The sequence below is a fragment of the Ascaphus truei genome, chromosome 2 (genome assembly GCF_040206685.1).
Source record: "Ascaphus truei isolate aAscTru1 chromosome 2, aAscTru1.hap1, whole genome shotgun sequence".
In the NCBI taxonomy this organism is placed as follows: Eukaryota; Metazoa; Chordata; class Amphibia; order Anura; family Ascaphidae; genus Ascaphus; species Ascaphus truei.
The window spans coordinates 432,018,804-432,090,892 of NC_134484.1; positions in this window are offsets into that span (position 1 = coordinate 432,018,804).

Here is a 72,089-nt window from a genome sequence, read left to right on the forward strand (position 1 = left end):
GGAATTGGCTGATCCGCTGTGGAACCAAATTCGCAAAAAAACAATTGCCCATCTCTAGTAATTAAGTCTATAATCTATCTGAAGTCCATTTATGTCATGCAAATAATAGTCCCATTTACATCAAATATAGAAAAAAAGGATATACAATAAAAACTCTGTAATCTGTATTTGGAATAATAAAAAGTGCAGGATAAACAGGGAGAAAATCCAAAACTGTTAAAATTGACATTATTCTGATACTTTTCTTACTGGATTCTAGGATATAACTCCTATGAACATACTGTATAAACCGTTCCCTGGAAAAATCTTTTTTCCACCCTCATAACCCAGTTACATATCTCCACTACCTTAAATGTAAAATACCCCAAAATGTTCTAGGAAATATTATATGCAATAATACCCATAAAGTACAGACTTTTCTATGGACACTTAAGGGAGGAAAACCCTATGTCACACATTTTTTACCATTATGTAATTATCCATACTCCCTCTGGGTATTGAAAATCATATATTTAATCAATTTGGATAAAAAGAGGTACATATCAGGTTAGGCATTTGCTGGATGAAACCCAAAAATCGACCATATTTTATGGATAGTTGAAAGAAAAATGTAATTTGTCTAGTAGATATCTTTTCATGTACCACCAATCAATACACAATGTTATTATCTCCTGATAAATCAACCTTAAATAGGGGATCCTAACCCTGAAGTATGAAGTATGAAGTATGTATCCTACCCAAAAGCACTAAAATCAGAATCTGTTCTCTTTATATCCCAAACACAAGCAGAATGGTCTAGAATCATGGAAATTGGACCTCTCAAATCTGTCGGATTGAGATACTATCATAGGGGATTGCCAGAGGCTCCTAACATACAGTACTTAACCTCAGTTTCCTTTTAAGAAATACACTTAAATTGTAAGCAGTAACTAGAATATCTACTTTATTGAATGCATCTACATTCTGCTTACTGTCACTACAACTTACTTTTGTGTGTTGTCGCTTGCTTTTTTTCTGTAATGTAAAACATTTTGTTCAATAAAAAGTTAATAGGTTAATAAATAAAATTAGCATTAAACACTGATATTGCCATTTTTTTCTATTTAGCGACATTTAGTGAACCTATGTATGTCTTTTGTGTTGTATGCCACTTTGTCATGAAAAGTGTTCGAAAATTAATAAGATTGGATTGATTCATGAATATGATAAGCTTGCACAATTTTTTTTAAGACAGAAACGTGCATATTCATGCAATTCCCCAATCATTTAACAGTATATCCAGATTCATGAGGCAGCATGTTACTCCATCCTGTTGTTTAGTTTTCAATGTTGTTGTTTTTTTTTTTTTGGCAAGCTCGTAGAAAGAAAGGGAAAGGAAAAAAGAGAGAAAAAAAACTACAGGGAAATCAAAAATCTAATTAAAAAAAGAAGAAAATATTAAATAAATAATGAATCTCTGAGCTACTGAATGACCTTGCAATGTTTTTTCCATATCTGAACAGTTGATAATGTTAACATCTGTTTGCATTGGGCTGCATGTTATAAAGGGTAACCCATTAAAAACAATATTAGTATACAAATAAGATTTTAAATGAAAAAAAACTGTACTGCAGTGCACAACTCAAAATATACATTCATCAATGCAAATGTTTCTGTAAACATTTTAATATTTTTGCTAATAGTTAAATTACCATATTGGTTTGTAGTGATTTTCAGTATGCATAAACTATTTTAATATATGCATATATTGTTGTTGTTATTATTATTATTATTATTATTATTATTATTATTATTATATGTTATTTCTTGTATTTTTTCTTTCAACTATAGTTACCGTAGATTCTGTGTTCTTTTTATTTGAACACTAACACAGATACGTTTTCTTACTAATAAATTAAAATTGATTAATTACCTAAGGTTTCTTCAGCATGTTATTGTCTGTGATAATGAGATGCTATACATACAGTAAACGCATTTCTTTGAAAGCCAAATCAAATAAAAGTTTAGTTTCAAATTCAAAAAGGTCAGCGTAGATGCCTATACTGACCCAGAGAAAGGCGACATTCAATTTTCAGTCTCAGACAACATACAGTAAATCAGCCAATGATAAGAAAAATGAAACCACTTTGTTGTGTCTGAGTATATTCTGTTCAACTGTACAATACTTTCTTTATGCAGATTCTTCTCATGCTATTCAAAGCAGAATGTGGGCTATTTCTGGAACATGATTTTACCCTATGTAAATGGGCTTACATTGTCATCATGTGATATGGGAAGAGTTTATAGAGAGATGGAGTGACACAGAGAAGAGTTACATGGTAGGTCATAGGTAACAAACATTGTGATCCATCACGTTTAGAGATATGAATTTTTTTTGTTGAAGTTCGTGAACCAGACTAAGGGGCCTATTCCAGTAGCCTCGATAACCCACTTATCGAGGCTTTTGAGAAGATATCTGCCAAAAAAAGCTATAGCTATTCAGAAAGCCTCGATAAGTGCACTGCGAAAGCATTTAATCGCCTATTCTGATTCTCGCCCAAACACGAGGTGTGCAGCGATAAGCCAAGTATTGCAGGTTTTGGAAAATCGTGTAATTGTAGTAGCCTCGATTGTGTTATCGAGGCTTTATAATTGCGATTTTATACAAAAATTCATCTTGCCCCTGCATTGGATTAAAGCCGGGAGTCTCCGGAGCTGATTCCAATTAATATCAGCACCAGAGACCCCCGGCATCAATCAGATGCAATAAAAATGCATTTACAGACAACTTCATTACCTTAGCGCCTAACCGCTAAGGCAATGAAGAGGTTAACTACTAGTGCCAGGTTTATTGTGGGTAGCGGGGGGTGGGTGAAGGTGTATTTGGCCCTTGGTGGGTGTTTAGGCCTTGGGGGGGGGGTTGCAGGGGGAGTTAACTCCTTAATTACCTTTGTGGTTAATAATGGTAAGGTAATGAAGGGGTTAACCCCTCCTGCTACCCACCCAGCAGGTATAAACACCCAGCAAGGGCCAAATTCAACTTCACCCATCATCGCTACCCACAATAAACATTAAAAAAACAACAACCTTACTATCCACAACCTCTACCCCCAACAATCCCCCCCCCCCCACTAAAACATACAGTACAGTAATGGGAAAAATTACTATTATCCAGATATGGATAATAGCTAATTTGCCTATTCTAAATAAAACATTAACCAGCCAGCATAATTAAAGTAAATAAGACTTCAACTTACCCATGCCATGATGAAGGGCATCCTCATCATTATACTCCAGGTCCATGTTCTCCGTTGGCAGCAAGAGTACAATAAAAAATACAGTCTAATGGCTCCTGACCCCTTAATCACCATAGCAGTTAATAACTGCTAATGTAATTAAGGGGTTACACCCCCCCCCTTCCTCTTTACCCACTCAGGAGGCCTAACCACCCACCCTGGGGCCACTATACCCACACTTTATTCATTGATTGGCACAGTGGTACATCATAACCATATAATATGGGCATGATAAGCCACCATAGCACTAATGGCCAACCTATAAAAAAAGTAATCAAGCACAACAATACACAACAATTAAAGAAATAAACAAGCACCTAAACACCACAAGAATAAATGAACTAAAAAGCCTCAACTACACATCAATACAATTAATCTAACACCAAAACAGCAAAAGAATAACAATTATGTTATCCCCAAAATACTAGAATACAATTAAATAAACACCTAACCAATAAACAATTAAAGAAATAAAACTGCAAAATGTAATAAAAACAAGCCATCCAAATACATAACCATTTAGTCAAAACAATAAACGTAAATAGAAAAAATAACAATTAACTCAAAACAAGAATTTGCCAAAAAATTTTTATTGCCTATCACTGTATTTATATGTCCCCTAAAGGCGCACAGATTCATACGTTATCAGTCAATGGGCAATAAAAAACATAAAAAGAACAAAATACAATAAAAAAAAATGAAAAAAGACAATTACATACATTCAATATTTATCTTACCTTTACCGCGGTTCTGGGTTTTAACACTAGCGTATTGTAACAGGGGGTCTCCGGAGCAGAACCTCCTTGATTTGAGGTCCGAGGAACCCCTGCTTCCCGAGATACAGACCCTGTTATTGGGTGCCATTATCTCCTATGCATTTAAAAGTCCTGCGTCATGTAACCGTGGGAATAAAATTCATAGGAAATACCGGTACCCTATAATTGGGCCTGTATCTCGGGAAGCAGGGTGCAGGGAGAGGCAGCTCTCTTGGTGCTGCTCTCTCTGCAGCTGGGCATGATCGCAGCAGATCGTATGGGTGAGAACTTTTAAGGGAGGCTGAGATTACATTGCTGCTCCTTGTTTTGGTCATTTTGCTATCACATAGCATCATGTGTGTTTTGTGTGTGTTTTATTTTGTGTGTGCCCTGTTTCTGACACACACACACACACACACACACACACACACACACACACACACACACACACACACACACACACACACACACACACACACACACACACACACACACACACACACACACACACACACACACACACACACACACACACACACACATATATAATAAATATATATATACATATAAAGAAAAAAAGATCCCGAACAAGCACTCTGGTTACCACAATATATATATATATAGTGGTAACCAAAGTGCTTGTTTGGGATCTTTTTTTCTTTTCATAGGAATTATCTCATAGCACCACCAGGAGCCTTACTTTGAGCTTACTTTTCCTGTGGTTTTTTTTGGTACCTTTGATTCATTTGTCTGATTGCAACATCTTTTGTGTGGTATATATATATATATATATATATATATATATATATATATATATATATATATATATATATATATATATATATATATATATATATATATATATATATATATATATATGGGATAATGCACATGAAAAGAAAAAAATATCCCAAACAAGCACTCTGGTTAGCACAAAATATGAATCAATGTATTAAAGAAGATAGAACCCCTCCAGTTCTTTTAAAATCCATATATAATTGCCTAGATAGAAAAGTCATATGCAGATTTAGCATGATTCAACTTCACGCTGCACAACACTTTCAGTGGGTGGACCACGGCGCAAGTGCAGCCATGATCGTGGCCAAGTGCATCACGGCCCAGAGCAGGGAGAAATTGCCATAAGGATTAACACAGCAGGGGTCCCTGCTTCTGAATGGGATGCCCGCTGCATTAATCCTACTGGGCCGCTACCAGTCTGGAAGAGCTGTGCAGAGAGAGAGCAGAGAGATGTGGTCCCTTCTGTCTGTGTCTCCCTGATCAGTGCTTTAAGATTTTAAATTCAATTTTTATTTTTAGTGCATACAGTGGGATTGAAGGAGGGGGTCTCTGGAGCTGAACTGCATTACTTTCAGGTCCAGAGACCCCCAGCTTCCACAGGTGCACACCCCAGTATCGGGTGCCGATATCTCCTGCAATTTTAAATGTCACAATGACGTGACTGGGATATTTAAAGTTGCAGGAGAAACTGACACCCAATATTTTGAGACTGGGTTCAAGGATGGGATCAAGGATGGACAATCAACTCTAGGAGTCTTCTGTAACTTCTTTGAGAAGAGTGCCAGAGACTCTACCTTTATAATAATAATTTTAATTGTTTGTTCTTGTATAGCGCTGCTAGTTTTACGTAGAGCTTTACAAAGACATTTTTGCAGACACAGTCACTGCCCCATGGAGCTTACAATCTCTGTTTTTGGTGCCTGAGGTCACAAGGAGCCGACACCGGGAATTGAACCAGGTTCCCCTGCGTCAAACTCAGTGCCTGTTTCTCTTTACTCACTGAGTCGCTCCTTCTCCATATATTTATACTTACCTGTACCTATTTAAAGTACTTACTGTACCTCTATTGTAAAATTGTAACTTTGTTATCACATCGAAACATGGACCGGAATTGAGAACCTCTACCCTCCCCCTACTTTCTCTCGAGGGAGAGCAAATGACAGAAGGAAAGTGCCTCTTTGTGAAGTGCCCCTATTGAAACCAGCAACAGATTTGTCTCGAGTCTGATGGTCCCAGGTATCAGGGGTCATCCATCAATGGCCACTACTGCTAAAGGAATCTCCATAGTACAGAGAGAAATGGAGTGAAGTTCTGCAAATGTGTGGTCAATGAAATTCCCTGCGGCTCCTGAATCCACAAATGGCTGAGTGAAGATGGAGGCTGGTCCTCAGGAGAGTGATACTGACAGGAAGAGCTGAGAAGGTTGTTATGGAGAAGGAATAGAAGAAATGCCCACAGAATATTCCTCCATCTTCACTGGGGTTTCCTGATTTTTTGATGATTTCGGACAAGATGACCTTTGAGCCCACAGTACAGACACAGCCCCCTGACATGTCTCTTAGTTCTCTCCTGCTCAGGTAATTTGGTATCAGCTAATTGCATCGGTTCCTCCACAGAGTAAGGTGTAGAAAGAGGGGTCTGAAAGTGGGGGGCATGTCGGATTATTGGGGTTTTTGATGACCGTTCCCGCTCGGTCTGTCATTCTAGCATCCGGAGATCCATTCGGATACCGAAGCAATTAATTCCTCCAGATCCTTGGGGTGTCCCGCCCGGCAATTCAGTTCATCCTTAAAACCTTCAGAAAGCCCCTGCCAAAATGCTGCCAGCAGAGCTTCATTACTCCAGCCCGTCTCCACAGCAAGGGTTTGGAATTTAATGGCATACTGGCTCACAGTACGGGTTCCTTGACGGATTCGAAGGAGCGAAGCAGAAGCAGAAGACCCGTGACCGGGAGCATCAAAAACTCGTTTGAATGCTTGGATAAATGCAGCGGCGTCGTTACCCAGTGGGAATTCCTTTTCCCAGAGAGGGGAGGCCCAGGCCAAAGCCTCGTCTGTCCGTAGGGAAATTACGTAGGCTACCCTGGATCGATGGGTGCAGAACATGGAGGGCTGGAGTTCGAACTGAATCAAACATTGGTAATAGGGTCCCCTCCATAATGTAGAGGTGTCGGGATCTTTGGTTTCCTAGGTGTAGGGGATGATGGAGATGGCGCCAAAGATGCTGCCAGCAATGGCAGTGCAGAGGTAGAAACCCCCTGGAGTGTATCTAGTTGGATGATAATGTCCTGAATTTGGCTAGAAATGAGTGCCATCTGTTGGTTTTGCTGGATGAGACGTGTCTCATGATCTCCAAGTATTGGAGAGATACGGCTCACACTACATCGGTTGGGTTCATGTTTGGTCGAGCAAAATGTGACGGTGCTCGTCTCAAATAAGGAAGCGGACCTTCAGGGCTGAGGTAGGGATGCAAATAAACTGACCAGAGCCCAGGGACAGAGTTGTGTAAGAGTATCCATAGTCAGTAAGCTTGCAGGGTTCAGGGCTGGCGTCAGAGTTGCCAAGTCCAGGATATAGGCAGAGGTCAGGGCTGGTGGCAGTGTTGGAAAGTCCAGGAGACAGGCAGTGAGGTCAGGGAAGGCAGAAAGCAGCGGGGGTCACAATCCGGGGTCAGCAACAAGGGAATCAAAACAGGCGAAAGGGTAAAGAGTGACTGAAAATACCAACAAGAGCTGCAAATATAAGAACTTTGCTCAGCAACTCCCACTAGGAACTTATATAGCAGGCTGCCAGTACCCAAAATGGCCACAGTGAGCAGAAAGGACAGGTAAGTTGGAAAACCCGAACCACAGCAAACCCAGCAAGGATCGAGCAGAATCCTTACAATATTAAGACAGCCAGATGAAGAAGAGAGACAGTTAAAGGGATGATGACTCTGAGGACCAGGTGGGGAACTTGATTTTATTAATTCTATCAAATATCACTTGTTGAGAAGGAGGATTCTGATAAGGATATTACTGATGTTGGAAATGACTCTGATTTAAGTGATGGTAGTGGTGGAGGTGGTGATGAATGTGATAATGCTTCAGATGCAATTGATGATACGGTGGTGATTGTAAAAGATTGTGAAAATGAATCAACAACAAGTAAAGGGAACACTGCAAGCAGTAATATGCCTTTATATTCCTTATTTAATTAACATAACCAAACATTATCAACAGTACATTGACGTTACCGTCCTCCTCCTCATCACCCTCGGTTACAGTCAATTACAGCATATAACATCATCACTAGCATCATTAACCACTCATGGTTCATGTTGTGATGACTTAACACAACATCGATGACTATGATCACAATATCCAGAACTACCAGTTATGTATCTTGTAGGCCTTATTTTCAATGCAAGAGCTTTTGTGTGGTGTTTGTTTAAACTTTCAGATGATCAGAGTACAGCTAAATGCTGCTTATGTTGAACAGTTGTGAAAAGCGGTAGAGAAGTTACCCATTTTGGCACCTTTGTATTAATAGGTCACATGACACACATCCCCATGCAAAGTACAGGGAGCCTTAGATAGTAAGGGTAAGACAAAGGGAGGCTTAGCAGTCAGGCTATAGTGTACAGACACAGGGGGAGATGGAGACATTGGGTCACCTTCATTGTGAACACCACCAACAGAGTTACATGGATGATGATATTGATGATGATGATGATGATGATGATGATGATGATGATCTTGGTGTAATAGGAATTATTATGAATAGCAGTGATGAGAATAATGGTGGTTTGTGTGTTAGCCGGAGCCTCAGTACTTTGCAAACCAGACAACATGTCAGTGCTACTGCCACTAGAAGTATAAGCAGCCAGATTTGTACCCCAAAGCAACAACAGCAGCCCACAGTTCGTAAAACGTTTGAAAAGGTGAAAAAATTCAACATCAACAAGGATGCTCTACTGAATGGAAAGTTACCAAAAATGCTTGCTATAGACTTGTTGCCTTTAACATTTGTACAATATCAGTGGTTTAAAAAGATTAGACAATATGCAAAGCCATGTTGGACCATCCCATGCAGATCGTATATCTCTAACAAAGGGCCTCCCGAACTTTACAGCAAGGTTTTGTTTCAGTGGTTGAGGCTCTTGTACAGTTTGAGTTCAGTAGAGTACACCTCACTACTGGCATATGGAGTGGTGTCATGGAGGTGATGACAACCTAATATATTATTCCCCCGTGGGTGTGTTTTACTCACTGTAGTAATAATACTTCAAACAGCAAAAAAGGGTGGAAAAAAGGGTGAAAAAAAGACAGTCAGTGTGACGTTCAGTAGACATGATAATTTGTGTATGCAGAGTTTTGAAAAAAATAAAATAAAGACCAACACAGCTCGTAATGTTTTAGCAAAATTACAGAGTGTGATTTATAGAGTGGTAGCTAACTCCCAGGGTACTTGAGGTTTGGTTTGTTGTGGAGTACAATGGTTCCAACTTTGTTACAGCACTGAAAAAAGACAACATGATACAGTACACATTCCTTGTTTTATACACATACCCAATTTAATAGTCATTCATTTCCTAGCTCAGTGTAGTACTGTGCAGGGTATTTTCTCAGTTTCCAGAAAAATGTATGCTAACGTTATCCGATCCTAAACAGCCTGTAATGCCATGTCTAAAGTGTCTAGGCTAGAGGAACAAAATATCCTGCCTCCTCACCAGCTGAAAATGGAGGTGCCCGCAAGCTGGAATTCAACATTATACAGTATATATATATTTATTATTTTTATTTTTTTATACTTGTGTGTTCTCTCTCCATAGACTACACGCCTTGACCTATTCTGATGAAATTTTGAGGGTAAATTTTTGCCTTCCTAACTTAGATTTGCCAGAAGTATGAAACTAATTGGTCCAGCACCTATCTTGGAATTCATATTTTGTTTTTCAAAGTGATAAAAAAAATATTATATATTTTATTTTACAACTTCAACAACATTTTCAGAAAATTTGCTTTAACCATTTCAGAGAAATTAAATATTTTAAAATAAATTGGTAATCATTGGTAACAAACAACACTGTACAACAACAACAACCTGTTGATTTACTTCGACATCTACTGTAGTTGGCAGTGATAAAATATTCACTGCGCAGTAGGTTTTTTGGCTTTCCATGGTACCCACGATGTCAGTATAACTGTTCATACATCGTGGCTTTCTTAGGAATAATTAGTTTTATGTGTCGTTTTTAACTTTCGATCAGTTTGTTGCGAATGAGATTTCCATTGTTATATGTAAGTGTTTTGCAGTTTGTGATATATTTAACATATTTATTTTCAAATCGCTGCAGCTCCCAACCGAGCCTTGATCCCTGGTAGTAGGGAGCTGCTGCGACTGATACTTGGAGCCGTCATATGGAAGAAGGTGTACCCGGAAGTTCTGTGACTGTGGAGAGTGGAGGAAATGCAGACGCAGCAAGTCCTCTGCAACACATAGCCACAAGTTGGATCACCATACCCCACTATCGGACGCTATCCTGTGTGTTTCATACCATGCCCATGGTTTTCCTGTAAGTTTTCATTGCTTACCGCATGTGTGTCTCTGCATGATAATATACCAAGATCATTTCCTGCAAGTCATTTTTAGTGGTCTACTTCTTTGTGTGTGCTGATTTAAGTGTTTATATTTTTCATTTGCATTTCTGTGTTACATGCCACTATTCATTATCTCTTTCCTGCGTTTGGCTGGAGTAATCTGAGTGGACAGTGTGCTCTCCCACCTGATTATTTTTCTTGTGAGAAACTTGGCTATTTGCAGCATTTAGATTTTGAGGCTATCATGGTGTTTTTGTATAGGTGTTTTCACACTTATTTTGGGGTGTATATGTTATCCTTTTACACAGACAGAGTTGCACTATTGTTATGTGTTCTGTTTTTCATGCTATTTCCGGTGCATTGCGCTCCCTGATTCTCTACACCAGACCAATTGAAGGAGACAGTGCCCATCCAGTAAAAGGGTCTCCAGCATCACCTGCAATGGCCGAATCCTACGCATTTCGACAGCTTCCAGATACATCCCGAATCGGAGGGTGAAGACAGCTAAAGGTAAGAAAAACATTGAATGTATGTAATTTTTTTTTTTTTCGGTTATTTTTATTGTATTTTTTTCATGTTAATTTTTTTGGTTGCCCATTGACTGCCAATGTGTTTTAAAAAAGCCCCTTTAGGGCTAGAGATAAATACAGTGAAAAGCAATGCAATTTTTAGCAAATGCTTGTTTTTATTTAATTCATATGTATTTTTGTTGATCGGTTTGTTTAATTCCTGTGTTTTTTTTTTATTGTTTTTTAAATTCTTGTTTATTTTTGGTGTTTGCTTTTTTAGTTAATGTGATTTTTTTGGTTCCTTGTGTTTTGTTGGTGTTTGCTTTTTTATTGTTTTTTTTTTGGTGATTGTTTTTTTTTACCTGTTGTTTAAAACCATGTGGTATTACATTATAAGATAACTAATACAAACATTTTTTTACAAACAATTTAAACAATTGGTTTTATAAAATAGGTATAAGAATGTGCACAAAAAATTCTGTTATAAATGTATAGTCTTGGCTTTGTGTCTATCCTTTTTATGTTTATTTCCTATGGAATGTCCAGAACATTGGAGACGTGGTTTAGTTTTCATTTTTTCATTTCATTTAACATAGCCTTGAAGTAGAAAAATATGATAAATCTACCATACACTTTTTAATATAACATACTTTTATAAAGAGGATTAACTATATATTTTTAAACGTTGTTATTATACTTTTCAACAAACATTTTTTTATTATTTTTTTATTTGGGGGGTTGTATTTTCTTTTTTTTGTTATTGTCTTCAACAGTAACACTGCAGAACAGCAAAAACATTACTGTTCAAACTGTGTCAGGGGAAGAGGCCATATACTGTAAGTATAGAATGAGGATTTGCTTGTTGGAGATGAGAATACTAGTAAGGGATGGTGTAACATCCAGCACCATCACAAATAAATTATGGTGCACCACAACACAACCCCAAACTTTAGAAATGGCCAAGTTCTAACCAGTGTCATGATGACTGTCAAATAATTCCATGCTCTGTGTAGTGACAGATCCTGACAGTTAAGGACAAGGTCAAGACGTGAGAGTCAGAAAAAGTAGGCCGGAGTAATTGAATTGGGACTGAGCCATGCTTTCAAGGTGAGGATGCCACTACACTGAATCTGACCATCACTGCTCCAAATAGTAGAATTGCTGGGGATGGTAAAGCCGATGTTTGTGTCTCATCAACTACCTTAACCCTACTTACAAGGTGCCCATGTTAGACGCATTGCACCGTTATAGAATGACATGTGAAAAGATACAATTGAGTTCTGTAGCCACGGGCCCTGTCCCACTCTGAAGCTTACTTCATCTCACTCTCACTTCCTGGCCTCATTGTCTCTTTGGGTGGTGATGGGGAATTTGGGGGAGAAGGAAAATGTTCCACAGGCTGGGACATGGGGGAGAAGCAACAGAAATACTTCTCACAGAAGGGGTGGATCGTGGATCTAGCCTTGGCCTGGTGTGTTGGGGAAGAAAGGTGTGGGTGACAGCCTCCTTCGAAGGATGGTGGTTGTTGATATCTACAGTGACCAGGAGCTGGATCATGTCTGAAGACACATGAGAACATAGAAGTCTGCTGATGCAACCTTTCATAGTGATTGCTCTGCATATGTTGCTGCAGTCATACACAGTCACATCCACTCCTGATCCTGTGCACCGCTGCACGACCCCAAAGAATACAGTGTACCCCCACAGAATCACACATCAAACAATGGTGGGGCCATTTGAAGATTTCCCAACCGAGGTGGATCCTCAGTTGGGAATTCTTGCCTACTTGAGGACTACCACCATGATGTCCTTGAAAGGCACGTCAGCCATCCTCCACCTCACCTTCTATAAGACACTCCTTTGTAAGCTCATCAGCCACAAACTCCACCACCAATATCACCCTTACCCTCTTCAACCTCGACTGACACACAACCTGACACAGATGTGCTTACAGCAGTCAGAACCTCCTCACTGCTGGAAGCACTCCGTCCTACAATACCCACTCTTCCTGCCTGCTGTTTTTCCTCCTGAACCCCCACATGCCTACCTCATGATACTTCCGCTGCCCAAGATAGAGCAGAAAGAGCATTGCAGACTAAGGGGTACAGCTGAAATCCGATCCAGTGACACAGATCCAAAACCTGTCATGGTGGGCCATGACAGGCTACAACTGGGCCCTATTCTGGCAACCCTGACACCAACTTCACCTGCTTCTACATGCAACACATGCTGCTGCATTTCCTTATTTCATACCTATTCAAACAACATATGAGCTTTGGCACAGGTAGCATCAACAGTTTGTGTCACTGCACAGACAGAATCACCCGAAGTCATTAACACAGAGGAAATAGCTGATGACAAATGTGGCCCTGTAAGAAACTTACTCTCCAACAAGCAGGCAATAGCCTCCAAATCCTCAGTTCTATCGGCTTCCTCTAAGACAGATCTACTTCCAAAGAGCGAGATTGAAGGAGAGATTGAAGGAGGTGGAATAATTACCTCCCCAAGCTCAACTCAGACATAACCTGTTCCTCTAATACAGGCTGAACAGCAGTAGAAGTAGCAGGTTCCCAAGGCATTCACGCAACAATAGGGGGTGCAGCCACAGTACTACTGCTACTGACTCCTACTGCTGATAGCAGAAAAAGCAACTGTCACATCTACTGCTGCTCTTGCTGTCTACCTGCATTGCTAACTGAGCCTGAAAAATCCATCCTCAGCCTCACAGAAGGGGCATCAGCAAACCACTCCTGCCCTTGCCCTGCTACGACTCTCCATAATAAAAATAAAATTAAACAAAAAAATAAAATTCTCTCTCCATTCTGTTCCACTTAATGCTTGTCATCTGCTTTGCCTGCCTACCTGTCCCTACTCCCAAGTCCCTATATCCTGCCTACCTAGCCATTGTAACCGAGTCACCAGCCCACATCCTTTTCCCTTCCCTCACAATCACACAATGTGAGAAACAACAGTGAAAAAGTGGGAGGAGCTTAGCACATTTGCACGCAAATTTCATATAAACATCAGTTGGTGCATTTTGTGACATTGTTGCAAAAGGAGGGCGAAGGAGAAATGATGTCAGTGTTAGGAGCATTCATCCGAATTTGTTAGTGTCTAAACTGCATTCAAATATACTTCTACTCTTCAAATTTTGGTTGAAAACCAATGAAGAATTTGCAACTCAAATTTTGACATATTTGTCCATCTCTATCTGACAGGTTCAATACCCCGCAATGCAGCAGCTTTCTTTCAGAGAGGGGGAAGTGGTCTGTTTAACATACAGTAGAGGAGGCCAGGAACAGTTCAAACCAAATAATTTCCTCCAGACTCAAGTCACTTCTTCCAGGGTCCTCCTGGGTAATTCTAATTCTAGCCTGAATTCTACTGCATCCTCCCTGGCCAGCATCTCATTGTCTCTGGCTTAAAGGGACAGATTTAAAAACACTACATTTTTGTTTGTTATTGTGTTATAGTAAGTGTCTTTATTACAAAGCTGGAGTACATTTACCTGTGTAGGTCATGCATTCATTTTTTAACAGCTATACCACTGTGGGCAGAGAAATAAAAATATGCCGATATTGAGCTATATTCAAATGCATAAGCTGTTTTAGAGGTGCAAAATGAGAAATAGTTCCTCCACAGCCTCCTGCACAATAAATACCAGTTTTAGCATTTAGATTAACTATGGAAGTACTGTCTGGATTTCCTATTGTTTAAATACAATATGCACTTAGCAAAAATGAATAACAAGTAAATTGTAGATTTGACTATTTCATTGTGTTCCCATTATCTACTAAATGGAGATCCATTTAATACATTAGCAACTGGAAGCAATCATGCATAAAACTGTCCATTTTTCGTGGCATGTCCCAATATTTTCCTGACATTCAAAACTTTTCAAAATCCCTGCTGTGATCATTGAACAATGAAGGTGATTCAAAAATGCAATGCTGTGCTCATCTCTTTATGAAATGTCTGTTCTACGAATCATTATTTATCAACATGTACAGTTTATGTTTCATACAGTATGTTTTGATACTGGAAATGGTTTTGAAATGGATATGTGCATTTTTAAAATCCATGTTATCCCGACTGGTTGACAATGAAGGTAACAAGCTCTGACAGAATTGAAGTTGCTTCCTTGTCTATGTTTAGCAAAAGTGACAGGAAGAGAAACTTAACTTGCAGCTGATCGTTTTAAAGAAATGCATTTACCTCTCCCAATGAATTGGAGGTAGCATTTTAAAAAAATTATACAAATCTGTTTTGATTTTTTTTTCACATACATGTTTCCATCTGATTGCTGAGATGTAACACAATTTGATATTTATTTATTCTTTTAAATCAGATGAACCTAACTGAAAGGTCTGATGTTGGCATCTATTACTTAAATACTGAGTAAATATTTCTCATTCTTTTAACATACAATTAAAGACATCCTGCAATGCAGTTTTCAAGGACAACACAACTTCTGTCACTAGAAAGAACATATCACCTAATAAAAACATTTGCTGAGACTGGAGTTCATATGACTGATTTGATCCACAGCATATACCCCGTAATCATTCCACACAATAAATTAATCCATTACAATTGGTATGTAAATCTAGACACCCAGCCAAGTCTTAATGAAAAGTGTTGATGAAAAGAGTCACTGCTTTAATTGAAACACACGTATAACCAGTGACCTTGCCTGTTAATTAAAAAAAACATACACACAAGGGAATACCACTTACCATATCAGTCTAGTAGAAAAATCACAAAACATTACCACTTCACTTGTGAGGTCATCATTATACCACCTGCTTTTAAGGTACTGTAGTATTGCCTCCCTCATAGTTACTTTGAGAAACTACCACCATGCTAAATATGAGAGCGAAAAGGGCTTGAAAGTTTACTAGGTTATCAAGTTGCAAATTTCAGTAAACCATCATTTTCTAGAAAAAGTACATTATTATGCCCATTTTGCACTAAGCCTCAGTAAATAGACATCCTACACCTTTGTCCTCCACTCCTAGTGTTTCAACAAAAGATACAACACAGTATAAGACTTTTTTTTTCTTTTTTTTACAAATTCCCCTCTCTTAATGTCACTATCACAAATTAGAATGAACCAAATTATATTAATATTGTTATGATAAAATCATGATATATTATGTATTTTGTATTGTATGTCTTTATTTATATAGCGCCATTAATGTGCATAGCGCTTCACAGTAGTAATACACGTGGTAATCAAATAAATAACAGATAATATAAATAACAGGTCATGGGAATAAGTGCTTCAGACACAAAAGTAACATTAAGGAAAAGGAGTCCCTGCCCCAGGGAGCTTACAGTCGAATTGGTAGGTAGGGAGAACGTACAAAGACATAGGAGGGAATTCTGGTAAGTGCGTCTGCAGGGGGCCAAGCTATATGTATCATGTGACAAGTATAATCCACAGTGCTATTCATATGCTTCTTTAAGCAAGTGTATCTTAAGGTGGGTCTTAAAGGTGGATAGAGAGGGTGCTAGTCGGGTATTGAGGGGAAGGGCATTCCAGAGGTGCGGGGCAGTAAGTGAGAAAGGTTTAAGGCGGGAGAGGACTTTAGATACAAAGGGGGTAGAAAGAAGACATCCTTGAGAAGAACGCAAGAGTCGGGATGGTGCATAACGAGAAATTAGGGCTGAGAGGTAAGGAGGGGCAGAAGAGTGTAAAGCTTTAAAAGTGAGGAGGAGAATTGAGTTTGTGATGCGGGATTTGATCGTAAGCCAGGAGAGGGATTTCAGGAGGGGAGACGTGGAGACAGATTTAGGAAAGAGTAGAGTGATTCTGGCAGCAGCGTTTATGATAGATTGTAGGGGAGACAGGTGAGAGGCAGGAGGGCTGGACAGCAGGAGGTTACAGTAATCAAGACGGGAGAGAATGAGGGCCTGAGTCAGAGTTTTAGCATCTATACTTCAGGGTTTTAATCCATCTGGTACTTCAGGGTTTAATGGTGCAATCAGTTGAGTTTAAAAATACAATATTTGGGGTTTATGACATGTCATGAATCAGTGGGCGCTTCAAAGTTGCTTGATTGAAGTTGGGTGCTAAAAATACAAAGCAATGGTTTATGGCCTGGTAACACCTTAGGCAGGCTCAGTTTTAAAAACTGATTGATTTTAGAAATAAGAACATATTTTTTGACAGAGCTGGGAATAAATATGGCCTTTTTGACAACTTTCTAAACATGATCTTTTTAGAGCTAGCTTCAAAGGCATTCTCTGGACTGATCCGCACAGTTCAGATTTCATGGCTAAGAAAGTATTCAACATAAGAGTGACTATATTAAAAATGAGAATATCATGTGATGTCATCTCTGCATAATAAGAGTTACAAATCTGTACTTGTGTAAAAGAATGCCATGTTCTGACATCACACACTGCATGTTTAACAGGTACTGGTGGACAGATATTCATTTGTCGCTCAGATTTAGGGGTAAAACGGTCATGCTTAGTCTTGTCACATCCGCGATAAGTACTTGAATGTATTGATGTGACTCACGTGTTTGTGTATAATTAGTTAAGGAAAGTTAAGAGGGTGTTCAGATATTGAAGAGAAGTTTAACGTCGTTTGTAATTGTTTTTTTACTCTGTCATAAACTGTTAATCTCACAGGTGGATTATGACTGGTGGATTTATATTTTTTCCATTGGGAAAAAGAATGTATTTACGTAATATCAATGTATTAGGTATTTATATTTCAACAGAGGTGTGTTAGGACCAAACACGTGATCTCTGTGGGAAAACCTATGGCATGGTAATGTATAGAGTTTTCTGTTAACGTTTATCCTTTTTATTTTGAAAAACTGTTCTGCATTTATTGTAATTGTATGTTCTTGTAATCCCTTTTCTGTAATCTAAGCACTGTATTTTTATATATTAAAACATTTAATAAGTGATGCTTTGAGCTTTGAATGAACTGTTGCACACTGGAGAGAATATTTATATTTTTTTACGCATTTTGCTACAATGGATTTTTTTGTGTTAAAGTGCATAGTTTTTTCTCTAATAAACAGGGACCTGAGACCCTGGCAAATATATTAATTTTACATCTTATTTTTATTTGCATAATGTATCTCGGGTGGTGGAAGCGAGATAGCTTTGATTGCAATTGAGTAAGGGGTTAATATTAACTCATCAGAGCTACCTTATGCAGGTTAAAGGTGAGTTGGCTAGAGTACCCGTGTGTATTAACCTTGATTGCATACTGTATCTAAGTCACGTTCCCACTTGTGTGCTGTTTGTGACAGGTGGTATATGAGGATGGATTTAGAGGAGATGTTACTCATTTGAGGTACCTTTTCGAAGGTGAAAAGTGGGACTGCTTGTGAGTGGAGTATTAACCCTTGTCCCATATGCAGGTCACGTGCTCACAGGTGTGTTGTACGTGACAAATATAAAATATTTAAAAAAAAAAAAAAAGACGATTGAACATATAAAAAAGTTATTCTTTAAAACCTTACAGGTACTGAATAAATGTTTAAATATATTGATAAGTAAAGATTTGTGAATGTGTTCAAAAATGTCTTAAAAAAACAATTTTGTGCAAGAGTTTAGGAAGATTTATGTGCACACATGCAGCAAACATTCATGTTTTTTAACCAAAGTTCCTTGCCCTGATGAAGTCAGTTTATCTGATGAAACGCGTAGGATTGGACTATACTTGATTTCCCTATCTTGGCGCTGCTCGCGACAGACTGTCAGAGACTTGCACTGATTTCCATTGGAGCCACACAGAATTAATTCCCCAGCCGGAACCACATACGTTTGTGGTGTGTTGCTGGAGGATACCTATACAGAGGACTAACATCGCAATTTCCTGTTTGGTGTGAGAGACTCATGGTGTGCAGTTTTGATGACCAGCAAAGACACAGTCACCGATCGTTGGAGCATGAGTATATACTCATAATATGCCTGTTTTTAACGTTTGTTTGTGAGTGTTCATTTGTTATCTGGGACATTAAATTTACATATATTTTTAAACATATTGCACTAGGATCGGGCACTTTTCTTTTTTGTTTTTCTATACAGATTATTTTATATATATATATATATATATATAGATATAGATATATATATATATATATATATCTATATCTATATATATATATATATATACATATATATATATAGATATAGATATATATATATATATATATATATATATATATATATATATATATATATATATATATATATATATATATATATATATATATATACAGTGGTTGACAAATCACCAAAAAATCTACTCGCTACACAAAAAAATCTACTCGCCACCTAGTACCAAACGTGTGCTGCTTGGGCCAATATTTACTCGCCCGGGGGTTAAATCCACTCGCCCGGGGCGAGCAAATGTATAGGTTTGTCGAACACTGTATATATATATATACAGTAGAGGCAACGCTTATTCTAACATTTGCCTTAAACTAGCCAGGTTACATTCAGGGTATGTGCTGGGTATGTTCTGGGCTAGTTTGAGGAACGTTTAAGGCATTTCTGCATTGACTAGCGACCCATAGGATTAACACAGCAGGGATCCCTGGCAGTCCAATTCAGTTTGAATGAAACTGCCAGGGACCCCTGCTGTTAATCTGATAGGCCATTAATCAATGCAAAAATGCTGGGGCTAGTTTAAGGAAATGTATTCAGAATGTACCTGGGTGTACCTGGATCTTTTGGGGAATTGCCACTGGTTTTTGTTAGAATAATCGCTGCCTCTACTGTATATATATATATATATATATATATATATATATATATATATATATATATATATATATATTTATATACATATATAGTATATATCAGTACCGTGTTAGACGAGCTTCAATAATCAAAAATGAATAGATGATACCGTTCTCTGGCTAACTAAATGCTTTTATTTGTGCAAGCTTTCAAGATACACTGATTTCTTCTTCCAGAAGAAGAAATCAGTGTATCTCGAAAGCTCGCACAAATAAAAGCATTTAGTTAGCCACAGAATGGTATTGTCTATTCATTTTTGATTATATATATATATATATATATATATATATATATATATATATATATATATATATATATATATTTATATACTAGTTTATATACCCGGCGTTGCCCGGGATGTAAATACGAAATAGGCAGTATTATTTATAAATCGTGGAACAATAGGTGACTATTTGTTGTAAAGGTTGGATAATAATGTTGAAAAGAAAGATGGAATAAAATGTAATACGATGTTGTTGTTTAAAAATGGTTTATTGTAAAGACACCACAGTACAATGTATATTTTGGTGACATAAGAGATGTAAAAATGGGATGAATGTGTCCTTCTAGGCGTGATACGGTGGGTGACGCGTGGGTTGTGAGTGCTGTCTGTGAGTGGGGGTTCTGCTAGGGTATGAGGCGGCGGGGTGGCGCATAGGTTGTGAGTGCTGTCTGTGAGTGGGGGTCCTGCTAGGGTGTGAGGCGTCAAGTGGCGCATGGGTTGTGAGTGCTGTTTGTGAGTGGGTGTCCTGCTAGGGTGTGAGGCGGCGGGTGACGTGTGGGTTGTGAGTGCTGTCTCTGAGTGGGGGTCCAGCTAGGGGTGTGAGGCGGCGGGTGGCGCGTGGGTTGTGAGTGCTGTCTGTGAGTGGGGTCCTGCTAGGGTGTGAGGTGGCGGGTGGCGTGTTGGTTTTGAGTGCTGTCTGTCAGTGGAGGGGAGGGGAGTGGAGGAGTGGAGGGTGAGGGAGGGAGTGGAGGGGGGAGTGGGGAGTGGAGGGGGGGAGTGGAGGGTGGAGGGGGGAGTGGAGGGTGGAGGGGGAGTGGAGGGTGGAGGGGAGTGGGAGGTGGAGGGGGGAGTGTAGGGGGGAGTGGAGGGTGTAGGGGGAGTGGAGGGTGGAGGGGGGGAGTGGAGGGTGGAGGGGGAGAGTGGAGGGTGGAATGGGTGTTAGTGGAGGGTGGAGGGGGGGAGTGAGGGGGGAGTGGAGGGGGGAGGGAGTGGAGGGGGGGAGGGAGTGGAGGGGGGATGGAGGGTGGAGGGGTGGGAGGGGAGGTATGGAGGGGGGGAGGTTAGTGGAGGGGGGGAGGGAGTGGAGGGGGGGAGGGAGTGGAGGAGGGGAGGGAGTGAGGGGGTGGGGAGAAGGAGGGGAGGGGGGAGGTTGGAGGGGGGGGAGGGAGTGGGAGGGTGAAAGGGAGTGGAAGAGGGAGGAGGGGGGAGGTGGAGGGGGGAGCAGGGGGGCATATGTATTGTCATAATTTATTTATCTGCTTGCCCCCCCCATCCGGGCGTCCGTTCCCCCCGCTGGCTCGGTGGATGACCACCCCCTGCTTGTTCTCCGATGACTCTGGCCTCTCCAACCCCCCCCATTCCCCGATGGCTTGGCTGCTTCCCCCCCCCGCCGGCCGCTTAGTCCCCCGATGGGTCGTCGGCCAATGGAGGCGCGTGCAGGCGGCGGCAGGAAGTGTCATGTGTGGTCCTGGCCTGAGGCGCGAGGTAATGGCTGCGCTCCCCCGGCCGGCTGCTCTGCCGCTTGTTCCTGGGTGGTTGAGGCAGGACACGCCGGTGTGTTCTGTGGCAGGGGTTTAAGGTGTGAGGCAGGGGTTTAAGGTGTGAGGCAGGAGGGGTGTGAGGCGCAGGGTGTAAGGTGTGAGGCGCAGGGTGTAAGATGTGAGGCGGCACGCCTGCGGGAGGGGTGTGAGGCGCAGGGTTTACTGTCTTACCTGGGCTGCTGCACATCGTGTGGTAGGCCATCTTGAAGAGGAAAACGCAGTGTGATAGTGAGTGAGTGTGTGTGTGACCACACCGGCCAATTAGAGGTGTGCGGGGGCGGGCGGGCCCTCTCATTGGCCTGAGGCGGAGTGACGGGCCAAAGGTCCAATGTGATTGCCCCTAGACACAGGGAGACACAGGACGGACAGACAAACACACATACAACGGTTTGAGATATATATATATCAAAAAATATATATATATATGTATGTATATATATATATGTATGTATATTATATATATATATATATATATATATATATATATATATATATATATATATATATATACTGTATATATATACTGTACGTTGTATAAGATAGTATAATTGATTGATTCTCCCTTGTGTTGAACAGTGTTAGTAGAGATGTCCAAAACTTTAACACAAGTTTGCAAACCTGCAACATCTGTCCTTTTCTAGAGACAAAACATTTTGTGGCCTAGTGAGAGCTCGCAAGAGATTTGTCAAGCATTAACCAATGTGCATTGCAATTTGGCATAAGGTGCTAAATCCTCTAAAATCAGTTGATTTGCCTAATGGTGAGAATATGAATAGGGCACAGTATACCATTTTTCGCTCACTGTGTTTTTGTATTGCAAAATCTAAGTTTCATATCTTAACACTATTAGTGCTTTGAGCATTGGCAAAATGGTTCTCAAAAATGTTTGGGGCTGCATTTTGGAAAGCTTTGTACTGTACATATCTATTAGTGAGGGAGGATACCTAGCAATGCGTATGTGATGCAACTCGGAAGAAGCTGTGCTGAGCAAAATGGATGTTGGTTGTTTTTAAAAAAAACATTTGTTTTTCTCATTCAAATTCTTTACTGCATTTATTGGGAGTAAAGGTGTGCTAAAACTTAGCACCCTTTTGTGGATTTAGGCCTCTGAGGTTTAGGCCTTTTGTTCTGGATCTTCCTCCTCCCTGTCATTGTGTTAAGTCAGTCAATAATCATCATTAACCCTGCTGAGACAAGAACTGTATAGTCATCACTTGTGCTTCACACAGTACACTACCTCGCCCAGTATGGCAATTACAAGTCCTAGCTGTCTGTAAACAGTTTTCCATAGGCCGGTAAACATCTGAACCCTGATTTTCAACCATAGACACCACCAGTATCAACACCAAGTTTAACTCCAGTAGACTAATGGTGTACTTATGTGTACTTGTTCCCTATTTAAAGTATTTGCAGTAAGAAATTGTCAAGAAAATGTGACGGAAGGCATTTTTCTCAGCAGAATTTTAAAAACGTAATCAGTTAGTAATGCTTGTTAAATTGATGCAAGTATTGACAACGGCCAAATTATAGACATGGGCAAAAGAAATCCTGATTTAAGCTAATACAATGTTCCTAATATCCGTGTATCATATATCATGACAATTTTAGCTGTAACAAAGTCTGATTCTTGTGTAGGGACTTAATGGGGGAAAAAAATGAAAAAATCTATCTATCTATCTATCTATCTATCTATCTATCTATCTATCTATCTATCTATCTATCTATCATCAAAAACAAATAGACAATACCATTCTGTTGCTAACAAAATGCTTTTAATTATGCAAGCTTTCGAGATACACTGATCACTTCTTCGGGCAATGTTAAGAAAGAGTCACTCTACTCTTTCCTAAATCTGTCTCCGTGTCTCAACTCCTGAAATCCCTCTCCTGGCTTCTGATCAAATCCCACATTTCGCAACTCAATTCTCCTCCTCACGTTTAAAGCTTTGAACTCTTCTGCCCCTCCTTACATCTCAGCCCTACAAGCCCCTCCTTACATCTCAGCACTAATTTCTCGCTATGCACCATACCGACTCTTGCATTCCGCTCAAGGAGGCCTGTATATAAATCCATCTCCTGCCTTAAACCTTTCTCACTGACTGCCCCACACCTCTGGAATACCCTTCCCCTCAATACCTGACTAACACCCTCTCTATCTACCTTTGCGACCCCCTTAAGACACTTGCTTAAAGAAGCATATGAGTAGCACATGGCAAATACTACACTCATGATACATAAAGCTTGCCCCCCTGCAGACGCACTTACCAGACTGCCCTCCCACTGTCTCTGTATGTTCTTCCTACCTACCAATTAGATTGTAAGCTCTTCGGAGCAGGGACTCTTCTTCTGAAATGTTACTTTTATATGTGAAGCACTTATTCCCATGATCTGTTATTTGTATTATTTGTTATTTATATGATGTCACATGTATTACTACTGTGAAGTGCCATTTATATTAATGGCGCTAAAAAATAAAGACATACATACATGTTAACATTAATTAAGCAAAATAAAATAATCTTACTTTGAAACGGAGCAGCTAGGAATATTATCTGTGAGTGAAGCCTATGCCTCCCCCTGTGCAGTATGCGAATTATGACTTAAGTTGTTAGATGGTCCCTGAATGCTTGTGATGTTAGATTATGCGTGTGTGTGTGTGTTTGAATCTTAATATATAAAGTGCCCACAGTGTATTCAGTGCTTTACAAAAGGTGTGTGTGTGTATATATATATATATATATATATATATATATATATATAATATATATATATATATATATTATATATATATATATAAAATGATGCCTGGTGCACTCCAAAATAAAAAAAATAAAAAAATGGTATTAAGGTCTAATATATACTATTTATATATACTATACTATATAAGGCCTAATATATATTATATATCAGAAACAGGGAATGCAGAAAACAAAATAAAGGTAAAGGGAGGGTGCATACTGTCCAAAAAGATTTTTGCATATGGGAGTGTCTGTCCCTTTTCTCATATATACAGCGCTCGACAAATCCGGTCGCCCGGTCGCCAGGGGCAACTGGATTTGCCTCCGTGGCGACAACGCCCGCCTAGTGCTTGCGGTTTGGTGAATTGTGTAAAAAAAAAAAAAATTTAATCCAGCAACCTGATTTGGCCGCCAAATTTTTTTTCAGCCAGGCTCTATATAAGGCCACGCAAGCGAATCCGCCTCCCTTTCCTTCCATCTTCAACAGTTAAGTACTCCCCTGCGTGGCGGGAGGTGGTAGCTGGGGGGTTTCTTCTTCACCCCACGTCCCCGGCGCTCCCGCTGCCTGCCATGCGGTGGTTGCGGGGGTTTCTTCTTCACCCCATGTCCCTGGCGCTCCTGCGGGCTGCCTGGAGGTGGTAGCGGAGGGGGGGTTTCTTTCCCCACATCCCCGGCACTCCCGCTGCCTGTCATGCGGTGGTAGCGGGGGTTTCTTCACCCCACGTCCCCGGCGCTCCCGCTGCCTGCCTGGAGATGGTAGGGGGGGTTCTTCCCCCTTCCCCCCACGTCCACGGAGTTCCCGCTGCCTGCCGTGCGGTGGTAGCGGGGGGGGTTTCTTCCCCCCACGTCCCTGGCGCTCCCGCTGCCTGCCATGCAATGGTAGCGGGGGGTTTCTTCACCCCACGTCCCCGGCGCTCCCGCTGCCTGCCTGGAGGTGGTAGCGGGGGGGGGGGGGTTTCTTCCCCCATGTCCCCAGCGATCCGCTGCCTGCCTGGAGGTGGTAACAGGGGTTTTCTTCCCCCCCCCCCCTGTCCCCGGCGCTCCCGCTGCCTGCGCGTATGTGTGTATGGGAGAGTGAGTGTGTGTGTGTATATGGGAGTGTGTGGGTGTGTGTGTATATGGGAGTGTGTGTGTGTGTGTGTGTGTATATGGGAGTGTGTGTGTGTGTGTGTGTGTGTGTGTGTGTGTGTGTGTGTGTGTGTGTGTGTGTGTGTGTGTGTGTGTGTGTATGGGAGAGTGAGTGAGTGTGTGTGTATATGGGAATGTGTGTGTGTGTATATGGGAGTGTGGTTGTGTGTGTATATAGGAGTGTGTGTGTGTATATGGATGGGTGTGTGTGTATATGGGAGAGTGTGTGTGTGTATATGGGAGTGTGTGCGCGTGCGTGTGTATATGGGAGTGTGTGTGCGTGCGTGTGTATATGGGAGTGTGTGTGCGTGTGTATATGGGGGAGTGTGTGTGCGTGCATGTGTATATGGGGGAGTGTGTGTGCGTGCGTGTGTATATGGGGGAGTGTGTGTGCATGCGTGTGTATATGGGGGAGTGAGTGTGTATATGGGGGAGTGAGTGTGTATATGGGGGAGTGAGTGTGTATATGGGGGAGTGTGTGTGTGCGTGTGTATGTATGTATATATATATGGGAGAGAGTGTGTGTGTGTGTGTGTGTGTGGGTAGGACACCAGAGGTACCCCCCATCAGTCACCCCCCCACATAGTCAGTCAAAGTCACCCAGTCAGTCACCATCTCCCCACCCAGTTCACCCCCATCAGTCAGTTCGCCCCCTCTCTCCTCTCTCTATCTCTCCTCTCTGTCTTTCCTGTCTCTCCCCTCTCTGTCTCTCTTCCCTCTCTGTCTCTCTCCCCTCCCTGTCTCTCTCCCCTCCCTATCTCTCTCCCCTCCCTGTCTCTCTCCCCCCTCGGTCTCTCTCCCCTCACTGTCTCTCTCCCCTCACTGTCTCTCTCCCTCTCTGTCTCTCTCCCCTCTCTGTCTCTCTTCCCTCTCTGTCTCTTTCCCCTCACTGTCTCTCTCCCCTCACTGTCTCTCTCCCCTCTCTGTCTCTCTCCCCTCTCTGTCTCTCTCCCCTCTCTCTTGTCTCTCCCCCATCTGTCTCTCTTTCCCATCTCCCCTCTCTCCTGTCTCTCCCCCCTCTCCTGTCTCTCCACCCTCTCTCTATCTCTCAGCCACACTCTCTCTGTCTGTCACCCACACTCTCTCTGTCTCACACTCTCTCTGTCTCACACTCTGGATCTGGATATCTTATTTACACTGTATATCTTAACTGCCCTATACTACACCGAAATAACTTATACTGCTTTCTTCCAGGAAACATCGGAACCCACCCTAACCCAGAAGACAGGTAGGGAACACCTCCCCTCCCATGTATAAGATTGCGGGAATGAAGGTACCTGGACATTGAGGGACTGCGGATCAGGTAAGATCCCAGGTGGGATTGCTGCTTTAAATATTGTGAAGCGGGGGCATCCAGACACTGGTTAAGGGGTGCAGGAAACTTGTCATTCACATCTGGCTTTTTTTTCTAGATCCAACACACACACACACGCATGCATGCATGCACGCACACACACACACACACACACACACACACACATACACACACACACCAAGGACTAATTGTAGTATAATGTAATACAATAAATAAACTTATGTCAAGAACCAATGTTCTAACTAGGAATTTATTTTATTTATGTTTTTTTTAAAAGGGGGGTTGGGGGCGGGGCTGCGGGTGGGGCTGGGGGAGGGGCTGCGGGTGGGGCTGTGGGCGGGGCTGGGGGCAGGGCTGGGGGTGGGGCTGGGGGCGGGACTAGGGCGGGGTTGGGGGCGGGACTAGGTGGCGAGTAGATTTTTTGGTTCGGAAAGTAGATTTTTGGGTGATTTGTCAAGCACTGCATATATATATATTATATATATATCAGAAACAGGGAATGCACAAAACAAAATAAAGGTAAAGGGTGGGTGCATACTTTCCAAAAAGATTTTTGCATACAGGCATACCCCGCTTTAAGTACACTCACTTTAAGTACACTCGCGAATAAGTACATATTGCCAAATAGGCAAACAGCAGCTCACGCATGCGCCTGTCATCACGTCCCGAACAGCAATACCGGCTCCCTACATGTACCAAAGCTGTGCGCAAGCAGGGAGACTATAGAGCCTGTTACAATGGCGTTATTTACATCAGTTACATCTGCGACACACTTTATTCGAGCAAATGCCCAGTTTGTACCTGGCAGATACCTGGAATGCGCCGCTGCTCACCTCTGGCATGCCGCGTTGCGTTTGCCTTCCCAGCCGCGGGTCATGCCTGGCTGACGGGCGGCTGATGTGTTAAATGATAATGATCAGGATTTAATAGGCTGCAATGCTTTGCGTGTCCGCCAGATGGCATAAATTCCTGACTTGTAAAGCGCCGAATCAGTAATGTGTGGGCTTGCAGGTGTTTCGTTTAAAAAAGATACTGTACCACAGTGTTCTATTGTAACTTGGCCTTGAGACTGAGTTGCAAAAATTTATCAATTTAGGCTTTTCATATTAAAGAAATACAAAGACCAGTTTCGCTTACAGTACAGTATTCCCCAGAGACCAACTCGCCATGAGTGTTCAAGTGCAGCCCGTTTTCCAAAAACCTGACAGAAGTTATGCTTATTTGATATGGGCCGCGATTAATGCAACAGAGGATAAGATGGCAACAGTTGTTCAAATTTATCAGTATTTTATCGAAAACTATGACTTTTACAAATTTTCGCCAACTCCTCATTTGTGGTAGCGTGCAGTAAGGAAAAGGTTATGTAGTGACCCCTGTTTTCACCGTATTGAGCCCCAATTTGTTAGAGGGTATTGAATAGTGTCACAGGGTTTTTCCCGTATCTATGATCATGGAGGCGGCAAAAGGCGAAGGGTCGTGTTAAAAACAACTAAAAAACGACAGTCCCTGCCAAGCAATGCACCAGCACCGGCAGCGGCACCGGCTTCCGATAACGGACCCACCATCAGTGACAACCCTGAGCCCGAGCCTGATCCTGAGGCAGAGTCGGATTTCGCGGCCAGTTTTGATGAAGCTTGCATGTACCTAAGCGATTTCCAGCCTCACCTGCTGACTACAGGTGGGCTAGTCCCGCTGCAAACTATCGACGTGGATGATGAAGAAAGCTGTACTGGCAGTGGACCGGTGCCGGCGCCAGCTGAATGGGAAATAGTATGGTGAGTACTGTATTGTTGCCGTATTATTTTGGTGGGGCTGGCTGGCTGGGTACTTCTTTAGGGGGCTGACCATTACTGTACATTAAAACTTTTCATTTTGTTTTTCCTCAAAAAAGAAAATGGCTAATGGGGTGATTTCGATGGATAATATTGTGCTGTACTGTATGCTGATGTTTTCCGGCCGTACAGTATACTTTGTAATAAACCCGAAAAAATAAAACTATGCATTTATTCTACATGTTCTGTATACAGTACTGTATATGCACATACTGTACAGTACATACAGTAAATGATACTATGGGCCGGCGGGGGCGAGATGTGTTTGCAGCAGAGAGAGATCCGCTGCTCTCTCTCAGCGCAAACAGCGGCACATTAAAACTTTTTTGAAATACATTTTTATTCCTAGTGTAGATGTGCAGGGGGTCTCGGAAGCTGAACCGTGTTGGTTTCAGGTCGGGGGACCCCCTGCTCCCCGAGATACAGACCCCTTTATGTGGTGCCGGTATCCCTCTGTGTTTAAAGGTCCCGATCACGTGTCCGCGACCTGTAAACAAAGCAGAGGGATACCAGCACCCCCAAAAGGGGCCTGTATCTCGGGAGGCAGGGAGTCCCCGGACCTGAAACCACAGTGGTTCTGCTCCGGAGACCCTCTGCACAATAAATAAACACATATATAAATAAACACTCGTTCTTTACCTTAGCGGCTATGTGCTATGGTAACGAAGCAGCATTTCTGTATTTTTAATAATATTGTACAGTGAGCAGGGGGTTCTCTGAGCCAGAAATCTAAACTCAGGGGGCCCCCTGCTCCTGCACAATATTATTAAAAGTACAGAAATGCTGCTTCATTACCATAGCGTATAGCCGCTAAGGCAATGAAGGGGTTAACCCACCGTGCCCGCTTTATTGTGGGTAGCGGGGGTGGGTGAAGGGGGTATTTGGCCCTTGGTGTGAGTTTAGGACTTGCGGGGGGGGTTACGGGTGCACTTAACCCCTTCCCGACCGTAGCAGTTAATACCGCTACGGTCATGAAGGGGTTAACCACTCCCGCGACCCCCCCCTCGCAAGCCCAAAACAACCACCGTTGGGGCTAATACCCCCTTCACCCACCCCCACTACCCACAATAAAAAATAATCACACACAGCATCCCCGCAATAAATAAATACAAATAAATACAAATAAATACATTTGAAATACATTTTTATTCCTAGTGTAGATGTGCAGGGGTTCTCGGGAGCTGAACCGCGTTGGTTTCAGGTCCGGGGACCCCCTGCCCCCCGAGATACAGACCCCTTTATGAGGTGCCGGTATCCCTCTGTGTTAAAGTCCCCGATCACGTGACCGCGGCCTGTTAAACCAAGCAGAGGGATACCGGCACCCCCAACAGGGGCCTGTATCTCGGGGGGCAGGGGGTCCCCGGACCTGAAACCAAAACGTTTCTGCTCCGGAAACCCTCTGCACATCTACAGTATGAATAAAACACACACATCAATAAAGAATCATTCTTTACCTTAGCGGCTATGCGCTATGGTAACGAAGCAGCATTTCTGTATTTTTAATAATATTGTACAGTGAGCAGGGGGTTCCCTGAGCCAGAAATTAATGCTCAGGGGGCCCCCTGCTCCTGCACAATATTATTAAAAATACAGAAATGCTGCTTCTTTACCATAGCGCATAGCCGCTAAGGTAAAGAACGAGTGTTTATTTATATATGTGTTTTATTCATACTGTACATGTGCAGAGGGTCTCCGGAGCAGAAACGTTTTGGTTTCAGGTCCGGGGACCCCCTGCCCCCCGAGATACAGGCCCCTTTTGGGGGTGCCGGTATCCCTCTGCTTGGTTTAACAGGCCGCGGTCACGTGATCGAGACCCCCTGCACAGCTACACTAGGAATAAAAATGTATTTCAAATGTATTTATTTGTATTTATTTATTTATTTATTTATTGCGGGGATGCTGTGTGTGATTATTTTTTATTGTGGGTAGTGGGGGTGGGTGAAGGGTATTAGCCCCAACGGTGGTTGTTTTGGGCTTGTGGGGGGGGGGTCGAGGGAGTTGTTAACCCCTTAGCGGAATTAACTGCTACGGTCGTGAAGGGGTTAAGTGCACCCCCAACCCCCCCGCAAGTCCTAAACTCACACCAAGGGCCAAATACCCCCTTCACCCACCCCCGCTACCCACAATAAATCGGGCACGGTGGGTTAACCCCTTCATTGCCTTAGCGGCTATACGCTATGGTAATGAAGCAGCATTTCTGTATTTTTAATAATATTGAGCAGGAGCAGGGGGCCCCCTGAGTTTAGATTTCTGGCTCAGGGAACCCCCTGCTCACTGTACAATATTATTAAAAATACAGAAATGCTGCTTGTTTACCATAGCGCATAGACGCTAAGGTAAAGAACGAGTGTTTATTTATATATGTGTTTTATTTATACTGTACATGTGCAGAGGGTCTCCAGAGCAGAAATGTTTTGGTTTCAGGTCCGGGGACCCCCTGCTCCCCGATATAAAGGCCCATTTTGGGGGTGCCGGTATCCCTCTGCTTGGTTTAACAGGCCACGATCACGTGATCGGGACCTTTAAACGCAGAGGGATACCGGCACCTCATAAAGGGGTCTGTATCTCGGGGAGCAGGGGGTCCCCGGACCTGAAACCAGTGCGGTTCAGCTCCCGAGACCCCCTGCACATCTACACTATAAATAAAATGTATTTAAAATAATTTTTAATGTGCCGATGTTTGCGCAGAGAGAGATCAGCGGATCTCTCTCTGCTGCAAACACATCTCGTCCCTGCCGGCCCATAGTATCATTTATGTACTGCACCGACACACTTTATTCGAGCAAATACCCGGTATGTACCTGGCAGATACCTGGAATGCGCCACTCCTCACCTCTGACAAGCCCTGTTGCATTTGCCTTCCCAGCCTGGGTTCATGCCTGGCTGATGGGCGGCTGATCTGTTAAATAATAATGATTATGATTTAATAGGCTGCAATGCTTCGCGTGTCTTCCAGATGGCATAAATTCATGAATTGTAATGCAGTATATATATATATACTGTGCAGTATTGCAGCCAGCAGGAATAAAATGCTTCAATCCCTGCTTGGAAAATAACTCAATGCACTCGGGCAGAAAACCGTCACAAACCTCAATACACCCGGGTATACCCGAATTCGTGGGACTAGCCAAGCTCGAATAAAGTGTGTCGCCAGTGTATGTGTATATACAGTACAGTACTGTATGTGTACAGTACTGTATGTTAGGGGTTATAGGGGCTGTTGTTATACAGTATATATATATATATATATATACAGTATATATACTGCATTACAATTCATTATAGGGGACGGCTTCAAAGAGAACAGCTCGCAAGCGCCCCCATGTGTTTTTATACGGCATTGCAGTATTGCAGCCAGCCGGAATAAAATGCTTCAATCCCTGCCGGGAAAATAACGCTATACACTCCGGCAGAAAATGATTACAAACCTCAATACACTGGAGTATACCCAAATTCGCGGGACTAGCCGAGCGAGAATAAAGTGTGTCGCCACTGTATGCACATATATGATGATTGCTGTACAGTACATGCATCGATAAGTGGGAAAAAGGTAGTGCTTCACTTTAAGTACTTTTTCGCTTTACATACATGCTCTGGTCCCATTGCGTACGTTAATGCGGGGTATGCCTGTATAGGAGTGCCTGTCCCTTTTCTCATATATATATATGAGAAAAGGGACAGGCACTACTATATGCAAAAATCTTTTTGGACAGTATGCACCCTTCCTTTACCTTTATTTTGTTTTGTGCGTTCCCTGTTTCTGATATATATATATATATATATATATATATTCAAAAACGAATAGATGATACCGTTTTGTGGCTAACAAAATGCTTTTATTTGTGCGAGCTTTTGAGATGCACTGATCTCTTCTTCCGGCGATGTTACAATGAATGAAGCCAAAAAAGGGTTTTTACTTTAAAACAGTGCATACTGGAATGTGATCTGTGATTGAAGCTCATTCCTCCCCCTGTGCACTATGCGTTTTATGACTTGAGGTTGTTAAATGGTCCCTGAATGTAAGTGATGTACGAGTGTGTGTGTGTGTAAATATAAATTTGTAAAGCGCCCACAGAGACATCCACATCCACAGTGCTTTACAAACGGTGTGTGTGGAGTCGACGTGCATATAGTGGTGGGGGTAGGTATAGACATATAAGAGGGTGTTGCATTACTATTAGTGTGTGATACTATGTGGTCCCTATTGGTCTATAGGGATAGAATTAGATTGTGTATTTGTACTGCTGCGGGCAGCTTCAGTCTCACACTTACCCGTCTTGTCCCGTGGCTTTTTTCGGGCTGGCGCCGAACTTGGCCGCACGCCAGCCACATCTTCCCCGCATCCTTCCCCTCGTTCCCCTCCCCTCGCGACCTCCGCCTCTGCTTCTCCGGGTCCCCCTCTGCTTCTCCGGGTCCTCCACATCCCCCCTTACCCCACCATCACCTTCGGGGAACCCTGGCAAGCGCGCCACGCGCGCACGCACCCTGGCACACGTGACCGCGCATCAGTGACGCGCGCCACACGTCGGCAAAAACACAAACCAGCCGCGTCTGCTCGCACATTGCGGTGGTGGCCGCTGAAGACTCAGATCGGCCGCCACTGTATGTGCAGGAAACAGCTGTGTGTGCATTCATATAGCGCAGTATCTATAGACATGGCCTTTGGGACTCATGTAACTCATGTCATGAAAGCTTGCACAAATAAAAGCATTTTGTTAGCCACAGAATGGTATCGTCTATTCGTTTTTGATTATTAAGCTCGGCTAACACAATACAGATACCTCTACATACGTAAATATACACACACACACACACACATATACATATATATATGCACACACATACATACATACATATACTACTGTAGCCCAGGTCCCCCTCTGGGCTCCCTTCACTTCCCCTCTGGGACAAGATCACCCATCGATTCTAAGAGAGATTGTACATGGTGGTACAGTCCACGTGGGACCCATCCAATGCAGAGGCGGAGGCATCACGGTTCATCACTTCGGATCCGTGGATCCCATCTTCATCACTGCACACCTGGGTGTGGACACACCCATCAGGTACCTCACCTCTTCAAGTGCACCAACATTACACTGGCCAATTGGGAAGCGCTGTTTCAAACACGTGGGAAGGTGAGTGACTCTGTGGACACCAGGGTGGTTGGGTTTCCAGGGGCACCTTAGTACTTGGGGGTAGACCGCGCGAGGGTGAGGACACTGTGCAGGAGGAAGCACGGTGAGGGGGTTCGGCCCTGCGAGGCTTGTATGTTTTGTTATGTGATTATTACTATTCTGTGCAATAAAACGGTTAGACTTACACAAGTGTTTTTTGTTGCATGGGGTTCCTGTAACTGGGGAATTCCACATCGTAGAATCTCGTACAGGTGGAGGTGCTACTGATCATTGATTCAGGTACACCCCAGGTTCCCAGCAGCAGAGGCTCAGGTTTCCTGTGAGCCACAGATATCGCACCGCACCTACACACACCTTAGCCACACATCTCCCAGGGAGTGAGGGAAAGTTCGTTACTCTACCATAACTTAAAATGTGTACAGTAAACCTACCCAGCCTTGAAAATTGCAAAGCCAGTACAACCAACCTCACACTGAGGTTGAAACATGTCTGTGAGTGGTTTAACTGGCTTAGCATCTAATCCCATATTGTGTTTAAAAGCTTTGTGAATAGCAGAGCATTTGCTTATTTGGGTTCCATGTAAATGGATTTCAGGCAAAAGGTGACAGGTGTGCTCATTTGCATTTATTTTCTCAGAATCCCTTGTTGCAGTGGAAGCATTGTATGCTTGGTGATACTTGTTGAAAGGCAGGGTTGCAGACCTGTCTAAGACATGTGAATGTACTCACAAGTTATATTCTTTATTGAATACAAAAATACAAAACCAAAATACAAAATGTATTTACAACCAAAACCAGAACACCAAGCTAAGTGCCCATCTTTAGGCAGTTCTCACCATATCTTTTTTTAAATTAGTTCTTCAGTTAAATTATTTTAGTTGCCCGATTGATTTTATGATTATAAACTTATTTTTTTGTAACAATTTTTTTATTGGTCACAGTCACAGATAAATTTACATACAGTAGTGTCACTGGCCCACAACATTTCTGCTCATTATTTTCAGAGAAGGACCAATAACAACAGTTTTCTGTTTTCAGTAGGAAAAAGAGTAAGGGGAAGAGGAGGGGGGGAGGAGGAGACAAACATGGGAGGGGGGGGGAAGGGGGAGGGGGGTATGTGGGCTTGCCCAGAGGTGTCCCGGTGTAGCTCTCCAATTGTTTGGGGGTGGCTGCTAGACCTATGTGCTTTGACTTTTTGGGGGTTTATCTCTCGATCCAGGGGTCCCATGTGTTCCAGAACTGGGGCATTTTCTTTTGGAGCATAGCCGTAAGCTTCTCCATAGTCATGACCTCATTAACCCTTCTCACTACTGTGGTTCTCGAGGGGGCCTTAATCTGTTTCCAGGCTGCCGCTATAGAGTATCTGGCCGCTGTCAGCATGGCCCTGATCAGCCGGGACATTGGTGGGGGGAGGTCATCAATGGGTTTGCTCAGCACCATGGTCAGAGGGATTCCAGTGATCTCGTAGATAAGTGTCTGGATCTTGGTCCAGAACTTCTGGATCTCCGGACATGACCACCAAATGTGGGCCATGTCTCCCTTTTGACCACATCCCCTCCAGCACAGTTCCAGTGTGCCGGGGTAGACTTGGCTCAGCCTTGCCGGGGTCAGGTACCACTGGAATATAATTTTATAGATGTTTTCTTTTATCGTCGTACAAATTGAGGTTTTAGGGGCTTGCTCCCAAATGTCCTCCCAGTCTTCCAGGTCTATTGGGAGACCTAATTCGTCCGACCATTTTTGCATATAGCGGTGTTTCGGGGGGTCTGATGTCGGTTCCGTGCTTTTGTATATCTGTGATATCAGCCCTTTCTGGTATATGTCTTTGAGACATAGGGTTTCAAATCGGGTCAGCGGGGGGAATTTGGAGGTTTGAGACAGTGAGTGTAGGAAGTGCCTAAGTTGTAAATATTTAAATAGATGAAGGTCTTGGGTCTGGAATTTGTTCTTTAATGCCTGAAAAGTTAGGATCTCTCCCTTCTGCAGTAGATCGGCAACCATCTTAATATTGTGACCTTGGAATTGGTCAAATTGTCTTGTGGAACACCCTGGCGGGAAGTTTGGGGTTCCCATAGAGTGGGGTGAGCTGGGAGGGAGAAGCAAGCAGACCATACTTCCCTTTGCTTTTGAGCCATGCGTCCCACGTGCATCTCATTGTTCCGAGGCCGAACTTCTGTGGCCAACTCCCTCTCCCTCCTGTGGTCCAGAGTGCCACTTGGATGGAGTGAGGCTGTGCGTAATGTGACTCTATTGCGAGCCAACAGGCCGAGGCTGGGTCGTAATTCCAAACTACAGCCTGCTTCAATTGTGCTGCAAGGTAATATCTGACTAAGTCGGGGACCACCATGCCTCCTCTTGCTCTTGCGGAGAGCATCACTGACCTTGGAACCCTAGGTCTCTTTTTGTTCCAAATGAATTGGAGTATTAGTGACTGGATGTTCTTTAGAGCTGGGCATGGCACTACAATGGGGAGGGTTTGGAAGAAATATAGTAACCGTGGGAGGACGTTCATTTTTACGGACACTATTCTTCCAAACCAGGAAATTTGGTATTTTTTCCACGTTTCCAAGTCTTTTTTAATCTGGTCAAATAGGGGGGGGGGGGGGGTAATTGTGTTGATAAAGGGAGTTATACGAGTTTGAAATTTTGACCCCCAGATATTTTATATAGGTGGAGCTCCACTTGTATTTGTAGTGGGCTTGGATAAGTTTCCACGTCTGAGGTGGGAGGGAGATAATTAGGGCTTCCGATTTGTCTATGTTGACCTTATAGTCAGAGACCTGCCCAAATTGAGTCAGATGCCTTTGAATGCTAGGAAGGGAGGAAGGGAAGAAAGGGGGTCATCGAGGGTCAGAATCACATCGTCAGCGAATAGGGAAATGTTGTACTCTCGGTCCGCAATTTGGATCCCCTTGATACTTTTTTCGGCTCTAATTTTGGCTGCTAGAGGTTCAATGGTTAGGGCAAATAACAAGGGGGAAAGTGGGCAGCCCTGTCTGGTCCTGTTCCTGATTTTTATTGGATCTGAGAAGCCGCCTGATAGTTTGACATACGCTGTTGGGTTTTGATAAAGGGCTCTCACTCCCTCTAGGAAAGGGCCACTGAAGCCGAACCTCTGCATTGTTTGGTCTAAAAAGGACCATTTGATTCTGTCGAACGCTTTTTCAGCGTCGAGGCTCAGCCTTTTTGGATTGCTTTTTGCTTTGGATCCGGTGAGATGTACTTGATCTATGTATATGAGTCTAGGGAGAATTGGATTTAGCCTGTTTGCCAAGATCTTACTGTAGATTTTGAGATCAGTATTTAACAGGGAGATGGGCCTGTAGTTACCGCAGAGGAGCGGGTCTCTACCCTCCTTGTGGATTATAGCCAGATTTGCCGCTGTAATCGGAGCGGGGATTGGTTCCCCTTGGAGGAAGGAGTTGTACATATCTAATAAGTATAGGGAGAGGATTGGCATGAACATTTTATAATAAGAGTTTGAGAAACCGTCTGGGCCCGGGGTTTTGGCTAATTTGAGTGATTTAATGGATTCAGATAGTTCCTCTTGGGAGACATTTTTATTTAACTTCTCTACCTCTTCCTGGGATAGGGTGGGCAGGTTGCATTGCTCTAGATATTGTGAGATACTATTAAGGCTAACCGGGTCCTGGGTTAGGGGGTGAAGGTTGTAGAGGTCAGAGTAAAAGTCTCCAAATTCCTGTGCTATCTCTTTTTCTATGTATGTGGTTTGTCTGTTTCGTGTCTGTATGCGGGCTATCTGAGATTTGACTCTCGTGCCCCTGAGTTTTGAGGCTAGAAGCCTGTCAGCTTTATTGCCTTTATCGAAGAATTTTTGCTTCGACCACCTTAGTGCCTTCTCTACTTCCTCGAGTTGGGTCTGTTTGAGGGCAGATCTAGCTAGATTTAGTTGTTTAAGCGTTTTTTTAGATGCCGTAGTTTTATGCTGCTGTTCTAGCTTGGTGATCTTGGTTAAGATCTCTTTTTGGAGCTTAACTTTAATTTTCTTTTTGTGTGATGCGATTGAAATCAGGTCTCCTCTGATGGAGGCTTTATGGGCCTCCCAGAGCATGGCTGGGGCGGAGACTGAACCTGCATTAATTTGAAAGAACATTGATAGCTTTTGGCGGAGTACCATTTCTGTGTCAGGGCAGTTTAACATGGAATCATTTCATTTCCGTCTGTATTGGGTGTTTTTCACAAAGGGTATGGATAGGGTAAGTTCAATTGGTGCATGGTCGGACCAGGTGATTGGGCCTATGTTTGACTGGGAGGAAGCCTGGAAGATGTTGCTAGTACCTAGAAAATAATCGATCCTCGAGTAGGACTGATGAGGGGTGGAGAAGAAGGTATAGTCCCTCTGACCCTGGTGCTGAGCCCTCCATATATCCACTAGTGAGCATTCCTCACTGATGTCACTAAATTTCTAAGCTTTCTTTTGGGATTGGATGGTGTATGGAGTGGGAGAGGATGGGAGGAGGGTGGGGGCGGGGTTCGATTTGTCTAGTGCGTGAAAGGCCACCATGTTAAAGTCTCCTCCGATAATCAGAGATGAGAAAGATTGCTGTTCTAGGACTTGGAGGAGTGTTCTTAGGAAAGGGAGTTGGTTGTCATTGGGGGCGTAGACGTTTACAAGTGTGATTGGGGTGCCAGACAGGGTGCCCTGTAGTATAAGGAACTGACCACCGGGGTCTGGCAGTGACTTGGATAGAACAAAAGGGACGCCATTCCGTATAAGGATGGCTACCCCTCTTTTTTTGCTTGGCGAGGATGCAAAATATGCCCGGGGGAATACATTTTTGAATGTGTTGGGTGGGGTTGGGGAATTGAAGTGAGTCTCTTGGATGAGGACAATGTCTCCCTTTGACTTCTTTAGGTCCTGAAGGACTAGCTTTCGCTTTGTTACTGAATTGAGTCCTTTGACGTTAAGTGAGATTAATTTAATGGAAGACATTGTCCCATGGGGGGTATTCCCAGAGCTCCAGGCTCTGATGCTCTTGGATTTCCCATGACAAGAGCTTGTTCTTCAGGCATATGACGAAGGTCCCTAATCGGTGTGGATGGGAAGGGATAGGACGTCTCTGGGCATCGGATTGGAGGGGTGGGGAAGGGTGGACACATAGGGGAAGAAAAGAACATACGGCCCTTTGTCAGGCCCAAAAAGAGTAACCTTTCCCACATAGATATAGAGTGGGGGGGACAAGAGGGGGAGGGTAGGGGTTGGGAGAGGGGGGAGGAAAGGGAGAGAAAAAATGAAGAAAAACCTGAGTTCAAACATGTAAAGCATTTCTTTCCACAGTTGTTGTTTTGTAGACATAGCCTAATCAGATTATTACTCTAAACATTTCAGCGTCTTTCTAGTCCCACAATTGTTGTATACATCCTCAAAATACCTTCTACGGGACTCATCGTTGACATATTCCTGTGCCTCTTTGAGTGGGGGGGGGGAAGAGGGGAGTGGTTATGCTTTCTGACTGCTTTGTCACATTTCAGTAGTATATTCAACTCTCACAGAGTACTCTTTAATTTGATTTGTAGGGGAGGGGTTGGGGGGGGTCGAGGTTGGGGGGGGGAATGGGGGGAGAGGGGGGGAGAGGGGGGGAAAGAGGGGAAGGGGGGGAAGAGGGTGGGAGGGGGGGGTTGCCTTGCCTTGTGGCTGCGTATTTTTTTTTTTTTAATGCCTTCATAACATTTCCCTACTCATCACTTCGGCTGCCCTGGGGGGGGGAGGGAGGGGGTGGGGGGAAGGGTTTGAAGTCTGCGTTACCCTTACTGTTGATTGGGGAGGGGAGGGGTGGGAGGGGGGAGAAGGGAGGGGCGGAAAGGGGCGAAAGGAGAGGAAAGGGGGGGAGGGGGGAAAGGGGGGGGAAAGGAGGGGGAAAGGGGGGGGGAAGAGGGGGGAAAAGGGGGAAGGGGAGGGATCTATACCACAACATTTTAACATAGATGTAAGCATTTTCATACATGACGTTGATAAGTTCTCTGTGCGTCCTGTCACATGATATTTGTCCTGGGCTTTGCCTCCCTTTGGCGGGGCAGTGGATAGTAGGTGGGGGGGGGCTAATGGTTTGCTCGCAGTTTCAGGGGTAAATAGTTCTTCTTTTGGATTGTTTGGGAGCTGGCGTGGCGATGGTGACCCAGGTCTGGGCCTCTCTGGGGGGGAGGGGTGGGGGGGACACAGGGGATCGGAGTGGGGGGAGGAGGGGGGTGGGGGACAGTGGTGGTGGCAGAGGGGCGGGGGGGTAGGAGTAGAATGGTGGCATATCTGGGTCAGGGGAAAAAACGTGGATCCAACCTGATTGTTGCTGAACCCCCTTGGGTTAGGGATATAGTCTGCATAGTCCTCTTCAGTAGCCAGGGTTTTCTCTCTGGGGGGCTGTACCATGATCGACAGGGTCGGAGGCTCCAGGTTGGGGTCGTCACCCTCCGACTCCGGCTCCCCCGGCTCTGGTAGGTGGTTGTAGGAAAAAGGGGGAGGGGTCAGGAGGGGCAGGTAGGGAAGGAGGGAGAGGGGGGGGATTCAGGAGGGGGGTGGTTCTAGGGGGGGAGGGGTTGGGGGGGAGGGGGAAAGGATTGGGGGGTGTGGGGGAAGGGGCAAGTTAGGGTGGGGGAAGGAGCGGGGGGGGGAATGAGGGGAGGAAAGGGTTGTGGTGGGGGGGGAATGAGGATTAGTGGAGGGGGTCTTGGCTGAGTTCTAGATGGCAGTGTGCTGGGGGGTCTGTCGCTGATTGTCTCAGCGTTTCTCCACTGGGAATGCTGTGCTATGGCGCCAGTTACCGAGATTGTAGGTAGCAGGAACATCAGGTAGATGGGTGGACTTGGCCTCTCTTTGGGGGGGGGGTTCCTCTGGTGGTCTTCCTCAAGTCCTCGTCGGTCCTCGGCAGATCTGTCGCGGCAGTATGGGCTGTAGGCAGGTTTCGGTGGGGAGCTGGCGCTCCCGGCCCATAGCGGGAGATGAGGTTAGTTGGCTCTAGTGTTGCTTCTGGCTCGCCAGCCGTTCCGAAGCATGGGGGTCTCAGAGGAGGCGGGTTTGTTGGCCGCTCTTGGGGGAGGCTGTTGGGTTTGTGGAGAGGGTATTCCGAGAGCCTTAAGGAAGTCCTGGATATCCTCTGGGTCCACAATGGTTAGAAAGCGTCCATTTCTGGGGACCACCAGTTTGAAGGGGAATCCCCATCTATAGCGGATGCCTTGAGCCCTCAGTATAGTAGTTAAGGGTTTCATGTCTTTGCGTTTGTTGATTGTGAAAGCGGACAGGTCAGCAAAGATCTGCAGGGTGTCTTCTCCTATTTGGATGACCCACCCCTCTGCTAGCCGCCATGATTCGCTCCTTTGCGGTATAGGAATGCATTTTGACTATGATGTCTCTGCGGTGGTTGGGGTCTGGGGATTTGGGACCCAGGGCATGATGGGCGTGGTCCATCAGTAGCTCATGCTCCTGCAGATCCGGGACCAGCTTCAGGAAAATCTTGTTCAGGTATGCTTGTATGGCGTCCGGCAGGATTGTTTCTGGCACATTTCTGATGCGGATGTTTTGTCTCCTCTGTCTATTTCCCTGGTCGTCGAGGGCGTCCCTTAGCTCGTTCACGAGGTTACCAAGCCTGTTCACCTCGTCCTCTGTTGTCGATTGAGTGTGGCAGACCTCCTCTACCTTTGCTTCTAGTGTGTCAGCGCGTGCGGTAAGGCTATCTACGTCGGATCTGAGGCCATCTATGGCTGAAGCCAAATCTTCCTGGAACCCCCTTCTGATTTTATTAAATAGGGCCTCAAAGAAGTCTTTGTGCAGTCCGTGTTCAGGCAGTTCAAATTGGGTCTGCTCCGCACTTGTCCCGGCGTGGTCGGGGTCCGCGACGCCCTCTTGGGTCTCGGCGGCCGGCTCCATCTGGCATTGCACAGGTGCAAAGAACTTAGTGACCGTGTTTTGGGTCCGCTTGTTCTTTGGCAGCATTGCGCCTTCTTTGGGGGACGTCTCCGAAAGTCTGATAGTCCCCTCTTTATTATTTTTATTCCCTTTTATTTGAGGGGGGAAGGTGTGAGAGTGTTGCGGAACTTCTGGGGTGTTTCTGGAGCTGCTGAGTAGTTATTTATTTATTTGGCTCAATGCAATGTTGCTGGGGAGGTAGGGAGTTGTGGCACCCCGAGGCTCAGGCAGCAGCTGGAAGTTGGTCGTTGGGACAAGCAGCCGTATATCTCTTTAAGGGGAGCTGGTGTCTCAGTGGAGTGCTCCTTTAAGATGGCCGCTTCCTCCCCTGCCGCCACGTGGTGGGACTCGCAGTTCCTGCAGACAGGGGGTACTCTCCCCTGTCGGGATCGCCTGATGGGGGTATGGGTATTAATTTAATTTATTCTGGGGGAGGGGGGCAAGTGGGGACCGGGACCGCAGCGGAGAGATGCTGATGCTGCTCCGGCTTCCCCTCGGGCCGCGGGAGGCCGCCGCGGGCGCACTTCAAAGGCAGCTCGCGCAGGGGGGGATCCCTGTACCCCGCAGTTAGTGCGGACTCCACGGGATGCCCGGAGCTTAGCCCCACCGCCTCTCCTACCTCCCGCACCGCTCCTCCAGGCGTTTCCTCTGACTTTTTGCGTGAGTCAGGGGGAGACTTCCACCGGGGGTCGGGGCTCACAGGAGGCCTCCCAGAGCACCGGCAAACCCTCTCCAAATCACCGGAAAAGGTCCCTCTTGTGCCCAGCTGGTCTTAGGGGTTCAGTGCTGTAAGGTTTGGGGGGGGATTTGTTTATTTAAATGCTTTGTCTTGGGTTATACGTTGGAGGGGCCCTGGAGCAAGTCTCTCAGGCAGCCATTCCTCTTGATGTCACAGGAAGTCTCCTGTAAACTTATTTTAAGCACATTTCATGCATTATTTGAGCATTTTCCTGCTTTTTTCCCTGGAAACAATCCAAAACAAAATAAATCAAGTTTTGGCAATACCAGAACCAAAGCGAAAAACCCTTTAGAAATAAAATTACAACAATATTATTTTTAGAACCAAAACCAAAACATGACTGGAAATGCCTACCCTTACCTTCCCTGAACATAACCTTTATATTGGTTTAATACCTGTTAGCTACTTGCTAACATATTAAGGGCTTAAATAAAGATTAGAGAACGAGTCATCCTGTAGAAAAAAATGTTCATGGTCATGCCCTATCCCCCTTTTAATAAGATGGTTATGTTTCAGATATCTTTATTTTGTATGTTATTTTTTAGGCCTGATGGTTCTACCCACATATTGCAGAGCACATACTTTTTTTCATAGTAAAACTTCAAAGTAATAAACCAGTAGCATTTTCTATAGTTGCATTGCTTTTTTGTTTTATTTAAACATAAAACATACTCTGGATATAAACCCTTGTATTCCAAGGAACCTTCTCTATATTTAGAACTCCCTTGGATTTATCAAGCTCAAAACCCAGACCCATAGTATTATATATGTACATATTTATTGGTGTAAATGGGGGCGCTACTGGGAAAGTTACCTCAAATATACAGCAGTAAACAAAGAAGCCCCAATGTACATCCTATGTGACAAATCCATTAGTTCATTTCTATAGTTCATTAGTTCATTTTTTTCTTCTCATAAGTATGTGTCATTTAGTTCAGTCCTTTGGCCCAAAAATGTCAAGCTTTACGTCAAGGGAACCCCTATCAGTAGGTCCTGCAGTACCAAGGTTTGGCCAAAGGATTGAACTAAGTGACCCATCCTTATGAGAAAAAAAAACACAGAAACAAACATATAGAAATTAACTAAATAATTTGTTATATTGGATTTCATTTGGGCTTGTTTGTTTATTGCTAGATACTGAACTATGTTTTCACTACAGTGGACTAGACAGACAAACGCTGAGCAATTAGAACAAAGTTAAACTCAAAACATTACTAAAGCTGATAGCAACCTACTAATATTAAGGTAGGCACTGAGGTCAGCCAAGAAAGGATGATTTCAGATTTATAAATGTTTTTCATATAAATCACTTGGACATAACAAGCCATTTTGTAACTGGTGTTTGAACATAAATAAAAATTCAGATATATTACTGAGCTTCAAAGAATACTATTGGCTCACATGTCATTAACAGTGTTGATGACATAGTTCATTAAAAATATTCTGAAGCCAGGGTCACGTGTGATGTGTGAATTGCCCCAGATAGCTTTAACTCAGCTCCCTTTCCAAATCACTCCAAGTCCTATAATATTTCCTTCACTTTATTGGAAAAGCAGCAGTACATACAGGCACTTGTGGATGGTGTGTAGTAGTTATTTGTAGTTAGAAAGAGGTAGAAAGAGATGGCCTTGCCATGGGAGTGTAACAGAGATGGGTGCTGTACTCACTGTCTCCGGGGTGGAAAAGGAGGAAGTGAGGAGCAAGGGTCACACTAGAAGTCAAATGGGACAAACTACTGTCAGCAAAGACAGGAGGGAGGGCAGAATAGCCCATTCTGAGAAGAATCTCAGAGGTTGCTGTAGCAACTCACTGGTTACATGCTCAGAGGCAGAAAGGGCAACATATTGATACATCACACAGGCGCGGTGTATGTGTGTAGAACAAATGCATGCAGCTGAACTTAAGGAGCTGACAAGCAGAAGGGGGTCAAACAGAAATATGATTCTTGTTCCATGACAAAAAATATTTAAATATTAAATGAGGGGGAACGGAATCCATGTTGCAAACAAAGAATTGCCAGCTGATTGATGTATAATGCAGTGTACAAACTCCCAAGCAGCAGAGGCAAAATGTAAGCCAGTAATGCCTGCAAAACATTAAAAGAGATTAGTTGGTTCCATACAATTTCTCCTTTTCGTAGTGTGTTACAGATGGAAAATTCAGGGACAAATATACAAATATACAGTACACATTTTAATTAGCATAAGTCCCTACAGAGGCGAGACTAATCTTTGTGCATACAAATGTGAAACATCTTATTGACCTAATTAAGTAAAAGCATTCTAAAAAGTAAAGAATTGCATAGAAAGCATATTGGATCATATTCAATTTATAAACATACTGATGAACAGAAACATAAATTGATCTTATCTGAAAGAAAGAAAAATGACTTTGCTCGAGGCATGTCTAATCCTATTTGTGACAGAATTAATTGGCTCAAAGGTATTCAGCAGTTTCTGCATTCAAAATGAGGATATATATTTTTGCTCCTATGAGCGCTAATGTTTTATTCTGTAAACAAAAATATGCAGGATCAAGATATTAGCAGAAATGTTGATTTGACAGAGAATTGTATTCTATTTAATATAACTAACAGACTTTAAAGGAAGCAGCACATTTTTATGGGAAATAAACATAATTTCTGTAAAGGGATAGATAGGAGTTATGTATGGTATTAGAAACTGTACACTAGAGTTGAATGAATGTGAAAAAAAATCTTTGTAGCATAAAGAGTAATGCCAATACCGCAAATTCCAAGTATTAATAGTAAACTCTTATCTCCAGAGGATACACAAGAATTGTTACTTTTACATCCTTTTGCACACCCAGTCTCTGGACATAATGAATCATCTACAGTATAGTGTATACCAGAGTTTAAGACTCTTGGTAGCAAGGTAGCACAGCAGAAAGATGCTGAGTTTCTTGCATAAGCCCCCAATAAAAAATGTGCAATAACTCCAATCATAAGACCAGTATGCTGAATTCTTGAATGAAGTGGACTTGTGGCATGTGGCAATGAAATAAAGAATTGTACAGTACGTAACTGATCACTAAGCATTACTATACTTTTTTTACAGTTGTATCTATTGTATCACACACATTTAACATTTTAGATACACTAACGGGTGTGAATGGGTTTTGAACAAGTGGTACTTTTCCAGTGCTACAGTATTTTGCTTGTACTTTGGTCAGGATGTGTATTCAAATATATAAAAAAATGTGCTAATTAATTAAATAACACAATATAGAGGTACAGTGGGTCGAATATTCTGTTATTATTGCAGAGAAATAAACTACCAAAATATTATTTCACCAGAAGAATTGCGTCGCCTACTTACTAACCATGTCCATCCTGCCACAAAGGTTACCTCTAAACTCATAAATATATAATCAATCAATGCACCATCCCAGCAATTCCACTTTTTGGAGTGGTCATGGTAAGACTCACAGCACGCTAATGATCCTGTCATTTTTGTTGTGCCTTGTGAAGTATGTGGTGATAGAGATACTTTGTCTTCTCCATCCATACCCTGAAAGCAATTGGCTCAGTTTCAATTCAATTCCTCTGGCCTACTTTTTCTTATTCTCACTCCTTGATCTCATCCTTTACAGTTGCGGTATGTCCCAATACAGAACTTGAAATTATCTGTCATCATGACACAGATGAGAACTGTACTAGCTACTGACACTGTTTGCATCTTGACTATTTTTAAAGTTTGAAGTTGTGTTGTAGTGAACGATCATTGATTTTTCATGATAGGGTTGGATGTTGCACAATTACTTACTACTGTTCTCATCTCCAATAAACAATTCCTCATTTTATTTTTTCCACTGCTTCACAGATAGCTCCTTCTTCTGACATGGTTTTAACACTGCTTTGTTTGCTGTTCTACAGTGTTGCTGTTACTGAGTCTACTCTACTCAGTTCTCTTTTTCTGTTTGGATAAATAAATGTGGTTTTTTTTTGTTTTGTTTTTAAATACAAATACAAAACAAATGTGCTGAAAAGTAAAAAAAAAAAGTTTTAAAAATTATAGTTAATCATGTTTATAAAAGTTTGGTACATTTACATTTTCAAGTCTGTGTTGAAGGGCTTTTTAATATGAATATACATTATGCAAAATTGCTTGTAGTTTCATTCAATCATAGACATATTTAATAATTATGACTCGTTACATACAGTACGACATTACATTAATTATGTTTTCCTAGTTCAAGGCTGTGTTAATGGCCTTTTTGTTCAAATTAATATGCAACATATCTAATACCATTTAATGGCATTCAATCATACAGTATACATATTTAATAACTAATATTAGTTAATTTATTACAAAGATACTGTAAAGTACTATTATTCGTCAATTATTTAAAAAAACAATGAAGATAAAAAACTATTTAAAGTGATGTTAAATTGTAAATCATTAAAAAAACATTATTTGATGTTATTATGAATAGTTATGAAGAAGAATCATATAACATGGTGGCCAATTGACCAATCACTCTCCAATAATTTTTTGGGTGTCAGTCTTGTCAGATTCTCAATGAAGGAATTCATTATATTTTCATGATATGTTCTCCCTAAAATTGTGTCAAGTTTGACAAACTAGATACAGTATTACATTTGGTTTGTAGCAGTCAATTGTCAGTGGTACTGGAATTCTATTATTTTTTGAGGTCAAAATATGAAGAAGAAAAAAAGAACCACATAAACAAAGGATAAAAGAAACTGATAATGAATAAGTGCACTATAACTGGAATATAGAGTGTACTAAATCAGGGAGGTAAAGAAAGGACATTAAAAGTAAAATAATCCAAATGTGGGGTTAACATTCACCTTGCCTGTTACCCCCATTGGAAAGGGGGCAAACTCTAAACCGTCCTAGTGGACTTGATGTGGGTGTCTTCTTTCAAGATACGGGAGTACACTAGTTTCCGCAACAATGTTACAATGTTCATTTGGACCTCCCCTTCCAAGCATTGCTTCCTGATCTTACATACACGGTTATCTAATGCCAGGAGCAGGTTGGTTAGCAGGTCCCTGGTCTTAGTGTCCCACCAGGGCCAGGACACTGGGCATATAACTGGCCAGTAGTTTTACTGGCCAAAAGTTGTGGGACAGATTAAGTGCAAGACAACACTTTACTCAGGGAACTCGGAGGAGGGGATGAGGCGGGAACAAATGCAATGCAGCACCTGTTTTTTCTCTGGTTTGCCTCTGGTGGAGTAGAGCTAGAAGAGGTCTTCTATCATGCCAAAGTCAGCGGCTTGCTGGGACTCCTCCTGGATGTTTTGTAATAATACATTAATAATAACTTTATTTATATAGCGCTTTTCTCCCAATGGGACTCAAAGCACTTCACAGTTACAAATAAAGGAAAAAAATAAGAAAATATTTAAGGTTGTAAAAAGACCAAACACAAGGAAAAGATACAATATACAATGGGGTGGTACTATTGCTATTAAATGCTGGACAGATTATGGTTCATTCATGAAATTCCTGGGTAAAGAGGTTTTGATAGATTTCCAGAGAAGGGGCCTATGGAACTGCACGAGGCAAACTGTTCCAAAGAGGTTAACAGGGTGATTAAAAGCTCAGGCCCCTAAGGAAGTAAATTAGATTCTGGGAACTGTTAGGTGTCCTTTATCTCCATATCCAAGAGGACGAATAAGAGTGTAGGGAATTAAAAACTCTTTCAGATAGCTGGGACCCTGGTCAAGTAGTACTTTGAAAATCAACAACCAATTTTGAAATAAATTCACCATTTTACAGGCAGCCAGTGCAGAGTGTGACTTGGGGGAAGAAAGGGTCTGGTTAGTTAACAAGCTGAATTCAGCATTCTGCCCCAGCTGCAGACAGCCCAGCTCTTTTTCTGAAAAACCCAAGTAGAGTGTATTGCAGTTGTGCATTTGTGAGGGCACAAAGGCATGGACAAGTTTAAAAGATCATTTGGGAGGCATCAAGTGCTTAATCCTGGCTATGTGTAAGGGATCGGGGGACACGCGCCTTACAGCGGATGGTCCCCGTCACCCCGGCTCCCAGTACTGCCGCTCGTCCCAGGCCCCCTACCCGTCAGCTCCTTACTCGCTCCGGTCGGACGCCACGCCGCTCCTCCGCGGAACATGCTGCCTCCGCCCACACGCTGCAGGGGCGCGCGCGGAAGTGTTACAGGGCGCGCGCGCACCCGTCCTCTTCTACACTCCTCCTGCATCCTTGGCTACACCTCCCAGCAGGTGGCGGATATTCCCACTAGGGAACACCACACCAGGAATCCTAACCTACCACTGGGACCGCCCAGTCAAGCCCCCGCTCCGCCTCTTGCTCCCATTGGTTCTCCGGCATTTATAGTTGCTGTCTGCCCTCTCCTTCCTCGCTCTGCATAGTTTTCCTGTGGCTCTTGTTGTACGGAGGTCTATGCCTGGCTCTCTTTTGTATTGCAGCTCTCGCTCCAGTCACTGCTCTTGTTTGATACCCTTGGATTTGATCTCAGCTCTCATTAGACTTCGTGTACCTCGCTACTCCCTGGACTCGGCTTTCTACCTCACTACGCTGCTCTCTCCTGCCCCTGAACTATGGCTTTCGGATCTTTACCCATGGACCTCTGGCACCCCGGACACGGCAAGTATCAGGCTAACCCTTTCTCATCAGGCCCGGCAACGCATCATACCACACTCCGGGCACACCCTCACTGCTGTGGGTGTGTGTTAAACCGTTACCCACCTCAGTATTGGGGACTGGTCAGATATGCAGGCAGTCAAGCGTTACATTATGCAGAGCCCACCAAATGCAGACCCCCCTGAGGTGGGCCAAGGTGTGTCCATGGATCACTGGCAATTCCTGAGCGATCAAGTCACGGCCATGGCACAGCAGCTTTCAAACCTTTCCCTGCGGTAATCGCCAGCTGCACCGTCTCCTCCTGCCCCAGTACCTATGGGCATCTTGAAGCCACGTATTCTACCACCCAACCGGTATGCCGGAGACCCCCTTACTTGCCGGGGATTCTTGAACCAATGTGACGTCCAGTTCGAGATGTCCTCGTCTCGGTTTCCCACAGATTGCTCTAAGGTGGCCTAAATCTACGCCCTGCTGACGGGCGACGCTCTCGCTTGGGCTTTGCCTCTCGGGGAACACAGATCTGAGATAACGCAGGATTACCCCAGATTTCGGCGAGATTTCCTGCAGGTCTTTGATACGCCAGCGCTTAGGGAAACTGCCGCTTCTTCCTTGTTTCATCTCTCCCGGGGTCGCAGGTCGGCTGCAAGATATGCGGTGGAGTTCCGCACAATCGCTGCGGAGACTCGGTGGAATGATGAAGCCCTTTCCGCGGCATACTGGCAGGGATTGTCCGAATCCCTCAAGGACGATCTGGCAGCTCACGCTCGTCCCTCATCTTTAGAGGATCTTATTACCCTCAGCATCCGGATGGACCAGTGCATTCAAGAAAGACGCCAGGAGCGCCAGCGTCCCCGATTTATGCTGCCCACGCCTGCTTCTCCTAGGTCTCCTCCCTTGGCCTTTCCAGCATTGGACACTCCTGAACCGATGCAGATCGGTAGTCAACATCTCCGGACCGCTGAAAGAACACGCCGCCGAAATGAGGGCCTCTGCTTCTACTGTGGTTCCCCGGACCACCAAGTACATCATTGCCGCCTGAGACGGGAAACAAGAAAGCCCAGTAAAGGTTGAGGGGCTTTTACTGGGTACCATCTCTCCTTGCCCCTCTCCTCCCAAAGAGATCCCGAAGAGAATCATTTTGCCTCTAACCCTCGAGGGTCCCAATGTCCTGGTAGCGGTGGCAGCATTAATCGACTCCGGGTCTGGTGGCAACTTCCTGGATCACGACTATGCCTGCAACAACCAAATTCCGTTAGTCAATAAGATGTCACCCATCGGCCTTGAGGCCATCGACAGCCGACCTCTCCAACCAGCGTTCATTATATGGGAATCTGTTCCCCTCACACTCACCACCGCAGATGGTCACACCGAGGTCATCATCTTCGATGTCTTCCACTCACCTACTGTCTAGGTCATTTTGGGATTGCCGTGGCTCCAGATTCACAACCCGCATGTCGATTGGACAGACGAATTGCCGATCCAGAGGGTTCCTACCATGAAAGAGGCTGTCATACCCCCCATTACCGTGCTCGCTGGCCTCGACACTTCGTTACCACCTCTCTCCACCCTTCCTGACGTATACCGTAATTTTTTGGATGTCTTCACAAAGACCCAGGCTGAGGTCTTACCGCCTCATTGTTCATATGACAGCCCCATAGAATTATTTCCTGGAGCCACACTCCCTAAGTCTAAATCATATCCCCTCTCAGTGCCCGAGAAGGAGGCTATGATGACTTACATCCAGGAGAATCTCAATAGAGGTTTTATTCAGAACTCCACTTCCCAGGCCGGGGCAGGTTTCTTCTTCGTAAAGAAGAAGGATGGCTCCTTAAGACCCTGTATCGACTTTCGTGGGCTTAACAAGATCACAGTTAAAAAACGGTACCCCCTTCCTCTAATTTCGGAACTTTTTGACCGGCTCCAAGGAGCCTCTGTATTTTCCAAACTTGACCTGAGAGGAGCTTACAATCTAATCCGAATACGTGAGGGTGACGAGTGGAAGACTGCATTCAACACACGCACGGGCCATTATGAATATCTAGTGATGCCGTTCAGCCTCTGCAATGCCCCAGCTGTCTTCCAAGAATTTATGAATGACATCTTCCGGGACATTTTGGGTAATTTCATTATAGTATACCTAGACGATATCCTCATTTTCTCCAAAAACCTTGAGGAGCACATTCATCACACCAGGGTGGTCCTCGCTCGGCTTCGCGCAAATAGCCTCTACGCAAAGATGGAGAAATGTCTCTTCCACCGATCATCCACAGCCTTCCTAGGCTATATAATTTCCGACAAATGCTTCACCATGGATCCTGAGAAATTGAAGGCTGTTCTAGATTGGCCGTTACCGAACTCTCTAAAAGCCGTCTAGCGTTTCCTTGGGTTCTCAAACTACTATCGGAAATTCATCCGTAATTTTTCCACTATTGCTCTACCCATTACCGCTCTTACCAAGAAGGGGGCTTACCCATCAGCATGTCCCCTGATGCCATCAAAGCCTTCAAGTTTCTCAAAAGAGCCTTCGTCTCTGCCCCCATCCTTCGTCACCCGGACACATCTCTTCCCTTCACCCTTGAAGTTGATGCTTCTGATGTTGGAGCCGGGGCAGTACTCTCGCAAAGGTCCTCACCCCAAGAAAAACTCCATCCTTGTGGGTTCTTTTCAAGGAAATTCTCTTCGGCCGAGAGAAATTATGATGTCTGGAACCGAGAACTCTTGACAATCAAGTTAGCCTTGCAAGAATGGAGACACCTCCTCGAGGGTACCAAAGAGCCAGTGGCAATTCTCACCGATCACAAAAACTTATTGTACATTGAGGGGACTCGTCGTCTGGGATCCCGTCAAGCACGTTGGGCACTTTCCCCCCCCCCCCCGATTCAATAACACGATTTTGTATATTTCCGGGTACCAAGAATATCAAGGCTGATGCACTTTCTCGCCAGTTTTCTACTGAGGAAGGATCTAATGAATCTTTGGAGACCATTCTGCCTGCAAAATAAATCATTTCTGCCAATACTTTCGATATCCTGGATGAGATCACCAAAGCCCAGGCTCATATCCCTAGGAGATTAAAGGTGCCAGAAGGACGTCTGTACGCTGCTCCACGTTTTCGCCACAAGATCCTGGATTGGGGGCATTCTTCCAGATCAGCAGGACATCCGGGCTTCAAAAGGACAGTGGATTTAATCAAACGGACCTTTTGGTGGCCTAGTATGAGCAAAGACATTTTTGATTTCACGAGAGGTGTGCGCTCAGAGCAAGTCCTCCCGACACAAACAATCTGGGCTTCTCCTGCCCCTTCCTATCCCTGAACGGCCTTGGAAACATATATCCATGGACTTTATTGTGGAACTCCCACCTTCTAAAGGGATGAATACGATCCTTGTAGTAGTGGACAGATTTTCCAAGCACACACACTTTATACCCCTCAAGGGTCTTCCCAATTCAGCTACCTTGGCCGACATATTTTCTAAAGAGATTTTCAGTCTACACGGCGTTCCACTCACCATTGTCTCGGATAGGGGCTCACAATTCATTTCTAAGTTTTGGCGATCTTGCTCTCAGAGACTTGGCATATCCCTCCTCTTCTCCTCGGGTTATCACCCACAGACCAACAGCCAGACGGAGAGAATGAACCAGACCTTGGAGCAGTATCTTAGATGTTTCATTTCGGAATCTCAAGACAACTGGGTAGATCTATTACCCTGGGCGGAGTTCGCGATTAATTCGCAGAGGAATGAATCCACGCAAGAGTCGCCTTTCTTCATTAATTATGGGTTCCACCCTTGCAGTCTTCCTCTCTCTTCCTTTCCATCTGGTGTTCCGGCAGCAGATATCCAAGTTTCTAATTTTCAAGTCTCCTGGAAAAGGATCCAAAAAGCCTTGCAAGGGGCCGTCCAAAAACTAAAGGCCCAAGCAGATCAGTGACGTCAGGTGGCACCGGAGTATACACCTGGAGACAGTCTGGCTTTCCTCTAAAAATATCAAGCTTAAAACTCCTTCTCAGAAGCTGGCACCCAGATTCTTGGATCCCTTCAAGGTCCTCGAATGGATCAACCCGGTAGCGTATCGGCTTTCGCTACCTCCACCATGAGGATACCCTCAGTGTTCCACGTTTCCCTCCTGAAACCCTTCTTCCAGAATGTACATTTCCGGATCATCCTCATAGACCCAACCCTGTCGTGATACAGAGGCAACAAGAATTTGAAGCCCAGTCCATTCTCGATTCACGACTTTCCAGGGGCAAACTTCAATTCCTCGTTCATTGGAAGGGATATGGTCCCGAGGAATGTTCTTGGGTACCTTGTCATCTCATTCACGCCCCAGCTCTACTTAAACAATTTCCTCGGAAATTTCCTCACAAACCTTGGGAGGATCGTCCGGAGTCCGATCCTCAAGGGGGGGGTACTGTAAGGGATTGGGGGACACGCGCCTTACAGCGGGTCCCCGTCACCGTGGCTCCCAGTACTGTCGCTCTTCCCAGGCCCCCTCCCTGTCAGCTCCTTACCCGCTCCGGTCGGACGCCACGCCGCTCCTCCGTGGCACACGCTGCCTCTGCCCACACGCTGCAGGGGCGCATGCGCGGGAGTGTTACAGGGCGCGCTCACCTGTCCTCTTCTACACTCCTCCTGCAGCCTTGGCTCCACCTCCCAGCAGCTGGAGGCTATTCCCACTAGGGAACACCACACCAGGCATCCTAACCTATCCCTGGGACCGCTCAGTCAAGCCCCCGCTCCGCTTCTTGCTCCCATTGGTTCTCCGGCATTTATTGTTCCTGTCTGCCCTCTCCTTCCTCGCTCTGCATAGTTTTCCTGTGGCTCTTGTTGTACGGAGGTCTATGCCTGGCTCTCTTTTGTATTGCAGCTCTCGCTCCAGTCCTTGCCCTTGTTTGATACCCTGGGATTTGATCTCGGCTCTCGTTAGACTTCGTGTACCTCGCTACTCCCTGGACTCGGTTTTGGACCTCACTACGCTGCTCTCTCCTGTCCCTGACCTACGACTTTCGGATCTTTACCCTCCGACCTCTGGCACCCCGGACGCGGCAAGTATCAGGCTAACCCTTTCTCACCAGGCCCGACAATGCATCATACCACACTCCGGGCACACCCTCACTGCTATGGGTGCATGTTATACCCTTACCCACCTCAGTATTGGGGACTGGCCAGGTCTGCGGGCAGTGAAGTGTTACACTATGTTCTTTAGGTGCAAGAATGAATATTTGATCATGGCTGACACTTGATATTTAAGAGTCAAGTCACGGTCTAGGAAAACACCAAGATTCTGCACATGGACAGAGTTTAGCAACTGGGAACCCCCAAGCATAGGGCCAGTTGGTTGACCTAGATGCAATATTGTTGTCTTTCGATGTGTGCATCCACCACAAGCACTTATTTCTTATCAGAATTCAACCTCAACTAACTGACACTCATCCACTCTAGGAGATTAGATAAATATCTATTGATACAGATAGGGGTTCCTTAGTATCCAGTGCAAAGGACAACTAGAGTTGAGTATCATCTGCATAGCAGTGATAACACAGGTTATGCCATCTGATTATGTCTCTTATGTCTGGGCAGCATGTGCACGGTGAATAACATAGGAGATATAAGGCTATAGGCTATAATCCTGTGGCCCTCCAAATGACAGGGCATTGGTGCAGATGAGTATACTACTGAAGATACTCTCTGTGACTTGCAGTGAGTAAACATCTGAACCAGCTGAGAATTGTGCCACCTACGTAGTCCACAGAAATCCTTCAGCTTTCTTCAAGTGTGCTCCATTAAGATCTCATGGTCCACAATATCAAATGCTGCAGAGAGGTCAAGGAATACTAAGATCGAACTGTCACCTCTGTCTCTTCCCACCAGGAGATCATTTAATACACAAACCAGAGCTGTTTCAGTACTATGCCATCTTCTGTATCCGGATTGGAATGGGTCATAAATACATGGGTTTCCAGTTGTGTTGTAATCACCTTTTCAATAACATTCCCTAGGAAAGAAGGGTTGATACAGGTCTGTAATTAGCCATGCAATCTGTGTCTAATGAAGGATTTTTTTAGAAGAGGTTCTGGAAAGAGGCCCATCTGCAAGAGCACAGGACTATGTTGGCAAACACTGGGCTGATTACCGTCTAGTAGAAGGGATGTTGGGATTGGGTCCAAATCGCAGGTAGTTGGACACAACCCCTGGATGCAATAAAGGTGGCTGCTGGGCGGTCTGCTGTGCCAGCCAGGTGTCAATTCCAAGATAACATAGATATTATATTGTCCTACTTTCTGGCATAGCACGGCAGTTTTGGTGCAGGCTTGTTTGGTCCCCTATTTTTGGTCCCCTATTTTTGGTCCCCCAAAAATATAATCACTCATGTTGCCCTATTTGACCGTTTTGGAGATGAGATAAATATTAATGAGGATGTTTGATGTTGATGGTGGTGGTTGCATTGGTGGCAATTGCCCACAGCAGCCACTGACAGCAGTGACAGCAACAAGAATCCAGTCAATAGCCTGACAGCCTCTCTAACCGGTTGTGTTTTTTACTTATTGTTGTTACTGAATTTAATTTGCTACTCAATATACTGAACTCAATCAGTCAGTCACGAAATACTACAAAGTGGAAGTGGTATGATTCAAACATATATAACACTAGAAAGAGTGTGGACTTACGTATGTACAGTATACATTAAGCTGCGTTAAGCAAAACATGCGGTATTATTACTACCAAAAATGTTTTTCTTTTTATGGTGCAATATATCAACAGTAATGCTAAAAAGAACACATTTGTTAATGGATCCGTTCAAAAATAGGCCTAATCTGGTCGTATTTTTTATATTATCAGATCATACATCACTTTCCAATATTATTATCACCTACCAATCTGGCAACTCTAGAAATGTAATGACAGTGGCTGCTGACCACAGTGGCCTGGGCTGCACACTGGTACACTAAGGGCAAATAATAAGAGAAACTAAATGTGTATAAACCTCCTTTAAACTATTTGACAGTGCTGTTGTTTATTATTATTATTATTATTATTATTATTATTATTATATCATTTTTATTATTATTATTATTATTATTATTATTATTATTAATAATAAATATGAATATACTGTTATATATTAATATATTAGACAAAAACAATACAGGAGAAGAGCCCAGGCCACTGAGGCCAGGCTAGGCTCGAGTCTAGGGAGTGGACTGGACACACACAGACAGGGGTCAGTCCAGTTAGACACAGGTTAATGGTTAAACTATGAGATTTTTATGAGTTTCATCTCTGTGCTTGACTTCTTTTTCTCTCACTCTCTGCTTCTCTATGCTATATCTGAGACTTGTCTCACTTAGTCTGACTCTGCCCTGGAAGCTGCCCTCTCTTATGGTGACCTCTCTTTCTCCCACACCGCACTCCTCTCTCTGCCGTTACCATACCCTTCCTATTCCTCCCTCTCTTGCTTTCCCCTCCTTTGAGGCTCACACTGTCCAGATCTTCTCTCCTCTCCCTGTTCAAGTGGCGGTCATCTATCGCCAACCTACCTCTACTCAACACCCTTCTGCCTTTCTCTCTCACTTTGAATCCTGGCTCTCTTTCTTTCTCCACTTAGACTCTCCTGTTCTTCTCCTTGGGGACTTCAACTGCCACATTGATGACCCCTCTCCCTTGGGCTTCTCACTTTCTCTCTCTAACCTCTTCTTTTGGCCTTCAACAGTGGACTGCAGCCAGCACCCACAAGGATGGCCACTACCTAGACCTGGTTTTCACTAAAAACGTTTCTCTCTCTGATTTCTCCATTTCCCCCTTCCTCTCTCTGACCATCACTTCTTCTCATTTTCTTTCTCTCGCTTCTCCCTTTCTCCATATCCATCTACCCCCCATTTCTGCAGAGACCTGTGCTCTATTGGACTATAAGCTTTTGATTCCATTTTATGCTCCTCCCTCTCCTCTGTCAGCCCTGCCACAGACCCTGACAACCTGATCAGGAACTACAACTCTGCCCTGTCCTCCTCTCTCGATCTACATGCCCTGCTTTCTCTCTGCCGTTCTCGCCCTTCTAACCCCAGACCCTGGCTAAATTCCCACACATGCATGCTGCGTTACTGCATTCGCTCCTCTGAACGCCTCTGGAGGAAATCTCACACTCTTGCAGAAATCCTTCACTACAAATTTATACTATCCTGTTTCAATTCTGCCCTCTCTCAGGCTAAACATACCTACTTTTCTTCACTAATCAACATGCACTACTCTAACCTACACCGACTCTTCTCTGTCTTTGACTCGCTACTCAGACCAACCTCAGCTACCTCTTCTTCTTCCTCCACCGCAGGACTTTGCTGACAATTTTAAGGAAAAGGTGGAATACATATGTCAGAACATCCCCTCTGTTTCCTTCTCCCACCCTACAGTAATTCCTAACTCTCCTACTGCCTTCCTTGACTCTTTTTCCACTATCACAGAGGATGTGTCACTGTTGATCTCCTCTTCTCCCTCTTCCACTTGCCCTCTTGACCCCATTCCCTCCCATCTCCTAAAACCTCTTGCTCCTACTATAATCCCTATGCTCATACAGATTTTTAACTCCTCCCTCTAATATGGTACCTTTCTCTCCTCCTTCAAACATCCAACAGTCATACCATTACTCAAAAATAGCAAGCCTGATCCTACCTGTCTTTCTAACTATCGACCTGTCTCCCCCCTACCTTTTGCCTCTAAACTCCTTGAACATCTTGTATTCTCTCGCCTGCTCCATTTTCTCACCACCTATTCTCTCCTAGACCCTCTAAAATCTGGCGTCTGCACTGCTCACTCAACTGAAACAGCCCTCACTAAATTAACTAATGACCTCCATGTTGCCAAAGTCAGAGGTCATTACATTCTGCTCATATTACTCGATCTCTCTGCAGCATTTGATATCGTAGACCACTCTCTCCATCTTCACATTCTCCATACTCTTGGTATTCGTAACAAAGCTCTATACTGGATCTCCTCTTACTTTTCCCAAGGTACTTTCAGTGTCTCTTTTGCTAACAACTCCTCCTCCTCTATCGATCTCTCTGTGGGGGTACCCAAGGTCTCTGTCCTGGGACCTCTCCTTTTTTCTCTGTACACTTTCTCTCTAGGTGACCTAATCACATCTCTCGGGTTCAAATATCACCTCTATGCTGATGACACACAAATTTACTTTTCGACTCCTGACCTTATACCTGCTGAACAGACCAAAGTTTCTGAATGTCTCTCTGCGATATCATTCTGGATGGCCCTCCGCCGACTTAAACTCAACATGTCAAAAATAGAGCTCCTCATATTGCATTCCAAACCTGGTCCCACTACCTCCATCCACATTATTGTGGAACAATAAACAGCTCCAAATTACATGATATTATTTTAATCAAATTCACATTTTCCCCTAATCCGAAACATTTTGACTCATTTTGGCAAAACAAAAACATTAAAAAATATTTTTAGAACAATACGCAAGGTCAAGTGCATACTGTATTTCTATATTTTGCAATACCAAAATAATTGTATTATGTCATATTTTGAATTTTCAGAAGTAGAGTTGTGCGAATATCTTCAAATTTGCTTAGTGACAATTTTTTATTGTCTTCCCAAATTCAAATTGCCATGAAATTGTTCTACTTTAGCCAGAATTTTTCAAGAATGTCAGTATATAAAGGGCCTTGTGACATAACCCCAGTTGTATTAGTGTCTTCAAATCTGCTTTTTTTTTGTGCCAGTGGGGGATCGCTGGGCATTCAAATAATAGATTTAAACCCATTTTCAGCCTAGTCACTTTTTCCCGTTACACTGACATTTGTAAATGTGTATTATGCCATCTTTATAACTACAAGGTGGGCTTTGAATGTTCATCCCTGACATCAGGTGAAAACCTGTTTCCTGCCCAACTCCTCTGTATTCAAAAGACTGATGGTGCTCTGTTTGGAGCGGTGTTCCCACCTCCGTCGTTTGTAAGGTGGTTAGCTCACAGGGGGCCTGTCCACAACAGTAAACACTTATTGACTGGTTTAAGATCACACCTCCAACCTGATTGGAATCTACCAATCTGATTGATTGATTGATGTACCATTTGTCAGTCAAATGTGACATCACTGGTCTTATATAAGGCCTGTTAAGTCTCATTTGAGAGGAAGAAGAACGCAAATCATTATCTCCTGGACCTGTTCAAGAGAACAAAGAAGTAATGAAAGACGATAAGAAGAAAAGAAAAATCTTTTTATTCACAAAATACTACAGCCAATCATAGCGGGGGAACTTTCTCAACAGCCAATCAGAGCAATGTCGGTCTGGAAGCCGGGTAAGTGGGGAATCTGAATCTGCCAAGGGACATCCACAAGTTTGCCACCTTAGTCCCTTGCTAACTAGATGCCACCCGCTTGGTCAGGCTCCTCCAAGTCTGGTGAGTCAAATGGTAGCCCGGACAACTGCCATTCATCCCAGGACATGTGTACTTGAGCCCTTCACTGCTACCCAAATGGTCTTCACATCCCTGGAATCCTCTGGTGGCTTTTATCTGCGATGTTCATCAAACCTACTGGCACCAACTTGGTAGCCTGGGAAGCCTGTTGGAACATTGGTTCTGAAAGTCCAACTCATTTACCGTGCACAACAGTATATACTATATACTATATTCAACACAAAGTTAATAAAAATATACTTGTATATATCCTAAATCTCTGGATATGGGGAATAGAATAGAAAGCTGCACTTTATTTTCTACTAAAAAGAAGAAAACACAGATGCGCACCAAGGTAAGAGTAATATAGTGTATTACAACAATAAAAAAGTAACAACTTACATATAATAAAACTTTAATTCATCCAGGTCTGAGCGATATCCTCTTCTGTTAGGCTCCACTATACATAGTATAAAGGGGCGATGTCAAATTCCCTCCAGATGACAGTCCCGCATGCTGGGGCTTGCTCTGTAGCACTGACTGCAATCCTGCCTCCACGGGTGTCGGCATGGTATGTGGCGAAGTGCGCATGCGTGGGAAAGAAGCCCTCTGTAGCCGTCTGTGGATGCCGGTCCGTTTGAGGAATCGCGACTGGAATGGATGCACTTGTGTGTATGCCAGCTACCAAGGTTAGGGTAAGCTGGTTACACAATTCGCGACGCGTTTTGTATAACAGGTATACTTCATCAAGCTAATTTTCTACTAGCCTTTATTCCCCACACACTAGCTAAAAGACTTTGACTGGACTCTGAGTACCCTCACAGCCTTATAATTATGGATGGAGTGCCCATGAACCCCAATACAGGTTCTGGGCTACCTGACCATTAACTGGGTATCCCCCTTAACCTAGGGACCCCTCATAGTTACAGCGACACATTACATTCCTTTGCCCCATTTACCTTTTTGGGCTGTGCTGAATCAGGGAACCCTAGGAGTGAGTCGTGCAAGCATTTTCAAGGGGAGATATTGCCGGGACAATGTGCCTACTAATGCAGCCATGAGTATCCGAACACTTGCCTGGGAAAATCTGGGGCAATACCCCAGTAATGCTGCAACATTTCTGTGACATTTCTGCAGACAGACTAATGTCCCATCGGATTAACACAGCGGGGGTCCCTGGCAGTCCCATTCAAACTAAATGAGACTGCCAGAGTCCCCCGCTGTGTTAATCCGATGGGCCATTAGTCTGTTTGCAGAAATGTAACAGAAATGTTGCAGCATTACTGGGAGATTGCCCCAGATTTTCAAAGGCAAGTGTTTGGATACTCGTGGCTGCATCTGTATATGTATCCGAGAACCAAGCATGATTCTCGGGTACATTTTTAGGGGAGCCGGCAACTCCGGACCCCAACTACCTAGGCACATTCTGACAACAATTTCTCCACAAAAGCCCCCTTGAAACTCATACCCTATCAATCCCTGCATGCTGGCATCCCTGGAAAGGCAAAAACACATACATTCTTTATTACCGCAAAGTACAGGTTACAGCTGACACTCTTGAACCTTAATATTCAGAGCAGAGGTAAACAAAACAGGGCTTGACCTTTATTAAGTGCCTGGTTACCCCCTCACCATCACAGTGCTTACTACCCACTAAGATGATTAAGGGGTTTACTGGCAAGAAGCTAGTGTTTAAAGTTAAAATTTGGTCTCACAGAGGAAGAGGAGGACGAAGATGAGGATGACCTTCATCCTAGCAGGGGTAAGTACAACTTTTATTTATTATATATCAGCAGGCTATTGGTTTAATTTTTATGATCAAATGCATTATTATCCAGATATGGATAATAGGTTTTTTTCCCATTCCCCATTACTATATGTATTGGGGGGGGGGGGGGTAGGGTTGTTAAGGGTAGAGGGGGTGAGAAGTAGGGGATGGCTATTGTGACTATCTTTGCCCCATATAGATAGGGCATAGATAACCACAGTGACAATCAATGGATTGAATAGCTACTGTATTTTTTTTCTTGTATTGTTTTTGATATTGTATTTTATTGCACTGTATTGTTTATTTGAATGGGACAAACCCCTATTATCCATATTTGGCTAATAGAACATTTGCCTATTCTTGTTTGGTGGTGTTTGTGGTAGAGGTGGTGTGTGAAGGGGTTATTTAGCCCTGGGGCAGGTGTTTAAGCCTTGCAGTAGGGGCAGTGGAAGATTTCCCATTAGGCCCTTAATTAGGCAACATTTTGGTGCAGCAAAAATGTCCTCCCCCATAAACATTTGCTGTGCTCTTGGGTGAATCAGGCCTAATGGGAAGGAGTTAGCAGTCGCGGTCACCTCTTTGCTGCCGCCCTCCTTCTCCTTTCGAATCGTAATGTCAAATGATGCCACAAACGTCACCAAAGTGATGTCACACTGTGTCTTGTTGCCATGGCAATGCAGAGTCAAATTATGTTATTACTTTGCATTACCAGGGTAACGCAACACCGTGGAATGTCACGTTGGTGATGTCCGTGGCATAATTTGACGCTGCTATTCACAAGGAGGATGGTGGCAGCAAGGAGGTTAACCCCTCCTGGGAGGCCTAAACATCCACCTAGGGAAACTATAACCTTTACTGACCCCCTCTACCACCAACAAACTAGGTTATTTCTATTTGACCCCTTCATTACGTTAGCAGTTTGCCACTAAGGTAATGAAGCTGGGCTGTAATTTTATTTTTATGACATATGACTGAAGCAGTTGGTCTTTGGAGCTGAAATTAATGTGATCAGCTCCGGCGACCCTAGGCTTCAATCCTATGTAGTAAAAATATTTTTTTTTCCTTCATATCAACATCACGAATCCGATCTCGCCACCCTTCAGGTAGGGAGATCTGAATATGCGAGTTTAAGCTGCGATGTGGCTATCAAAGCTACCTGAATAGCAGTTACTGGCAAAAAAATTGAGTTTGGGCATTTGTTTGAGCTACCGCATGGCTTGTCTGGGCGAGAGTGCTAACGATTGGTAAGAAGCCGTTTCCAAGCTATTTTGCCATGCTATCAAAGGGCACTTACCAACCGATAAGTCACTTATTGAAGTTTACTGAATAGGCCCCTAAAACTTTGAGCAGCAGCATATTTAGACATATTTCCCAATCATAAATATCAATTTCTAGTAGGAACTGTTAAATGGTCATGTATATGTGTAAATGCACTATTCAGAAATTGAGCAAGCCAAACACACACCAGTGATTTTTTTTGCACACACAATTTTAAATATATTAATTTTTTAATATTTAGTGGACAGGGCACAAACTTTGCCAAGTAGTGCAAGCACAATATTTCCTTTTGTTTACAAAAGATTTTATCCACTTTGTGAATTTGATCAAGAGAAGGAAATACCTGTAGAACGCTGGCCTAAATGTTTATTATGAGTGGGGCCTTCCCCACATGTCTAAAACACACACAAATATACATACACAATGCCTAGAGTTAAAGCTGTTTTTTTGCATATAATTAAAGAGCTCTATAGTGGTGATCAACAATTAGTGGTAACTATACAAAAATGCCAATATTACTTTGTGGGTTTTTTCTTCCTGTAAATAAAATTCAATCCAATCTATTTGTCTTTTTTTATACAGTTTTGATCAAGCAAAACATCTCGAGTTCGATAGATTTGTCTCCCTAAAGAAACTTGCCTTTGCATTTCTAGCTCCAAGATTAACCTGAAAGACTATGCCAGAAGAATATTGCTTTAGACTAACTGTCTACTTTTTGGACGACAGATTGAAATCCACAAAATACTCTCAGTACAATTTGTTTCAATGTGACCTAAGCCCGAGGAGGTCCTGTATTAATTTGTTCATTTCCTACATTTTTTTTAAAAGCCTAATTTTCAATAAAGAAAACCGCTCTGGGACTCATTGCAAATCACGGGAAGATGGAAGTGCACTTTAAAAGCACATTTTCATTTGATCTTGAAAGGTTAGTATTTTTGTTAGTTATTGCTCAGCAGGAGTCAGGCACTGTCGTTTTTAAAAATACTGTAAAAGTGACTTTGGTTATCAGCAGGATTCATTATTAAAACAAAAATGCTTGTTGTCAAAAGCTACCTGCGTTATGACATTGACATGATCTAAATATGTAGTGAATAGATGTACACAGCCACATACAGTATTTAAAACATATGATGGTTACAGCAACAAACACTTCTGTTGCGCATACTGTAGCTTCTTCCAAGCAAAACAATGAAAGAATGCTGGATAATATTATTGGACAGTGTATTAATTAGAAATGGTTAACTATAGTCAATATGGATTCATTTTGAAAACCTAAACACATATACCCCCTTGCATAATATGTCAATATAATACAAAGTAGTGGAAACAATTTTAGATTATTTAAGGTTAAAGCCTTAATTTGACATGTGGTGTATTATCTTATTAGCATATAGTATTTCCCAGGTATTTCTCTATCTGCAAATGTTCACTGTGAATTTGAATCTTGGCAAATAATTTGCCAATCTCTAGAAGTAGACAGTGTGCAAGCACAAGCGGCACAATAGACAGGTGTACTTTATTGCAGTCGTTTTCAGCCATCTTCTTTGGAAACTCCAATCAGGCTATGTTTTACATATAAACAAACAACATTCTATCGGTCTAAATGCATTCTCTTTAGAGATGGTTAAAACCAGATGTGTGTGAAATCAGATCCTTACATCATTCCATTTTTTTTTTTAACTTGAGCTTGTATTGTTTTTTTAAGCATGACAGTGGGTACATAAAATAAAATAAGGAAGGAAAAGGGAATGCAGAAAAAATTGGAAGGGGTAGTACATATTATACGATGCACAAACATTTAGAGAATACAGATGTAGCAATACTTACTGTCCCCGGCACCGCAAACAAACAAGCAAAAGTCAGCTGCCAGGGTTCCAAGCTTCTGAATGGGACCCCTGCAGCGTTAATTCTTCACTTGATTAGAACTGAAGTCTGAAGTCCGTTTGATCAAGCGACTGTCACCTCCCCCAGACTCCGTTTGCTCTTTTTTAGGACTCCTCGTGAGTTACAGATGTAGTGCTATTTACCTTCGGCTTGGGCTCAAAGTGAAGTGGATGGAGAGCAGCCGCCTCACGGCTCACAGCTCTCATTGCCCATATGAGAGTAAATTTCCCAGAAGGGTTTAATGCAGAGGGGGTCCCTGCTTCTGAATGGGACTCCCACAGCATTAATTCTAATGGGCCGGCAAAAGTTTTTAAGAGCTTCTCAGAGAGAGCAGAAGACTTTTCACAACACATCATACTGTACAAAATAATACAAATTATGCACATTCTGTTTATACATAAGGGGGAAACGTCTTCATACTTAATGTTTAAATATTTGAATGGGAAAGGTGTAGCTTATTTGTAATGCCACTCTTTTGGGATAATATACACAATGGTGGGTAGACAAATACATTTGAAACATGCCATGGTGATGTTTGTCATATACATATTACCCACATATTTTATGATTAATTTTGTGATTGATTTGTTGTGCAACCTTAACTGAAATTATTTATCTTTTTATGTTTATAGAATGTATGTGGTAACATAATACTAACTCAAAATGTAGCATCAAAGATGTAATGTGTATTAATCATTGACCTCAAATTACAGGCTAATTTTTTCCTATCTCTTTGGATCTGGTTGTAAGGCGTGTTTGTTTTGTTGCTATAGCTGATGGAACAGCCACTAGGTTGAACACCAGGCGTCGGTGGGAAAACAGGTGTCAGTGGGACAATAGGCATAAATGAGACTGCAGCAGGTGTCTGCGGGACTCTGCAATTTTGGACAGGCACAGTCATGGATTCATTGATATCTGTCACTTTCCCGCTTGGACCTGCTCAAAAATGCTGCTAATTTTCTGTAAACAAGCAGAAATGCTCTTTGTTGCAGTTATTTGTCTCACCTTGTATTCTAGGCACTTTTGTAACATAGCATTGTGATTTTTTTATTGATGACCTTTATATCCTCTGTCACACCTTTTTTCATTTATATGCATTCCCGGTAACACACCGTTTGATATTTCAAGAAATGTACCTCACCCTCATCTGTCAGATCACTGACCACTTGAAAAGCTTGTACAGGAATACAGACTGACTATGTTGATTCCATAATTGGGTGTTCAGCCAGCTGAGGAGTCTCCTCTAATTTTTGGAAAGTTAAATAGGTAATTGTCATGTTAGAAAAACTAATTGGAAGAACAAATCAGGCACTCCTCGAGCGTCCGTTTAGGGCAAGATCACTCAGATGCCACCAAGACCACTAACATCCATGAGCTATTTCCTATACACCATGCAGATGTGTAGCCTCAATAAATCAAATGTTGTGGAAATCTATCAAAGGTAAGCCTGCAGTGGGAGCGAGAATGAAGAGGGAGGTAGAGGGAAGAGGGTAGGTAAGGAAGAGGGATGGAGAAGAAAAAGGGAGGGAGAGAAGGAGGGGGAGATAGAACTATGTGTCTTAATAATACAACTGTGAACAATGCCCTCAATAGAAATGTCCAGTTGCTCCAATGTTTGGTGTTAAGATCAACGTAGAACTCAGCATATGACATGAGAAAAACATACCAAACATACCAAACATAATGTAATACTGTATAATAAAAACAATATTTAACCTTATAGTTAGTGATTAATGAAATCCTCAAAGGTAGAAAATATTAAAGTAAGAAAAAAAGTGTATTTAATAGACATTAAAACAATCACATGACTGTCACTAGAATAGTATCCACTCCACACGCTGGCAAAAATGAAAAACCTACTTACAGGAGGAAGGTATTACGCATTCAATTGCAAATCTTTGCTGGGGCGGCTGCTTTTCTGGTACGGCTAATGCATCTGAGTCCTGGGTACAGCTTTTCCAGACCAGCTGTTGCGTGCAGGTTCTCCTGTAGCCGCCAAAGTAGTGGCACTGCCTCTCTTCCCTTCTACCGGCGTCCTGCTGACTGACTTGTTGTAAAACCTGCTCGTGCTCACGAGCTTGTGCTCACGGGTTATAGGAAGAGATGGTTCCAGTTCTTCTGCAGTCTGTTAGGATGTTCTGCAAGAGAATATTGTGCATTCCTATGCAGGGTAACTTGCGCTAGCGTGGGACTGTGATAAACTCCACTCTACACGTTTCATGAATTGGTTCGCTTCATCAGGGATATGTGGTAGGATATTTAAGGAAGTGGACCGGATGTTTTTTTATCTAGGCTGTAATTTACAGGCCAGTAATTGTATGAGCTATGAACTAGGGGGCACCCTTCTGTTTTGCCATTGCTAATTGGTAATGATAGTGAAAAAATAAACAAGCGCAAATAACATTACTTATAACCAATAACATTGAATAATATAATGTCCTTAGAGAGTGCATCTCCCGACACAGGATTCAGACCAAATCCAACCAGCAATCGAAGAAGAAACAGGTGCGCAAATCACATCAGGACATGGAAAGAAAGTAGAGACACAGAATAGTGCAATATTGTCAACCCCAACAAATGAAATCAATGTTGAAAGCTCTATAAAATTTGCACTCACGTGTACAACGTGATAGTAAGGCGTTTTTGGTTATTAGAAGTTACCAACTTATGTTTAAAGATAGGTACTTCAGATCCATAGAAAAGGAAGGGAAATCCATATACAAAAAAAGGAAAAAGCAAAATAGTATAGTACTGCTTTTAATATTTTAAAAACACAAAGTATTCCACTTACATAAGTGCCTTTGTTTGTGAGCATTCAGACCACCCTGGGTCATATGAACAGACAGTTATATTCACAGCAACAGCATCTGCTCTGCGGCCGTTACAGTATGCACTGGGCTGACTGAAGTCGTCTTCCACTCTGGATGTCACCAACCAGGGCCACGCTGTAGTTTAATGATTCATCAAGAGAAAGAAGCATCGCTTGGACATTACTGTGATTGGTTGAATGAATCAAATTCATAACCTATAATATTTTCAGGCACCTGTCTATTGGGAATCAAGCCGGCTTGGTCAGTATGTATAAATTGTGGGAAAACGTAATTTACTCTGATCGCCATGACCTTTGCTAGGATTTTAACCTATAAATGTATCCATACAATTGGACAGTGATTTCTGCAGTCCGTTGTATCTTTACCTGTTTTATGAACTAATGGGATGGGATGGTGGCTTTAAGCATCTCATTGGGTATGTCGTTGCATTCAAGTAGATTGCTAAAATCGTTTGGTATGTGTGGGATCAAATCTTTGACAACTTTTTATAATTAAGGCCAATGAAGCCATCTGGGCAAGGGGCTTTAGATGATGTGAGGGCCTTTATCACAAATGTAATCTCTTTGTATAATATTGGTTTATTGAGGATGCTCAACTGCACAGGGGTTATGAGAGAGATTAAATGCCACAAACAGGGTGTTTAATTCTGTTGAGGTTTTTGATGTGTGATTAACTTTTTGGCCATTATTGATGTTACTTTACTTCTGGGTTGTGTGAAATTATGTCTGAATTAAGTTGTAAGGTGTGGCTATTACTGTAACCTTGTTTGAAGTGGAGTTTTCATGCCAGGAGAGTATCTGGTTTATTTCCACATTGAATATTGTTTTTTAGAACTAAAACCCTCCCAAAAAACAATACATTTAAAATTGTTAGAACTAAAAAGAAAACACATGGCATGCACCATTAATTCTCACATTTGTTAACTCCTTGATAATCCCTTAGATTTGAGGAGTGAGGAGGTCCTGACGAAGTGTTGAAAAACATAGCCATACATCTCAGCCCTAATTTCTCACTATGCACCATCCGACTCTTGCGTTATGCTCAAGGATGTCTTCTCTCTACCCCCTTTGTATCTAAAGCCCTTTCCTGCCTTAAATCTTTCTCACTGACAGCCCCACACCTCTGGAATGCCCTTCCCCTCAATACCCAACTAGCACCCTCTCTATCCACCTTTAAGACCCACCTTAAGACACAATTGTTTAAAGAAGCATATGAGTAGCACCATGGCTAATATGATACATAAATCTTGGCCCCCTGCAGACGCATTTAGCCGGAAACCCTCCTACTGTCTCTGTACGTTCTTCCTACCTACCAATTAGATTGTAAGCTCTTTGGAGCAGGGACTCCTCTTCTGAAAATTTACTTTAAAGTTTGAAGCACTTATTCCCATGATATGTTATTTGTATTATTTGTTATTTATGTGATTGTCATGTGTATTACTACTGTGAAGTGCTATGTACAGTACATTAATGGCACTATATAAATACATACATACATACATACATACATACATACATACATACAATTAGCATATACTATGGAAGGCATCAGAGTGCTTGAGGAATGCATGTAATATGAAAAAGTTAAGTACCACATTTCTAAACTTGCCCACTTTGATATTAATGTTTACCAAATCATATATCATTATTTTGCAGTGAATTGTTAAAAATATTCCAAACAGGTTTCAAGTAACGAGCATAATATGATCCACCCTTAGACTGACCTACACTCTAGGTGCGGTATGAGGTCAGCCAAAGGGTGGATCTTTTCTAAGTATCTTGGATGCAACATAATATGCTCGCTATTGTTTTTTTTAATATATTTGACACAGTGTACTTCAAAATAAAAAAAATACGCTTTTAATAAAAGTTTATGTGGTTAATGAATAAAGGAATACTATAGCCAAGCAGAACAAGGCAAGGGAGTTAAAGACTTTACTAAAATATTAAAATAATGTATTGAACTAAATTGTATAATTTGTATGGTTTATTTATATCTTTGCTGCAATACTGTATATTGATGTAAAGCAACATCTCCTATATCTTTTTTCAGTAACCTAAGAAGGAGATTGTAGTTTTAAAATAAATGTAAGCATAAACCTGCTGATGCTTGGAGGATAAGAAAAAAAATTAATGGTAAAGGATTATGTGATGCAAATACAAATTCTGGCGATTTGTGAACAAAATAACAGGCTATCCACTATACTGTAACATTCCCTATAAACCATGTAGAATATCAAATAAGAAGGTTACAATTCTAAATCCATTATATGGAGATTTTTTACTAGCAAAGAAACAAACAAGATGCTTAGAATGGAAATGCAAAGTGAATAATTAATTTTATCTACTGTAATTAACTCTTAAATTTACTGTAAATTGGTGTTTACTAGAGATGGCTGATCCTTTTTGGTGGATTTGCATCAGATCGGCCAGTTCGTTTGTCAGAGGGATATCCGTGGATCAGTTCAAAAAAGTCAATTCCATAATGGTAGCATAAACCTATCTTAAAAAATAATAAACAGAGTTTCTCAAGTGACATATCAGCCAGAACTCTACTCACAATATTTTAGTGCAGTCTCTTCAATTTATTAAAGAGTAGTGAAGAATGAAACATTTAATGTCCCATACAAACCTGAAACCTATCATTCTACACTGTTTCTTTATATACTTAGAAATTTGTGAGTAGAGTTCTGCTTGATATCTCACTTGGAAAACTCTGTTTTATAGTTTTTTCAGACAGATTTAAGCAGCCATTATGGATTAGAGTAGGTGCCCCTAAGGATAAAAAATTTGTATTGAGCGTGCTGTCTCTCAAAACGACCCCCCTCTCACGGCTACCCGGTGTCACCCCGCAGCTCCCAATCTCCCGTGATCAGCGGGGCATAATCAGCAATACAAAAAACAAAAATAGGAGCGCGTGAAAATGAAACCAGAACAAACCAGAATTAATACATATATTTTTATCATGAAAAATCATTCATCATACAAAAAATACACATATTACAGTAATATAATAATAACCTTGTCTAAATTGACACAAATAAATTATGCACGAGCCCTAGCCACACAGGAATAATGGATGTAAACACCCAAATGCACAACCCTAGATTGTGACAGGGAAGGAGAGGTGCTAGGAATTCAAGATGTTATAGAAAAAACAGACCTTAGGCACTAGAATTCCCCTTTGTGCTCCTCATGGCAGGTAGGGCTCCACCAGCTACACAAACTGACCGTCGTCACGGCCGTGCGTCGCTGCGTTATGACGTCACCAACATGTTTCGTGTCACATGACACTTCATCAGGGCTTGGCCATAGACACTCAGAGGCACTAATATACCTCCCCTGGTTCCTATATTAACCAATAGGAAACCATGTCTTATTTCAGGCTATCTGACCATCCAATCAACTGCTCACATACTAATTGACAAATCAATATAACTAAATGCTAACAGTAAATTAGAAAAATGATAATAAATGCATGACACTTACAAAATAATACACACACAAATACATAACATGAGAAAACTTAAAATAATAAACTATAATTGATTTAAAAATGACACATACAGTGGCGGCCGATCTGAGTCTAAGTCGGCTAGATCTGCGGTTCTCAGATTATCCCGGTTATGTGCGTTTTTTTGTCGTTTTCGCCCGGAGTGAACTGCGTTATTTTCGCGCTTGTGATATTAGCATTTTATTCTCGCTGTCTGTAATACTGCAATGCCGTGTAAAAACTCAGGGGGACGTTTGCGAGCTGTTGTCTTGGAAGTCTAATACCTTCGTGGTTCAACCTAGGTCAGTACACAGTCTGTGTGTGCGCGCGCAGTAATTGTAAATTTGCATATTTAAAGTATACTTGCATTTGCAGTGCTGTTCTGCAGTACAGTACAGTATGTCTCATTTGAAAATTGTTGAAATGCATAGGCGTGTACTGTACTGTAACAGTGCCACATTTCGGCATATACAGCGCTAGCCCCTCGCTCAGGATAATTAACTGCACTGCAGGGTATTTCAACTTCTTATCTTCTGTGCAATGCAGTACATCTCTCCCACACCATTCCTTTGAACGTTTGTCTGGTTTCAATCACATTCCTGCTTGACAGCAGGAATTTACTGCGCATGTGCCTTTAACTTCGCCCACCACTGCTTGCTTGAGTGAGTGAAAAAAAAAATTTTTATTGTAATTTTTTTTTCTCCACAAGCCTGCAAAAACCATCTTACTATATTACGATATTCAATCTGTGCTGTAGCTTTTGTCTGCGACCCTGTGCGTTTGACTGCACATGGCTGATTTGTGTACTTTTTACGTAACGTATTTGGGGGTGTATTATTATGATGAACTGCCTTTTGAAATTAAAGTATGTCTTTTAACTTCATGCGGCTGTCTTTAATTTTTTGAATCTTGCCATTGTGTTCTTAACCCGTCCCTAGCCGAACTTCAAAGCCTCACTGCGCCTGCGTGTAATCCTTTTTCAGATGGGAGCTATTTAGCTGCTTAGCTGCTTACTGTGCGTGAGTCACCCAACCCCCCCCCCTCTCCACAGAGTCATTAATTTTTTTAATCTTGCCATTGTGTTCTTAATCCGTCCATAGCCGAGCTTCAAAGCCTCACTGCACCTACGTGTGATCCAATTTCAGATGGGAGCTATTTAGCAGCTTAGCTGCTTACTGCGCATGAGTCACCCAATCCCCCCCTCTCCACAGAGTCGTTAATTTTCTGAATCTTGCCATTGTGTTCTTAATCCGTCCATAGCCGAGCTACAGTACAAAGCCTCACTGCGCCTGTATGTAATTCTCTTTGAGACGGGAGCTTTGAGGCTTTGTTTACGGCATCGTTTTGGAAAATCCCTTCTCGAATTTTATTTGCACAGAGCATCACCTTGATATTATAATAATAATAGCATGTTTTTGTATAGCGCTGTTAGTTACAGTATACAGTACGTAGCGCCTTCCAGAGAAATTTTGCAGGCATAGGTCCCTGTCCCGTGGAGCTCACAATCTATGTTTTTGGTCCCTGAGGCACAGGGAGATAAAGTGACTTGC